Raw genomic sequence first — 72,089 nt, 5'->3', positions numbered from 1 at the left:
CGCCGCCCGAAGCTTTGCAATATCCTCCTCTGTGACAGAAGAAGCCACCCACCGGCCTTGACGGTTGGATTCGGACATGATTGGAGCTTGTGGCGATTGAAACCCGGGTGTTGGAACTCGAGGTAGCAAGGGTTGAGGAAGAAGCAAGCATGAAAAAAAAGACGGGACTGTACCCCTATATAAAGACAGTGAATATCGAACGTCTCCTCCTCGGTCTCAAAACTTGCCTATTCCCAGGGAGTTGTACCCGAGTGACGGTTTGATGAGCCACGTCCGGGTTGATGAGAATCCCTTAAAAAAGGGGGGCACGATCTCCGCTTGGATAAGACGTGCCAATAAAACCGCGTCTCAAAACGTGGGACGACAGGCTAGCCAACTGTTCGAAAATAATGGCCGGGCAGGCGTGACGTCATGCTGCTAAAAAATTGTCAGCGGATGGGACTTGTCGAATATTATATTCTTTGCAGTTGTGTATAGGTCCGGATGCAATCACTACATCCGAAGATTATCTTGGAGTTCGGAAAGAAGGGAACCCGCCTTGCAATGCCGAAGACAATCTGCGCGCCGGACTCCTCGTCATTGAAGCCAGGTTTAGGGGCTACTGAGGGAGTCCTGGACTAAGGGGTCCTCGGGCGTCCGGCCTGTTACCCATGGGCCGGACTGATGGGCTGTGAAGACACGAAGGTCGAAGACTGTACCCGGGTCCGGATAGGACTCTCCTTGGCATGGAAGGCAAGCTTGGCGATCAACTATGAAGATTCCTTTCTATGTAACTGTAACGCCCCAAGACCAACGCTTCAGAAGACTTCCATATTTTCGTGATCACCGTGTGTTTCTTTTGTGCTTGCTCTTTTATTTTTTCTTTGCGTCATTTCATCATGCCATCATGTCATTAATTTTTAAAAACTCAACCAAGTAAATTGCATGGATCTTTGATCCATTTAAATCGAGGGAAATGCACATGGTGATTTCTCTTTATAACATATAAAATCTCCCAATATTATTAGGGAGCTATATTAAAATATTCATTTAACTTTGGAATCAACCATAACACACTTGCATAATAATTCCGTGCCTTTTCTGCTTCAAGTTGGGTCTCCAAACTTTGCCCTAAATTCTTTCTTCACTTTCCGGAGCTCCACCAAAAATCCGAACATTTTTGGACCTTCCCAACCCTCACTTCCTATTCAAATCATTTGAATTAAATTCAAATGCATTTGAATTTATATCTTTCAATCAGGCCACTTCAATTTTTCCTGGATCAAGCCCATTTTTTATGAGCCCGGGAAAATTACCCCCATGCGAAAAAATCTTTCCCTAACCCCTCTCTTTCTTTTCTTCTCTCTATTTCTTTTCTGTTAAAGAAAGTATGAGAGAGAGAGAGAGAGGAGAGAGACAACCCGTTAGGCCCAGCCCAGCCTCTCTCCCTCGCTAACCCTAGCCTCCCTTCTCTCGATCCCATCTCCCTCCAGCGCCGCCAGGACCCCGATCCCCATCTCCCTCCGGTCGATCTCCTCCTCACCCTCTCGATCTCCCACACGCATCGAGCCAGGAAGAGAAGTTCCCTGCGCCCGATCCCCTCACCGCCTCCACCGTGAGAACCCCGCGCCCGACCTCTTCCTCGCCGCCCCTGGTGCCGCGCCACTCGACCTCCCCTCCTAATAGAATACTAATGGCGCACCATGGCCTATACTAATGGCGCACTGCCTGGTGCGCCATTAGAATACCAGATACTAATGGCGCACCAGCGGTGCGCCATTAGTAAAAAATACTAGTGGCGTGGTGCTAGTGGCGCACCAGTAGTGCGCCATTAGTAGGCAAAACTGGTGCGTCACTAGTAAGCCTTTTTCTAGTAGTGCCTCGACGACCAGCGCTGCCCCTGCAGCCTCCCCTCCTCCGCGTTGTCGCCTCCCCATAGCGTCGCGCCCGGCTTCCCGCACCACTACCATCTCCAGCCGCGGCGGGCTTCTAAGCTGCTGCTCTGCTCCACTCCGCCGCCCCTACTCCGTCCAGCAAGCGCGCCGCTGCTGCCCTCCTCTGCTCCGCCTCCTTCTCGCGCCTGCACCTCTTCGTCGTCAGCCACCTCAAGCTCGCCACCGTGCCAGGACCTCCTCGGCCGCCTCCTCGTCTACCCGGCGCCACCGCCTCGTCAGCTCCGTCGCCAGGGGAGGAGCCCCTCGATCCGTCCCCTTCGGCCCCGACTCCGGCGAGTGCCGCCCCATCGACTCTCCTCCACGCGACGCCTCCGCCTCGTCCACTGCTGTTCCCGTCGCTCCACCCTCCCGCAAGCCCGACCTCGCACTGCTGCTCCTCTGCTTCGTCCTCTGCCGCGGCCATCACCTCCCCGACGCCCTTGCTGCTGCTGCTAGACCACCTCGGTGCCATTAGGGAGTGCCATGGCCTCCACTGAGACCCTTGGAATCATCAAGACCGCCAAGCACCACGACATACGGCGCCCGAACGACCACTGCACCGAACGCCAAGTTCCAGGATGACGACGACCCGTCAAGTTCATCTACGGGCGTGTACCACTACGCCGGAGCCCTCGGATCCGTCAAGTTCCACTATGAAACGTACAACTAACGTCGACCCCGAAGACCTCGGATTCATCAAGTTCCCACGACGACTTAAGTGTACCCTCCGGTTCGTCAAGTTCAACTACCGTCGCTACCATGTACAACTACTTCCACTATGCCTCCACATGTGCCACTACTTCCCACGACGACCCGTGAACAACTACCTCCACTTCGAACCGTCCTCCCTGAAACGTATGCTTCGAAGGTATACCGCCGAGAACGACCGCCCGTGGACGAATGCATATGTTGCATGAAATGCTCGCGTTTGCAACGTGCCTGACGTGTTTCTTGCATGTTCCCGTTGCCATGGCATCGACCCATGGGAACCCGGTTGCCGGGATCACCCCACCATCTTGCATGACACGCTCACGGCACGCTTCCTTTTGCACCGGTGTCTCCATGAGCTACCGGAACCGATATGTTGCTGTGGCATCATTTTCGGATTCGTTGCCGTGGCACCCCTTTCTTCCACCACGGTGACAAATGCTTCATAACATGCTCATGTCAATATTTTCATTAAATTGCATAAAAACTTGCATTGTCATCCGCATCATGATAACAACATTTAAAAATGTTTCTTATGGTTGTTTCCTTTAAATTGCTATTTATGCATATGGGGATTTTCCGGAATTGTTGTTTGTTGTTCCGGCCTCATTTAAACTTGCCTAAATAGTTAGTTTACTTATGCTTCAGCTCTTGCCATGTTAATCAACATTTAATATTGTTGGGTACATAACCGAGAGAGAACTAAATAATTGATGTGGTGTTTCGTCAATATGCAACTCGTTGCATATTGAGCTCCACTTAATTTGTAGTGTTGTTTGTTGCATTTTGCCATGCCATGCCTCATTTAAACCGGACATGCATCATACTTGTTTGTGCATCATGTCATGTTTCTGTGATGGTTGTTTACTATGTTGTTTGTTTCTTTCCGGTTTGCTTCTCCCGTTAGCTTCGGTTTTGTTCTGGAGTTGTGAGGATTTGTTCGACTACGTCCGTTTGTCTTCTTCATGGACTCGTTCTTCTTCCTTGCGGGATTTCAGGCAAGATGACCATACCCTCGAAATCACTTCTATCTTTGCTTGCTAGTTGTTTGCTCTATTGCTATGCCGCGCTACCTACCACTTGTTATATCATGCCTCCCATATTGCCATGAACCTCTAACCTTTTTTCACCCTTCCTAGCAAACTGTTGTTTGGCTATTTTACCGCTTTTGCTCAGCCCCTCTTATAGCGTGTTAGTTGCAGGTGAAGTTGAAGATTGCTCCATGTTGGAACATGTTTATGTTGGGATAATACAATATCTCTTATCTTAATTAATGCATCTATATACTTGGTAAAGGGTGGAAGGCTCGGCCTTATGCCTGGTGTTTTGTTCCACTCATGCCGCCCTAGTTTCCGTCATACCAGTGTTATGTTCGTTGATTTTGCATTCCTTACGCGGTTGGGTGATTTATGGGACCCCCTTGACAGTTCGCTTTGAATAAAACTCCTCCAGCAAGGCCCAACCTTGGTTTTACCATTTTCCTACCTAAGCCTTTTTCCCTTGGGTTCTGCAGACTCAGGGGTCATCTTTATTTTAACCCCCCCCCCCGGGCCAGTGCTCCTCTGAGTGTTGGTCCAAACTAGAGCCCTTTGTAGCGCCACCTCGGGGAAACTTGAGGCCTGGTTTTAGTTGCACGGACTGCTGATCCGGTGTGCCCTGAGAACGAGATATGTGCAGCTCCTATCGGGATTTGTCGGCACATTCGGGTGGTCTTGCTGGACTTGTTTTACCATTGTCGAAATGTCTTGTAACCGGGATTCCGAGACTGATCGGGTCTTCCCGGGAGAAGGAATATCCTTCGTTGACCGTGAGAGCTTATAATGGGCTAAGTTGGGACACCCCTGCAGGGTATAAACTTTCGAGAGCCGTGCCCGCGGTTATGTGGTAGATGCGAATTTGTTAATGTCCGGTTGTAGAGAACTTGACACTTGACTTAATTAAAATACATCAACCGCGTGTGTAGCCGTGATGGTCTGTTTTCGGCGGAGTCCGGGAAGTGAACACGGTTCTTGTGTTATGTTTGATGTAAGTAGGGGTTCAGGATCACTTCTTGATCATTGCTAGCTTCACGACCGTTCCGTTGCTTCTCTTCTCGCTCTTATTTGTGTATGTTAGCCACCATATATGCTTAGTGCTTGCTGCAGCTCCACCTCATTACCCTATCCTACCCATAAGCTTAAGTAGTCTTGATCTCGCGGGTGTGAGATTGCTGAGTCCTCGTGACTCACAGATTCTACCAAAACAGTTGCAGGTGCCGACAATACCAGTGCAGGTAACGCAACCGAGCTCAAGTGGGAGCTCGATGAAGATCTTGTTTGTTGTGTTGTTTCGTTCCTGTTGATCAGTAGTGGAGCCCAGTTGGGACGATCAGGGATCTAGCATTTGGGGTTGTCTTCTTTTATTTTGGTTCCGTAGTCGGACCTATGTGTGTACCCTGATTGATGTATGATTTATTTATGTATTGTGTGAAGTGGCGATTGTAAGCCAACTCTTTATCCCATTCTTGTTCATTACATGGGATTGTGTGAAGATGACCCTTCTTGCGACAAAACCACAATGCGGTTATGTCTCTAAGTCGTGCCTCGACACGTGGGAGATATAGCCGCATCATGGGTGTTACAGTAACCGACTCTATGTAACCCTAGATCCCCCGGGTGTCTATATAAACCGGAGGGTGTAGTCCAGAAAGGACAGACTCATTACCATAGTCATACATGCTAGACTTCTAGGGTTTAGCCATTACGATCTCGTGGTAGATCAACTCTTGTAATACTCATATTCATCAAGATCAATCAAGCAGGAAGTAGGGTATTACCTCCATAGAGAGGGCCCGAACCTGGGTAAACATCGTGTCCCCTGTCTCCTGTTACTATCGACCTTAGACGCACAGTTCGGGACCCCCTACCCGAGATCCGCCGGTTTTGACACCGACACCTACTACTGGCTGAAGTAATTGGTCCAGATGCTTCAGGGACAAGGCAATCTGGCTATATGGCTCAAAGGACTAGAGTGGGTCAGAAAGTTATGTTATATTACTATTTAATGTAAAAACATCTTCTGAGGAAAATAGTTCTTCCAACAGTTCCTTTCCTCGGGTTATTATGCCGAGCACTTTTATCCGAAGACGAGTGACCTCAGGGGTAAAGCCCCTGGTAGGGGTTTGAAAGACCCCCTCCATTCTATTCCTATGCCATGTCCGGAAAATTTAAAAACTTAAGAATGCTAGCTTTCGGCTTTGTTTGTCAGAGGTACTACTCCAGAAGAGCCGGGATTAACGATCACAATGGTGCTCCCTTTGCCTCCTAGCCGAATAGTCGGGAATGTAAGGGGAAAGCATAGGAGCCAGCCAACCCAGCTTGGCCAAATCTTAAGTGAAATTGATGCATATTTTCGAATTAAAGACAATAGTGTATAAGAGATGGAATCAACACACGTTTTGAAAAGAACATGGTATATGTAAGTCTAGCCCCCAAGGGAAGACATATAAAAAATATGCCCCAAGGTGGTACAAAAAGTAATGCTAAATGTGAGGGAAGGGAAGGAAAGGTATGTACATGGGGAGGGGGTGCTCGGGACTAGGTGTAGCAACATCGAAGCTGTGCGGAGTTCCAAGGATTAGGTTCTAGGTGTCGGTGTCAAAACCGGCGGATCTCGGGTAAGGGGTCCCGAACTGTGCGTCTAAGGTCGATGGTTACAGGAGACAGGGACACGATGTTTACCCAGGTTTGGGCCCTCTCTATGGAGGTAATATCCTACTTCCTGCTTGATTGATCTTGATGAATATGAGTATTACAAGAGTTGATCTACCACGAGATCGTAATGGCTAAACCCTAGAAGCCTAGCCTGTATGAATATGGTAATGAGTATATCCTTTCCGGACTACTCCCTCCGGTTTATATAGACACCCGGGGGATCTAGGGTTACATAGAGTCGGTTACATAAGAAGGAATCTTCATAGTTGGTCGCCAAGCTTGCCTTCCACGCCAAGGAGAGTCCAATCCGGACACGGGTATAGTCTTCGGCCTTCATGTCTTCACAGCCCTCAGTCCAACCCATTGATAATAGCCCAGACGCCCGAGGGCCCCTTAGTCCAGGACTCCCTCAGTAGCCCCTGAACCTGGCTTCAATGGCGAGGAGTCCGGCGTGTAGATTGTCTTCGGCATTGCAAGGCGGGTTCCCTTCTTTCCGAACTCCAAGATAGTCTTCGGACGCGATGATAGTATCCGGACCTGCCACACCGTACATAACCATAGAGAGAATATAATTTTACACGAGTCCAGTCCGCTGACAATTTTTTTGTAGCATGACATCACGTCCGACCGGTCATAATTCCGGACCGTTTTGTGTCCGCCGCTCCACGTCCCGAGATGCGGTTGCCATTGGCACGTCTTGTCAAATTAGAGATCGTGTCCCCTTATCGTGGGATTCTCTCAACGCGGGAATGGGTATCCCAACCGTGCCATTTTTATAGCCCTTGGGAATAGGCGAGTTCTAAGGCGAGTGGGGAGGCGTTCAATATTCACTGCCTTTATAAGGGGATAAGGATTCCCTCTTCCTCTCCCACGCCTTCTCTCTATCTCTGCCCTTCCAATCTCGAGCTCCAGCACCCAAGTTCTCATCTCCTTTCCACTCGAGCTAGCACTCAACCATGTCCGGATCCGGAGGTCACGGCAAGTGGATGGTCTCCTCCGTCAAGGAGGAGGACATTACTGAGCTTCGGGCGGCCAGATACTTGGCGAAGGAAATCGGCCACCGTTTGCCAGCCGAGGGACAGGTCGTCCCCACGCCAAAGCCCAACGAGAGGGTGGTATTCATCCCTCATTTCTTCCGCGGACTAGGGTTCCCACTCCACCCTTTCGTCCGCAGACTGATGTATTATTACTGGATAGATTTCCACGATATGTCACCGAACTCCTTCATCAACATCTCGGCGTTTATCGTCGTGTGTGAGGGCTTCCTCCGCATCCAAGCCCACTTCGGGCCGTGGCTCAAAGTCTTCAACGTGAAGCCGAAGGTGGTGGATGGCCAGCACGCGGAGTGCGGAGGAGCCATGGTGAGTAAGCTGTCCAACGTCTCCTGTCCGAAAGGCACTTTCGTGGACACAGTAAAGGAGTGGCAGAGACAGTGGTTCTACATCACAGAACCCCGCAGCACCACCTGGGCCGCAGCTGCCGAATTCCGCTCCGGCGCTCCCATGCGACTCACCTCCTCGGTCGAGAAGAGTCTGAACTGGTGTTCGCACGATGAGCTAATAGCATTGCAGACGCGCGTTCAAAGCATGATAGCTAAGAACGTCAAGCTTGTCGATGTAATCCAGGTGATGCTAGTTCGCCGGATCGTCCTGTGCCAGTGCAGAAGTCACCCTCTATGGGAGTTTAATCCGAAGAAGCACCAAACCCTGGTGAGGCTCTTTGAAACCACTCACGAAGGTGCCTGGAAGTTGCTCTTTAAGGGAAACAAGAAACCGCTGGCCACGGATTCAGACCATGGGCACGACATTAAACACCTCGCCAACGAGGTATGTTATTGTTAACGTATCCCCTACTTGTTTGTTTCGAGGATGATGTCTGAGCTTTTATCATTGCTTTTTCAGGACTGGATGGAGAGGGCGAAGCGGATCCAGTGTCTGGCTCCGCTGCCTGAAGAACCGGTCATCCTGCGTCTAGCGGAGATGCTGGTGCCGGCACCCTATAAGGCGTCGGAGAAGAAGGCCAAGAAGAAGGTTAAGGGGGCCAAAAGTGGCCCTCGTTGCAAGGGTGCTTCAAACGTGACATCCGAGGACGAGGAAGCCCATTCCTCCATCCCTGAGGACGACGATGAGGAAGAGGAGGAGGAGGAGGAGGAGGAGAAGAACCCTCCCCCTGAGAAGAAAAGGGGGCTTCCACGAATCTGGAGCGGGAACGCCCAAGAAGGGGAATGGCGCCCTTGCGGTCAACACCGCGTGGGACGTTGACAGCAGTCCGGAGCGATGTCTCCGCAGTAAACCTCGGGTCGCATCGTAAGTGCTATGACTCACGTATACCAGTATACCCGGCCTCTCCTTTTTATCGTTTTGACATGGTTAATTGTGCTATTGCAGTCCGACCCGTGACAGCATCCTGCGATCCTCATCTGGAGGTTCGTTGGATCCGGCGGAAATGGCCAGCATGTCATCGCCGATGACACCAAAGTGTTGTCCCGGAGGACCGCTCCGAGCCAGGGAGGGGCGCAGGACGCTGTCCAAGAGGCGCCGCAAGGTGAGACATCTGCTGCCGGACACATGGGGGAGCAGATCCCCATGGAGACTGGCGAGGAGGGACGTATCAAGTTTGACCCTCACCCGAATACGATTCCGGGAACAGATAAGGCCCCGGAATCCGGCGCGCACCTTCCTTCGAAGGAGGGGGGTGCGCCCATTCCACCGGTGGCCCCTTTCCAACCAAGGGCACCGGATAACCTGATGGAGGCGCTACGAGGCGCCTCCATTGTGGACAAGCACCGTGTCCTTATGGGTATGGTGATCAAGAAGGTTCAGTTCGTCAAGAGTGGACTAAACGAGGCCTGCAACAATCTGTTGACAGGTTTTGAGGTAAGTCACGTAGAAAGAGAACACCCCATGTTGACAGTAGCCCCTGAGACACTGTCCGGTGTTCGGAAAGGAAGGCCGGACAGAGGATCAATCCTTTGTAGGAGACTAACTTGATATGTATGAATAAGCAAGCGTCATTGTTGGCCGCGGCCTCGCATGCTGCCGAAGTCTCTGAACTGAAGCAGAGTTTGGAGCGGGCCGAGAACAAGCTCGGTGAGGTGAAGATTCAGCTCCAGGAGAAGCAAGGTGAGTGACGACTTGCTATGTATTTGGAAAGAATAAGCGGTGAGTATTGACCGGAGTGTCAAAATATGTGTAGGGGCGGCGACCGAGGTCGAGGCCCTGAAAAATGCCCTGGCCAAAGCCGAGGGGAAGGCTGTCCAGCAGCAAGCCGCCCGTAAGAAGCTCAAGTCCCGGGTCAACGAGGTCCAGCAGGAGCTCCAGGACGCGGTGAAGAAGTGCGAAGCCTTGGAGCGCGAGTCGTCGGTTCAAGAGACCGAACTTATGAAGGCTCGCCAGAGCGCGGAGACCGCACGGAATGAGGCCCGGGACGCTCACCAGGAGATCCAGGAGGCCAAGAAGATCGCAGTGGGTAAGGCTTTTAACATGCAAAGCAAGTATGCAGAGAGGAAGTACCTTTTACTAACCCGGATTCGGAGTTGCCCAGGGGCTTTTACGGATCTACCATGCAGTGTGTCCGATGCTGCGGAGTTCTTCCGAGCCAGAGAAGGGAATTCCACGAAGAAGTTGTTCTGGTCGCAGTATGCTGTGCTAGATCATCCGGTGCCCTTTGCCGATCAACTGAAACAGTTGGTCGAGCTGCACAGGGTGGCCGAACTGGCCATGAAGGATTTAATAATCCGGCTGTGGCCAGCCAAAGCTATACCTAGCAATTATTTTGGCCTCGTGAAGCGGGTGGTGGAAGCCTGTCTGCGGCAGACATCGTCAAGCGATTAGTCTGCATCGAAGGTGCCCGCATGGCCTTCGCCCGTTGCAAGATGTGGTTGGCGAAGATGGATGCCGTCGAGGTGGCCAGGGGGCCGCCAGAGGGCAAGGAGCACCGCACACCCGAGCAATATTTTGCAGATGTCCTAGAAGGGTCTCTACTTGCAGCAGCGCAGTGCGGGCAAGACATTATTTTTGAATGAATACATTCGTGTTTTGTCTTTGCCTTGTATGATGAAAAGAAAGCCGGTTTGCAATATAATGTTTGTTATGTTTTAATTGTTTCCTCTTGTGCGGCCGTGTTGTATGGAATCTGAGGGTTGGCCAGTCGTCGGCTTCTGCCCTCACGTAGGTAGTACGGAGGTGTTCGGGATGGAATCTAAACAATCTTGATCCAATTATACGAACCAGGCAATCGGACTATGCGGCTTAAACGCCCTCACTTAGCCATGGGAGTTTTATAATAAAACATGGGCGCAGCCCCTGGTACACGAACCAGAGTGCTGTCAGCGTCTGATCGGGAAGTACCGATCCTTCACGGAATGTGGAAAAAATCTCCAACGATTTGTAACCTCCGAATAGCTGACCGGCTCTCGCTGCATCATGACAGTCAGTTTTCGGCTTTCTCTATTGAGGTGCTCATCTGGTTTAGACGAGGGCACAATCGCAGTAGTTCTCCCTTTACTACCCTAGCCGATGTAGCGGAACGTAGGGTAGCAAGCACAGGAGCCGGGCAACCCAACTGTTGACCAAAGACATGATTCGGAGCCAATGCATATAATGCTCAATTCGGGGTGCCGAACTTATCGGTAAGAAGTGTTCGGACTTTGTTGCCGCATTATGGGGCGAGGAGGAGCCCCTGGCAAATATGAAACGTACCAAAGTGTACGGGTGCGAGAAGATAAGTAATTACTGGCAAAGGAAAACAGGAAGACAGCGGAGGTCGTATCTGGGGCCCTTGGACTTGGGTCGTGAACTGTTTCCATTATATTTGGGTTAATGCGTCAAAGCACATTTATACAAATAGTGCGATAAGCAACCGACTATTTAACATGCCATAACCAAAGGAGAGCTGCATTTGGGTACTGAAAATAGGTAGAGTAATCGTTGGATTGTCCTTTAGAGCTTCCCCTGTATGCCTGTGCTCTGTGCCAATCTGGTGTACTTGTCCTTTGACAGGACCAGTAATCAGGCCATCGAAGGAGGCCTGTATAAAAGAGACCTGAAAAAAAAGAAAAAAAGGAAATAGTAAAGATACAGGTGAGTCCGGGACCGGTGTAGCCGAACTGTGGACTACAAGCTAGTTGTGCCTCCGTCGATGCCCATGGGATTTTGAGTACCTAATTATGTATGTGGGGTACGAATACCGCTACCTCATCAGGACTAGGACGGAGGCCGAATTGCTAATCGAGCTCTTGACGAGCCGAGCTGTCCTATTGCAGTATGGTCCGGACCCTTTTAGTGATGTCCAGGGGCTCGGCAGCCGGATTATAGTTCTGCTTGAGAAGGCCGCTTTGTACCTCTGCTGCTAGGGCGGCTGTGTTCTCCTCTGTACGGAGGGAGCGTTCGGTGTTTCCATTGATTATTACGACGCTGCATGGACCGGGCATCTTGAGCTTGAGATAAGCATAGTGTGGCACCGCGTTGAATCTAGCAAACGTGGTTCGTCAGAGCAGTGTGCGGTAGCCGCTGCGGAAGGGGACGATATCAAAGATTAACTCTTCGCTTCGGAAGTTGTCCGGGGAACCAAAGACCACTTCCACCGTGATTGAGCCCGTACAATGGGCCTCTACGCCTGGTATGACTCCTTTAAAGTTAGTCTTTGTGGGTTTGATTCGTGAGGGATTAATGCCCATTTTGCGCACTGTATCCTGATAGAGCAGGTTGAGGCTGCTACCACCGTGCATTAGGACTCGTGTTAGGTGAAATCCGTCGATGATTGGGTCGAGGATCAGTGCGGCCGAACCGCCATGGCGAATACTAGTTGGATGATCTCGACGATCGAAGGTGATCGGGAATGACGACCACGGATTGAATTTTGGGGCGACTGGCTCTACCGCGTAGACGTCCCTGAGTGCGCGCTTGCGCTCCGTTTTGGGGATGTGTGTAGCATATATCATGTTCACCATTTTTACTTGAGGGGGAAATTTCTTCTGCCCCCAAGTGTTCGGCTGCCGGGGCTCTTCGTCATCGTCCTCACTTTGTGATCCCTTTTCCTTGTTCTCGGCATTTAACTTGCTAGCCTGTTTAAAAACCCAACAATCTCTGTTGGTATGATTGGCTTGTTTGTCTGGGGTGCCATGTATTTGGCACGACGGTCGAGTATGCGGTCCAAGCTGGATGGTCCCTCACTGTTCCTTTTGTAGGGCTTCTTCCGCTGACCGGTCTTGGAGCCGCTGAATCCGGCGTTAACTGTAGTGTCATCGGCGTTATCGCCATTGCTTCGGCGTTTGTGTCTATTGTGCCGGAGCTTGCCGGTGTTGTTTTTGGCCTCGAAGGGGCCTGCCTCACTGGCTGTGTTTTTGCTACGAGCCAGCCAGCTGTCCTCACCCGCGCAAAAGCGGGTCATGAGTTTCGTGAGGGCTGCCATGGATTTCGGCTTTTCTCGGCCCAGGTGGGGGGCGAGCCATTCGTCACGGATGCTGTGTTTGAAGGCCGCTAGGGCTTCAGCGTCCGGACAGTCAACGATCTGGTTCTTTTTGGTTAGGAACCTAGTCCAGAATTTTCTGGCTGATTCTCCAGGTTGTTGAACTATATGGCTTAAGTCATCGGCGTCTGGTGGCCGGACATAAGTACCTTGGAAGTTGTCAAGAAAAGCTTCTTCCAAGTCCTCCCAGCTGCCGATGGAATTTTCAGGCAGGCTATTTAGCCAGTGTCTAGCTGGCCCTTTTAGTTTAAGTGGGAGGTATTTGATGGCGTGGAGATCGTCTCCGAGGGCCATATGGATGTGGAGAATAAAATCCTTGATCCATACTGCGGGATCGGTTGTTTCGTCGTATGATTCAATATTGACGGGCTTGAACCCCTCGAGGAATTCATGATCCATTACTTCATCTGTGATGCAAAGAGGGTGTGCGGCACCTCTATATCAGGCCGCGTTTGTGGCGCACCTCCGATGAAGTCCGCCTGCGGTTATCGGCCCGGGCGTGACTAGATTTGTCATGTCCAAATAGGTGGCCGTCATCGCGAGTTGAAAAGCGTCCTCGCGATCCGTAGATTGATCTGGTGTGTCCTGCTCTACTCTCCAGGTCCTGCCGAAGGTCGTAGGTATAGTCCCGAGTTGTTTTGTCTCTGTTTTTACGAGGCGGTGGGGCGGGCTGCTGTTCGGCCTGAGTTGTCGTTTTATCCCGACCGCGGGGTAGTCGGTCCGCCGCACTATCCCGACCACGTGGTGGTTGTTCCGCATTGCGCGAATGAGGTATGGGCTCCGGCGCCTCCTCATCGAACTGAGGTAGGGGTCTACACTTTGGGTAACTCTTGGGTGGACGCTTGAGGCCATATTCTTCGGCTGCCAGGACATCAGTCCATCTGTCAATGAGTAGGTCTTGATCAGCTTGAAGCTGCTGCTGCTTTTTCTTCAGGCTTCTTGCAGTAGCTATTAGCTGGCGCTTGAAGCGCTCCTGCTCGAGGGGTGCCTCAGGCATGATGATATCCTTGTTGACGAGGCTCTCCTCATCCTCGGAGAGTGGACGGTCACTATTGTTATCTGGGTCGTTGGGCATGGCCTGTTTATCAGGGTTAACTTGCCCGTTGTCTTGTTCCTCCTGTTCGGATGTTGCTCCAACAGGGTCTTCATTGTTTTCGGCGTCGTCCGGAGTACTATTTTCTCCGGTGCCAGTGTTGTTATCGTTTGAGCGATGTGACTTAGAACGGCGTTTAGGGTGCCGGCGCTTGGACTGTGTCTCAGGAGGTTTATTCGCAACTGGATCTTCTTTGTCACCGTCGCTAGCTTTTTTAGGTGTGTCAACCATGTACACATCATATGAAGAGGTGGCCGTCCAACGTCCAGTGAATGGCGGGTCTTGGCCTTGCTCCTTGTCGGCATTGTCGTCCATACCGTCGATGTCTCCAGAGCCATAAGCAAGCACGTCGGTTAAGTCCTCGACTGTGGCTATGAAGTGGGTAGCGGGTGGGAAACAAAATTCTCCATCATCAGCCTCTAGTTCGAACCAGACATAGTTCGGCTGTGAGTCCCCTGCCAAGGACAGGTTTTTAATGAATTTAGCACATCGCCCAAGGGCGAGTGTTGGAAGACGTCTGCGGCACTGAACTCGAAGATCGATGACCAATCCAGCTCGGTGTCCATCGGCGTACGCGGTTCGGAACTCATAGCCGGAAACGAGTCCGAAATTCCGTTGACGCAGATATTCCCAAGTGTTGAGTCTGTGTGCGGCTCCAATGCCGTGGATTCTGTGGCTTCGGATGGTGCGATCTGCTCCGGATCTAAGGCCGTAGCAGTTATAGGAACCATCTCCTGAATATGGTCCGATGATAGATTTAAGTTATGTTCATCGGAGCGAGGGGGAGCGATCGCCGCGGTCTCGAATCCATTGAAGATCAACTCTCCATGGATGTCCGCAACGTAGTTCAAGCTTCCAAATCTGACCTGGTGGCCAGGGGCGTAGCTATCGATCTGCTCCAGATGGCCAAGCGAGTTGGCCCGCAGTAGGAAGCCGCCGAATACGAAAATCTGTCTGGGGAGGAAGGTTTCTCCTTGGACAGCGTCACTATCGATGATTGAAGGGCCATCGAACCTTTCGTCGACGGCACAGTGTAACTCTCAATGAAAGCACCAATGATGGTGTCAAAACCGGTGGATCTCGGGTAGGGGGTCCTGAACTGTGCGTCTAAGGTCGATGGTTATAGGAGACAGGGGACACGATGTTTACCCAGGTTCGGGCCCTCTCTATGGAGGTAAAACCCTACTTCCTGCTTGATTGATCTTGATCAATATGAGTCAAGAGTTGATCTACCACGAGATTGTAATGGCTAAACCCTAGAAGCCTAGCCTGTATGACTATGGTAATGAGTATATCCTTTCCAGACTACTCCCTCCGGTTTATATAGACACCGGGGGGATCTAGGGTTACATAGAGTCGGTTACATAAGAAGGAATCTTCATAGTTGGTCGCCAAGCTTGCCTTCCACGCCACGGAGAGTCCAATCCGGACACGGGTACAGTCTTCGGCCTTCGTGTCTTCATAGCCCATCAGTCCAGCCCATTGATAATAGGCCAGATGCCCGAGGACCCCTTAGTCCAGGACTCCCTCACTAGGCGCCCGTCCTATGGATCCCGGATTTGATAGGTACCTATAATGAGAACCTGGTCGATGATGAATGACCCATCCCATTTAGGTGAGAGCTTGTGAGTCTGCTTCTCCGGATGGAGTCTCATTACCAGGTCTCTGACGCCAAACTGCTTTGCGCAGACCTCCCTACTGTGATAGCGCCTTGCCTGCAGTTGGTAAATTGTGGAGCATGTCTGAGCTATGTTACATTCCTCCTCCAAGGCGTCCAAGGCATCCTGATGATCGAGCCCGTCCTCCCATTCCTCGTACATGTGTACGCGAGGTGCGTCGTGGATTATGTCGCAAGGAAGTACCGCCTAGACACCATATACCATAAAGAATGGAGTATATCCAGTGGTTCGATTCGGCGTGGTGCGGAGCCCCCAGAGGACAGAATCTAGTTATTTGACCCATTTGCAATCTGCATTTTTAAGGGAACACACTAGCCTTGGTTTGGTTCCACTGAGTATGAGTTCATTGGTGCATTCAACCTATCCATTTGACTATGGATGATAGACAGACGTGTAATTGAGCTTTATGCACATGTTGGTGCACCATGCTTTGACCTCCTTGGCCGTGAATTTTATCCCGTTGTCTGTTATGAGACTGTGGGGGATATTGTAAAGGTGTACTACCCTGGAGATGAACTCGATTACTGGGACTGCTCCGACCGAGGTAACTGGCTTTCCTCGATCCATTTAGTAAACTTGTCCACCATGACAAGTAAATATTTGTTATTATGTGAGCCCCCCTTAAGAGGGCTGACCATACCCAGCCCCCAGACTGCGAAAGGCCAGGTGATCGGGGCATGTGGATTTGTTTAGCGAACACTTGATAGCCTGGGAAATGCTGTACTAATGCTGTTGCATCGGCCCCTGCTGTCGACCAGTAAAAACCAGCTCAGAAAGCCTTGCTGACCAAGGTCCGAGCAGCGGCGTGATGCCCACTCATGCTGGCGTGTATTTCTTGTAGCAGTGATCTCCCTTCCTCTTCAAGGATACATCGCTGGAGGACCCCCGTGGTACTTAGCTTATAGAGCTCCCTCTCATGGACCTTGTAGGCTTTAGACTGCCTTATGATCCGACGTGCGTCGGTTTGGTCTTCGGGGGGCTCCCTGCAGAGTAAGTATGCCAGGAGTGGTTCAGTCCAGGCTGCAATGACTGCCATGACCTCATGAGCTGAGGTAGTTTCCTATATGGCCGATCCACCCATTATGCCTTCTTCTGTGTCATCCTTGGGTAGGGCAGATTACCCTATGTCCTTTGACTCCGACGTTTCTTTATTGTCCTGCCAAACTATGGATGGCTGATACATCTCCAACGTATCTATAATTTATGAAGTATTCATGCTGATATATTATCATTCTTGGATGTTTTACAATCATTTTATAGCAACTTTATATCATTTTTTGGGACTAACCTATTGACCCAGTGCCCAGTGCCAGTTGTTGTTTTTTGCTTGTTTTTTACATCGCAGTAAATCAATATCAAACGGAGTCCAAACACCGCGAAACTTTTTTGGATTTTTTATGGACCAGAAGACCACCAATGGGCTAGAGCAGCACCAGGGGTGCCCTAAGGGGGGGGACACAACCCACCAGGGCGCGCCTGGGTGCCCAGGCGTGCCCAGGTGGGTTGTGCCCACCTCGGTGGCCTCCCGCACCCCCTCTTTACCCTATAAATTCCCAAATATTCCGAAAACCCTCGGGGTTAACCTAGATCAGAAGTTCCGCCGCCGCAAGGCTCTGTAGCCACCTAAAACCAATCTAGACCCGTTCCGGCACCCTGCCGGAGGGGAGAATCATCTCCGGTGGCCATCTTCATCATCCCGGCGGCCACCATGATGAGGAGGGAGTAGTCCACCCTCGGGGCTGAGGGTTTGTACCAGTAGCTATGTGTTTAATCTCTCTCTCTCTCTCTCTCGTGTTCTTGAGATGTCACAATCTTGATGTATCGCGGGTTTTGTTAATATAGTCGGATCATATGGTGTTTTCCCCTCTCTATCTTGTTGTGATGAATTGAGTTTTTCCCTTTGAGATTTCGTTGTTATCGGATTGAATACTTTTATGGATTTGAGAAAACTTGATATATGTCTTGCAATTGCATACCCGTGGTGACAATGCGGTATTGTATTTATTCACTTGATATATGATTTGCCACTCAACTCGCTGATTCCTGAGGTGACATTGGGGTAATCTACGCATAGGGGGTTGATGCACGTTCTTGTCTTTGTTTCTCTGGTAGAAATCTTGGGGCACTCTTTGAGGTTCTTTGTGTTGGATTGAATATTATGAATCTCAATTTGCTTTGGTGTTGTTTTAGTACGAACTCTTGGTTAGATCGATCGGAAAGAATAGCTTTGTGTTATTTTAGTACGAACTCTAGGATAGATTGATCGGAAAGAATAGCTTTGATGTGGTTTTGTACCCTACAAACAATTCCGTCTTATGTTCTCCGCTAGATCGGAACTTTGGAGTGATTCTTCGTTGCATGTTGAGGGGTGGTTATTGTCGGCGTCCTGGGAACGGGGTTGCCCAGACTTGCCCGCATGCGGCCCGCGGCATGGGTCCATCAACAGCCCGGTACGGCATAGCTTCAGCAGCAACAACTCAAGACCCTCGCGAGGGACCAAGCCTCGTGAGGCACACGACACCAAGACCTCCCTGGGGGCAGTCTCACTAGGCTGGCTCCCGAGGAGCGGAGATATCTATGCAAGGGGCACCTTGCGAGGCTCGCGTGACGTGAGCCATGACGACCAAGGCCAGGAGGGCGCCAGCGGGCGTAGTGTACTGATGACCCACAAGTATAGGGGATCTATCGTAGTCCTTTCGATAAGTAAGAGTGTCGAACCCAACGAGGAGCAGAAGGAAATGACAGGCGGTTTTCAATAAGGTATTCTCTGCAAGCACTGATATTATCGGTAACAAATAGTTTTGTGATAAGGTAACAAGTAATGAAAGTAAACAAGGTGCAGCAAGATGGCCCAATCCTTTTTGTAGAAAAGGACAAGCCTGGACAAACTCCTATATAGAGGCTTCCGAGGAAACATGGGAATTATCGTCAAGCTAGTTTTCATCACGCTCACATGATTCGCGTTCGTTACTTTGATAATTTGGTATGTGAGTGGACCGGAGCATGGGTGCTGTCCTTACTTGGACAAGCATCCCACTTATGATTAACCCCTATTGCAAGCATCCGCAACTACAAAAGAAGTATTAAGGTAAACCTAACCATAGCATGAAACATATGGATCCAAATCAGCCCCTTACGAAGCAACTCATAAACTAGGGTTTAAGCTTCTGTCACTCTAGCAACCCATCATCTACTTATTACTTCCCAATGCCTTCCTATAGGCCCAAGTAATGGTGAAGTGTCATGTAGTCGACGTTCACATAACACCACTAGAGGAGAGACAACATACATCTCATCAAAATATTGAACGAATACCAAATTCACATGACTACTTATAGCAAGACTTCTCCCATGTCCTCGGGAACAAACGTAACTACTCACAAATCATGTTCATGTTCATAATCAGAGGGGTATTAATATGCATAATGGATCTGAACATATGATGTTCCACCAAATAAACCAACTAGCATCAACTACAAGGAGTAATCAACACTACTAGCAACCCACACGTACCAATCTGAGGCTTTGGGACAAAGATTGGATACAAGAGATGAACTAGGGTTTGAGAGGAGATGGTGCCGGTGAAGAAGTTGATGGAGATTGACCCCCTCCCGATGAGAGGATCGTTGGTGATGACGATGGCGATGATTTCCCCCTCTCGGAGGGAAGTTTCCCCGGCAGAAAAGCTCTGCCGGAGCCCTAGATTGGTTCCGTCAAGGCTCCGCCTCGTGGCGGAGGAGTTTCTTCCCGAAAGCTTGCTTATGATTTTTCCGCGGACGAAAGACTTCATATAGCAGAAGATGGGCACCGGAGGCCTGCCAGGGGGCCACGAGGCAGGGGGCGCGCCCAGGGGGGTAGGGCCCGCCCCCACCCTCGTGGCCAGGGTGTGGGCCCCCTCTGGGACTTTCTTCACTCAGTATTGTTTATTAATTCCAAAAATGACTTCCGTGAAGTTTCAGGACTTTTGGAGTTGTGCTGAATAGGTCTCTAATATTTGCTCCTTTTCCAGCCCAGAATTCCAGCTGCCGGCATTCTCCCTCTTCATGTAAACCTTGTAAAATAAGAGAGAATATGCATAAGTATTGTGACATAAGGTGTAATAACAGCCCATAATGCAATAAATATCGATATAAAAGCATGATGCAAAATGGACGTATCAACTCCCCCAAGCTTAGACCTCGCTTGTCCTCAAGCGAAAGCCAATAACGATAAATATGTCCACGTGTTTAGAGATAGAGGTGTCGATAAAACAAAATACGGACATGAGGGCATCATGATCATTCTTATAACAGCAACATAAATGGATATTGTCATATGATTTCTTATGCTCAAGTAATAATCTATTCCCAATGTAAAGTATGAATCAGAAACTTCATTGAGAACTAACAAACTATGATCTCAGTTGTTGAAGCAATTGCAATTTATCGTAACATCGGAAAGAGTCAATATAAGAGCTTTTCAGCAAGTCCACATACTCAACTATCATTTAGTCTTTCACAATTGCTAATACTCACGCAGTACTTATGGGTATGGAGTTTTAATCGGACACAGAGAAATATAGGGGCTTATAGTGTTGCCTCCCAACCTTTTACCTCAAGGGTAATGTCAACAATAATAGTTCATGCTAACTTACATCCAATTGGATATATATAGCAGGATCTTTCCAACACAATGTGCTTGCCAAAGGATAAAATATACAAAGGGAAAGGTGAAGATCACCATGACTCTTGCATAAGGTAAAAGTAAAAGATAGGCCCTTCACAGAGGGAAGCAGAGGTCGTCATGTGCTTTTATGGTTGGATGCACGAAATCTTAATGCAAAAGAACGTCACTTTATATTGCCACTTGTGATATGAACCTTTATTATGCAGTCCGTCGCTTTTATTGCTTCCATATCACAATATCGTATAAAGTTTATTTTCTCCACACTAATAGATCATACATATTTAGAAAGCAATTTTTAATGCAAGCAACATGACAACTTACTTGAAGGATCTTACTCAATCCATAGGTAGATATGGTGGACTCTCATGGCAAAACTACGTTTAAGGATATTGGAAGCACAAGTAGTATCTCTACTTGGTGCAAAGAATTGGCTAGCATGAGGGAGAAAGGCAAGCTCAACATGTTGGATGATCCATGACAATATACTTTATTTCGGATATAAGAAAACATAACCCATTACGTTGTCTTCCTTGTCCAACATCAACTCTTTAGCATGTCATACTTTAATGAGTGCTCACAATCATAAAAGATGTCCAAGATAGTATATTTATATGTGAAGCATCTCTTTCTTTATTACTTCCTATTAATTGCAACAATGACCAAAGCTATGTTTGCCAACTCTCAACAACTTTTAATCGGCATACTCTTTATATGTGAAGTCATTACTCTTCATAAGATCAATATGATCTCTTTATTTCTTTTTACTCTTTCTCTTTCTTTTATTCCCTCGTGATCATACCAAGATAATCAAGCCCTTGACTCAACACTAATCTTTATTATATATAGCTCACAGACTCGATTACATAGAGGGATCATAAGGCAAAACTCAAAACTAGATTATACTAAAACTTTAATCTACTAGATCAAGATATTACCAAAAGGATCGAACTAAGAAAAATGGTAAAGATAGGAGTGTGCTGTTGATACGATACCGGGGCATCTCCCCCAAGCTTGGCAGTTGCCAAGGGGAGTGCCCATACCCATGTGATTATGTCTCTTTTGCTGGTGAAGGAGATGGCGGTGATGATGGATAGTCGCACATCGAGCGTAGGAGGTCCTCCAATTTGCGGATAATGCCCTTGAGTGCGGTGATATGCTCCTTCAACAAAATATTTTCACGTGTGAGATACTTGTTTTGTATACGAGCTAACTCAATCATCTTGAAAGCTTCGATCTCGGTTGGGGTAAGAAGATTGTGATCAAGTTGAAGGATGTCTTCTACTGCCAGAACTTGGTCCTCCGTGGCCGTCTTGATCCCATCATCCTTGTTGATCTCCATGGGTTCTTCCCTCTTCAGCTCTATCTTCATTAGCGAAGCATCGTTGTCACCATTGTTGGAGGAGGGGGACGACATGATGCCTGGCCTTGACAACCCTGACAGAAAACACCTCGAAACAAGAACAGAGGATAATTGCGTGATACGGTGGTCAAAATCTTCGGGAGATTATATAATGAATTTTTACCGACCAAAAGAAGAATCGTGAGTCCGGAGAGCACACGAGGTGCCCATGAGGCAGGGGGCACGCCAAGTGGGGTAGGGCGCGCCTCCCACCCTCGTGGAAGCCTCGTGTCCTTCCCAGACTACTTCTTATTTTCCTATTTTCTTAAATATTCCAAAAAGAAGAAAATTGCCATTAGAACTGTTTTGGAGTCGGTTTACTTACCGTACCACATACCTATTCCTTTTCGGAGTCTGAAGCGTGCTGGAAAGTGTCCCTTATGTATTCCTCCGGGGTTACGTTTTCAATAATATTGGTTTCAACATTTATAGGATTACCTGAGATATAATGTTTGATTCTTTGACCGTTCACCACCTTCGGATTTGTGCCTTCGAAGTTGTTGATTTTTATGGCACCGGAACGATAGACCTCCTCAATAACGTAAGGACCTTCCCATTTAGAGAGCAGTTTTCCTGCAAAGAATCTTAAACGAGATTTGAATAGCAACACATAATCACCTACATTAAACTCACGCTTTTGTATTCTTTTGTCATGTCATCTTTTAACTTTTTCCTTAAAAGGTTTGGCATTCTGATAAGCTTGGGTTCTCCATTCATCAAGTGAGCTAATGTCAAATAACCTCTTCTCACCGGCAAGTTTGAAATCATAGTTGAGCTCTTTAATGGCCCAATATGCCTTATGTTCTAATTCGAGAGGTAAGTGACATGCTTTTCCATAAACCATTTTATAAGGAGACATACCCATAGGATTTTTATATGCAGTTCTATAGGCCCATAATGCATCATCAAGTTTCTTGGACCAATTCTTTCTAGATCTATTAACAGTCTTTTGCAAAATTAATTTAAGCTCTCTATTTCTCAATTCTACTTGACCACTATACTGTGGGCCGAGTGATAAGGAGATGCAATCCTATGATTAACATCATACTTAGCAAGCATTTTACGAAAAGCACCATGAATAAAATGTGAACCACCATTGGTCATTAAATATCTAGGGACTCCAAACCTCGAAAAAATAACTTCTTTAATCATCTTAATAGAGGTGCTATGATCAGCACTGCTAGTTGGAATAGCTTCTACCCACTTAGTAACGTAATCAACAGCAACTAAAATATGAGTATACCCATTAGAGGAAGGAAACGGTCCCATATAATCAAAGTCCCAAACATCGAATGGTTCAATAACAAGTGAATAATTCATAGGCATTTCTTGACGTCTACTAATATTACCAATTCTTTGACATTCATCACAAGATAATACAAACTTATGGGATTCCTTGAAGAGAGTAGGCCAATAAAAACCAGATTACAATACCTTATGCGCAGTTGTATGTCCAGCGTGGTGTCCTCCATAAGCTTCGGAGTGACACTTGCGTAGGATCTGTTCCTGTTCATGCTCAGGTATACAACGTCTAGTAACACCATCTACTCCTTTATAAAGGTGTGGGTCATCCCAGAAGTAATGCCTCAAATCATAGAAAAACTATTTCTTTTGCTGGTATGTGAAACTAGGTGGTATAAATTTAGCAACAATGTAATTAGCATAATCAGCATACCATGGAGCAGTACGAGAAGCATTTATGACATTTAATTGTTCATCAGGAAAGCTATCATCAATAGGTAGTGGGTCATCAAGAACATTCTCTAACCTAGATAAGTTGTCTACAACGGGGTTCTCAGCTCCCTTTCTATCAATAATATGCAAATCAAATTCTTGTAGCAAGAGAAACCATCTAATAAGTCTAGGTTTAGCATCTTTCTTTTCCATAAGATATTTAATAGCAGCATGATTAGTGTGAATAGTTACTTTAGAATCAACAATATAAGGTCTGAACTTATCACAAGCAAATACAACTGCTAAGAATTCTTTTTCAGTAGTAGCATAATTTCTCTGGGCATTGTCTAGAGTTTTACTAGCATATTGAATGACATTTAATTGATTATCAACTCTTTGTCCTAGAACAGCACCTACAACATAATCATTAGCATCGCACATAATTTCAAAGGGTAAATTCCAATCAGGTGGCTGAACAATAGGTGCAGAAATCAATGCTTTCTTAAGTATTTCAAATGCTTCTACACAATCATCATCAAAGACAAAGGGAATATCTTTTTGTAATAGATTAGTCAGAGGCCGAGAAATTTTTGAGAAGTCCTTAATGAACCTCCTATAAAAACCGGCATGACCAAGGAAACTTCTTATACCTTTGATGTCCTTGGGACACGGCATCTTTTCAATAGCATCAACTTTAGCTTTATCAACTTCAATACCTCTTTCAGAAATTTTATGCCCCAAGACAATGCCTTCATTAACCATAAAGTGGCATTTCTCCCAATTCATGACAAGGTTAGTTTCTTCACATCTCTGCAAAACTCGATCAAGGTTGCTCAAGCAATCATCAAAAGAGGATCCATAAACGGAGAAATCATCCATGAAACCTCACAAATCTTTTCACAAAATCAGAGAATATAGCCATCATGCATCTTTGAAAGGTAGTAGGTGCATTACATAAACCAAAAGGCATACGTCTATAAGCAAAAGTACTGAAAGGGCAAGTAAAAGTGGTCTTCTCTTGATCATCAGCTGACACAGGTATTTGAGAGAAACCAGAGTAACCATCTAGAAAGCAAAAATGTGTATGTTTGGATAATCTTTCTAGCATTTGATCAATGAAGGGCAAAGGGTAATGATCTTTTTAGTAGCTTTATTTAATTTGCGGAAATCAATTACCATCCTATAACCTGTAATAATTCTTTGCGGAATCAATTCATCTTTATCAATTTAATTTGCGGAAATCAATTACCATCCTATAACCTGTAATAATTCTTTGCGGTCAATTCATCTTTATCATTAGCAACTACAGTAATACCTCCCTACTTAGGGACACAATGGACAGGACTTACCCACTGACTATCAGTAACAGGATAAATTATACCTGCTTCAAGGAGCTTTAATATCTCCTTTCTTACCACTTCTTTCATCTTAGGATTTAGCCGTCGTTGGTGATCAATAACTGGTTTGGCGTCTTTCTCCAAATTTATTTTGTGTTGACATAGAGTGGGACTAATGTCCTTAAGATCATCAAGAGTATATCCAATAGCAGCACGGTGCTTCTTCAGAGTTTTCAATAATTTCTCTTCTTCATGCTCTGAAAGGTTAGCACTAATAATAACAGGATATATCTTCTTTTCATCAAGATAAACATATTTAAGAGTATCAGTGTCGGTGTAGAACGACACCAATGGGATCACAAGAATCCCTAATACGGTTGCCGGGGCGCGGGGTTGCAAGAAGAGTAGGGCTAGTAGACAGCACAAGAATCGTTTACCCAGGTTCGGGCCGCGAGGATGCGTAAAACCCTAGTCCTGCTTTGGTGGGTGTATTTCAGAGAGTTCTCGAGCTCTCGAACTAGCTGTGATGTAGTGCGTGGTTCTAAAGAGCCGAATCCTTCTCCAGTATGCCATGGGCCTCCTTTTATAGTCGGAAGGGGCTGCCACAGTGGCACACAGGAGGTGGAAGGCGTACAGTGCCCTGAGCTTATCGCTTGTATTACAGGACAAGACGCATTTAATGCGTAGCTTAGGTGTCCCCTTGCTTTATTGGGGACGGGGGCGAGGCCCGTCCCGTCCGTCGCCACTCCTCCTTGCCTTGACATGCGCCCTGGCGAGTGAGGCACGTGGTGCCATGTAGGCAGGCAGGCAGCTCAGGTGGCGCAGTGGTGGAGCCTTCACGAAGATCTGCATGCCGCCACGCAGGCGCTCGATGAGTTGGCCTGGGAGCTACATGTTGCCACCCAGGTGCCTGCCCAGCTGGTTGGGCTGGCAGTTGCATGGGAACGGTGGTGGAAGCTTGGTTGGCGCGGGCCTGGCGGTGGCCCTGCTGGCGTCCTTGGTGAGGGCCTCTCCGGGTGGCCCTGCAAGGGTCTTGCCGTGGCGTGATGTCGTCCCCGGCAAGGGCCTTGCCGGGGGTCTGGTGGCCTTCCTTGGCAAGGATCTTGCCGAGGATCGTTGTCTTCTAATCCTCATCTGATCTTGAATATGTCTTCACAAAGATCTGCATGCCACCACGGAGGTGCCTCCCGAGCCCTGGCCCCAAGTGGATGATGGCGTTCGGGACCGTGGGCTCAAGGGGGGCTTGCTCTGTTGGTGTGGGGCGAGCTGCCCCGGCAAGCGTCTTGCCGGGGGAACCTGCTTCGTCCCTCTGCTCTTTGTGGTCTTGGCCTTGGTGTTGCTCTCATCATCTTGGGCTTAGGTCTTACCTTGGCTCATCTCCCCTGTTCTGCTTGGTGTGACCGCGGGTGCGGCTCCGACTGCCCGTGCACAGGTAAAGGGGTACAAAAATGCACCCCTCTATTTGTACACCGACAGGAGCCCCCGGTCCTGGACGACACATAAGCGCGACACGTTGGGCCAGGCCCAAAACGGTGCGCGGGCAGGCGGGGCGGTTTTTACCGCGGTAAGACTTTTCGCGCGCGGCGCTTCCCACGACCTGCGCGCGTGGCACGGTGTGGAGGGGTGTGCGTGACATGGGCGGCATGCGTGGGGCGGTTTCCACATGCATGCGTCACATCGCAGTAAATGGGCAGCGCGCCCGCGGCTTCCCCATAAAAAGGGATAACCGCGGGCGCACTTTTCCTTTTACCCTTCGCGCAACCCCAATCTTGGAAACCTCCACCTTCCTTCCTCTTCTTCTCCAAGCTTCATTCCCGCTCGCCGCCATTGCGCTTACGCCGCCCTCTGTCCTGCCCTCCTCCCCCAGCCGCCATGGCGCCAAAATCCACCAAGGGCAAGGGAGTGGCCAAGGATGCCGGAGCCGCGGAGCCGCCGAAGAGCGCGCTGGCGGTGCAGCGGACGCAGTCCGCCTTCTTCCCCTCGACAGTTGACGTGTTCGAGCTTCGGGACTCCTTCAGGCCCCTGTGGGGAGTGAAGACGGGGGGGGGGGGGAGAATTCGGGGCATCCAGCCACGCGCGTCATCCCCGCCGACTGCGCCGAGGCTGCCCCAAATCGGTACCCCTTCTTTGTCGATTATTTTTCCTGCGGGCTCTGCCCTCCCTTCTCCGATTTCTTCAGCGACGTCATGCATACCTGTGGCTTCCGCCTCCTGGATTTTACTCTGAATGCGGTGGCGTGCATGGCCCTTTTCGCGCATCTCTGCGAGGGCTTCGCCGGGGTGCACCCCAACACGGCGCTCTTCCGCCATTACTTCTCCCCTCGAATCCAACCAGGGGGCTCCATCTCCGGTTGCATCGCCTGGGTCTCAAGATCCAAGGGAGCGTATCCGGAGGGCGCCATGAAGGAGAGGTGGGAATGGCGGGGCCGGTGGTGCTGGATCGAGGAGGAGGACCCGCCGGCGTTCTGCGAAGTTCGCCGGGCGCCACCGGTCCGCAGAAGCGATTGGAGTGACGTCGATGCTGACGATGAGAAGCTCACGGTTGCCACCACCAGGATCCTCCGGCTCACCGAGGCCGGCCTCACCCTTGAGATGATCGTGGCGGACTTCATCCGCCTCCGGATCACTCCACTGCATAACAAGGGGAGGCTAGCCTGGCTCTTCACGAACCCCGCTGACATCATGCGTCTTTGTCCCGGCCATGACCACAATTTAACAGTGATGGGACACGCCCATTTCTGCCAGCTGCTCTTCCAGCTTGACGTGGGCCGCGACGGCCAGGTCGAGCGGACCGGCAAGGTCGCGAGGGCCGCCGCGAAGGCCGACATGGTCCTCAAGGGGCATCTGTTCAAGTTGCCGACGGGGGTGGTCCCATTGTGCAACAACTCGCGCCGGTCCGATATCATTGCTATGATGCCGGACTGCAACGCGCACGGCCCCAACCCGAGCTGGACGGAGCCGGAGGACGCCGAGGTGCAGCAGTTCTTTGACACCCTGCACGAGGGGTACGTCAACACCGACGCCGAGCGGCTGCTTGTCCAGGGCACCACCCAGGCGGAGCTGGACTACATCGCCACCAGGGCGAGGGATGCACAGCTTGCCAGGGAGGCCGGCAGCGCCGGCGGTGTGGAGGACAAGGCCGCGACGGCCGCGGAGGAGGAGGAGCTCGCCCGGTGGGCGGTGGCCGCCGGGGGAGCCAGTAGCGCCGGCACCGAGGCTCCTCTGGTTGAGGATGTGACCGGTGAGTCATCGGAGGAGGAGGACGAGACTGCAGGCCTGACGCCAGTTACGGGGAGAGGGCGAGTCCTGCGGCGGGCCAGTTCCGGCGAGCCGGTCCGGCCCGGCAGGGCTGCGCGGCCACAGCTGACCTTGGAGGGGTCCGGGCGCCACACGAGGGTCGCGGCGGCAAAGAAGCCGGCGAAGGCCGCGGTGAACAAGAAGATAGGCGCCCCTTCTTCGTCCACGCGTGTCCAGACACCACCTCCTTCTCCTCCTCCAGCGAATGTTGATACGGAGGTTACTTTCGATTATGGATCCCTCAGCCTGAGGAGGAAGAGGAAAACAGCAGAGGAGGAGGCGGACGACGAGTAAGTATCTGGTTCCTTTTCGTTATCTCTGCCTCCTTAATCTGTGTTGCTTGTCTTGACTTGTCTTCACCCTTGCAGGGACGTGGAGACGCTGGCCCAGAGGGTGAAGAGGGCCAAGGTCTCGGCGGGTGGCCAGCCCCCGTTGGTACTTCGGGGGCGCCTCTGGTGGTGTTGAGCAGCCCAGACAGCAGCCCCCGGCATAGCCCCCAGCGTAAGTTCACCACTCTTCCCCCGTCGACATGTGTTAGGGGCACGACACTTTGGTGCTGACCTTGCCAGGTATGCAGGAGGAGAGTGTGACGCCCCCGATTTGACCATACACTAATCATGCACGCAAATGTGTATGATCAAGATCAGGGACTCACGGGAAGATATCACAACACAACTCTACAACATAAGTAAGTCATACAAGCATCATAATACAAGCCAGGGGCCTCGAGGGCTCGAATACAAGTGCTCGATCATAGACGAGTCAGCGGAAGCAACAATATCTGAGTACAGACATAGGTTAAACAAGTTTGCCTTAAGAAGGCTAGCACAAACTGGGATACAGATCGAACGAGGCGCAGGCCTCCTGCCTGGGATCCTCCTAACTACTCCTGGTCGTTGTCACCGGGCTGCACGTAGTAGTAGGCACCTCCAGTGTAGTAGGAGTCGTCGTCGACGGTGGCGTCTGGTTCCTGGGCTCCAGCATCTGGTTGCGACAACCAGGTAGAAAGGAAAGGGGAAAAAGAGGAAGGAAAGCAACCGTGAGTACTCATCCGAAGTACTCGCAAGCAAGGAGCTACACTACATATGCATGGGTATATGTGTAAAGGGGCATATCAGTGGACTGAACTGCAGAATGCCAGAATAAGAGGGGGATAGCTAGTCCTGTCGAAGACTACGCTTCTGGCCATCTCCATCTTGCAGCATGTAGAAAAGAGTAGATTGAATTCCTCCAAGTAGCATCGCATAGCATAATCCTACCCGGCGATCCCCTCCTCGTCGCCCTGTTAGAGAGCGATCACCGGGTTGTATCTGGCACTTGGAAGGGTGTATTTTATTAAGTATCCGGTTCTAGTTGTCATAAGGTCAAGGTACAACTCCGGGTCGTCCTTTTACCGAGGGACACGGCTATTCGAATAGATAAACTTCCCTGCAGGGGTGCACCACATAACCCAACACGCTTGATCCCATTTGGCCGGACACACTTTCCTGGGTCATGCCCGGCCTCGGAAGATCAACACGTCGCAGCCCCACCTAGGCTCAACAGAGAGGTCAGCACGCCGGTCTAAATCCTATGCGCGCAGGGGTCTGGGCCCATCGCCCATTGCACACCTGCACGTTGCGAGGGCGGCCGGAAGCAGACCTAGCCTAGCAGGCATTCCAGTCCAATCCGGCGCGCGCCGCTCCGTCGCTGACGTCAAGAAGAGCTTCGGCTGATACCACGACGCCGAGTGCCCATAACTGTTCCCGTGTAGTTGGTTAGTGCGTATAGACCAAATGGCCAGACTCAGATCAAATACCAAGATCTCGTTAAGCGTGTTAGGTATCCACGAACGCCGACCAGGGCCAGGCCCACCTCTCTCCTAGGTGGTCTCAACCTGCCCTGTCGCTCCGCCACAAAGTAACAGTCGGGGGCCGTCAAGAACCCAGGCCCACCTCTATCGGGATGGAGCCACCTGTCCTTTCAGCCCCCTCATCAGAATCACTTGCGGGTACTCAACGAGCCAACCAGACTTTAGTCACCACATGTGTCATGTATATAAAGTATATAGTATATACCCGTGATCACCTCCCTAGTGATCACGGCCTGATAGTATAGCATGGAAGACGGACAAGAATGTAGGGCCACTTATGGAACACTAGCATCCTATACTAAGCAGTAGGATAGCAGGTGAGGGTAACAACTGTAGCAACAATGACGGGCTATGCAACAGAATAGGATTAACCGAAATCAGTAACATGCTACACTACTCTAATGCAAGCAGTATAGAGAAGAATAGGCGATATCTGGTGATCAAGGGGGGGGCTTGCCTGGTTGCTCTGGCAAGTAGGAGGGGTCGTCAACTCTGTAGTCGAACTAGGCAGCAGCAGCGTCAGTCTCGTAGTCTACCGGAGAGAAGAGGGGGAAGAAACAGTAAATACAATGCAAACATAAGCATGACGATGCGTGACATGACGATGAGCGGTGCTAGGTGTGCCCTAACGCGGCAGTAGGTGGTACCGGCGAAGGGGCGGAACATCCGGGAAAGTATTCCTGATGTTTCGCGTTTTCGGACAGATGGACCGGAGGTGAAATGTTGCAGGTTCACTATGCTAGGGACATGTGGTGAACGAACGGGCTGCGTATTCGGATTCGGCTCGTCGTTCTGAGCAACTTTCATGTAGAAAGTATTTTCATCCGAGTTACGGATTATTTTATATGATTTTCTAAAGTTTTATGCATTTTTGAAATTTATTTTATTATTTAAATCGAACATTATCTAGAACAGTGTAAGGTGATGTCAGCATGACATCACCATGACGTCAGCAGGTCAAACCCAGCTAACCAGAGTCAAAGTTGGACTGTGGATCCAGTGGGACCCACCTATCATAAACTAACATGTTAATTAGGGTTTAATTAAGCAGGATTAATTAAGTTTAATTAATTGGTTAGGTTAATTAAACACAATTAATTATGTTAATTAATTTAGTTAATTAATTAATTAATACTTGTATTTATTATTATTATTTTCCTTTTCTTAATGTTCCAGGGGCTGGGCCCCACATGTCATTGGGCCAGGGGGGCCAAGTGGGTTCGGCGTTAGCGGGCGCCCGGGTGTGGTGCGCGTGCCCGAGGCCGTAGCCTGCCCGGGCGACGCGGGGCGGGGGGGGCGCGAGCAGAGGCGCGGGCGAGCGTGGGGAGCGGTAGCAGCGGCGGCCGGCGTGGAGCTCCGGTGGGAGGCAGAGGCGAGCGAGGTGGGCAGCAGTGGGGAAAGCGGGCGGCAGGGCGGAGCGGGGCCGCGCGGGCGAGGCGTTGGAGAGCAGCAGCAGCGGCCAGCGCGGGACGGACGGCCACGGCGGAGCAGGGGCGGTAACGGGCGACGACGCGGGGAGCACGGGCTGGGGACCCCCAGGGCACGCACGGGGTGGCCGGTGCGTGGGCACGGACGCGGCTGAACGCGGCGACGGCGCGGGGCACGACGCGCGCGGAACCCTGGTGAGACCGAGGCGCGGACGCGGGAGGGCTACGGTGGCGCGGTGAGCGTGCGTGCGCGGCGAAGAGAGGAGGGAGGGGAGGCGGAGGCTCACGGGGGCCGTAGGGTACGAGGCAGTGGGGCGCGGGGAGGAGGTCGGTGACGGCGAGCGACGAGCGGAGCAGGGGACGACGGGGCGAAGCTGTGTCGACGACGAGTTGGTGCCGGCGACGTCGAGCGGCGGGGCGGTCGGTGAGGTGAGGTGGCGGGGGCGTCAGCGAGTAGGGGCTCCAGGGAGGAGGCGAGGCGTCGGCGGCGGGGCGAACTGGGCAGCGTCGGGGGCGAGCAGCGTGCGTCGGGCGACGGCCACGGGGTCAGCCCCGATCCGATCTGGATCGGGAGGGGAGGGAGAGACGAGGGAGTGGGGGAAGTGGGTGCGGGTCACGGGTTAGGGTGTTCGTCGGTGGGGGGGTTATGGAGGGGTTAGGTGGGCCGGCCTGGTTGGATGGCCAGCTGGGCTGAGGCCCAGCGCGGGGGGGGGGGGGGGGTCTTTTCCTTTTTTTTGTTTGGTCCGCTTTTTTTATTTTTTATTATTATTATTATATTTCTTTTCTGTTTTGGCTAATTGTTTGGGCACCAAATGAGTTTTGTAAAATATGAGAGCTGGCCCACAAATCACAGCCCAATATATCCTACCACCAAAAACTAGTTTGGGGTAAATATCATTTCATATTTCTTTTGTATTAATAAAAAGGTTATTAAATAATCTTTTCACCCACTGTTTGAGGTTGTTTAAGTCACTTATCAAATTTCAATAATGTTGTTTACAATTTTATCATAGCCTCTGATTTATCTACTATTTATTGAACATTTTAGTTTTAATATTTGAAAACTTTTATTGTGTGCTTGATTTTGAATTTTGAATTATAATCGGTTTCGAACTAACACGAGATTTGCAACAGTAATCGTGGTGACGTGGCATCATACCAGAGGGTTACTGTAGCTTGATTACCCGGGCGTCACAATTCTCCTCCACTACAAGAAATCTCGTCCCGAGATTTACGCGGTGGAGTAAGGGGGAAGGTGCTGGTAGCGAAAAACCTAACGAGTCTTGTCGGTCTTGGCTGCCCTTTCGAAGAGGTTGATCCCTTTCGTTGATGTCTTCATTTCTCTGCTTCAAGTCACCATGATCAAGTCGTCATCCTTTCTTCGGGAACTCCATCGTACTTAGGAAAGAATAAAGGGTGGTTATTCCGGAAGAACGGACCTCTGCAAGGTTGACTACCTGGTAGCTAACATCGGGGGAAGGTGGCGGAAAGTAACTCTCGAATTGAAACTTAAGAAAATTTCGAGAGCAAAGTAAGATGGTACTATGAGAAGTTTAAGCGGGTAGGCAATCGTTCGATGCCTGAACAAAGTGTGAAAGGGGTCCAGAGCAACGAGAATAAGTATTGCGTCTGATACCAAAGTATATTACTAGGAAGATGACCCATGAATTATATACGAAATCAAGCGCGAGGAATAACTTTGGCAACATGGGGGTACAGGAGAGTCAGGTTTTGATCCTGTGGAACTGTGGGTTATGGGCCCGCAATGTGGGTTAAAATTAGAAAGGGGGGCTGACATGTTGCACGGTCATGATAGCAAGGCATGTCAGATGGTATTCTGCCAGTTATGTTGGCAACAACGTTGGTACCAAGGGCGAGGGACGAAGAGAACCATTTTCCGGCTCGCTGAACGAGGCGGACCAATAGGCAAGGTTCTCGTCCATCGGTGGCTACCGGAATGTCATCAACAATAGTAACAGGGTCTTATTGACAGAGTAGTACACCGAGGTGTTTACATAAGCAGTGAATTATTACTGCTTAGATCATATAGATCACAAGAAAGACTAAAAAAATAATGGAAAGGAAAAGGGTGATCATCAGATTAAATAGAACAATGGAAAGGAAAATGTGTTTAAACACATATTTCAAGGGTATATCCTTCCCAAGGACAAGCTGAGCATGATATCCATGATAGGATATAATGTAGAAAACTCTTTAGGTAGGGGAGAGAAATTTCATGACATTAGCCATACAATGGTGTTTGGATAATTGAGCAGGAAACATTTAGCATTGGGCTTCAAATGTTCTTGTTGAAAATCGGAGTACCACAGACATGCTTCGAGATAGCATTGACATGGTCATTGGGTAAAGATCGGACTTTGGAAACACAAAGGATCCATCAGGAACCGCTTGTAGAATAAGTCTTATAATTTCCTCATGGAAGAAAAGATAACCTTGCTAATAAGGAAACTATAACCGTAGGTCCTCCGGCCAGATGTGCTGGGCATGACATCACCTTACCGGGTCATATAGAGACCAATGTTATAACTCTTGGAATTAGGTTTCAACCATCATATCTGAACGAGATTAAGATCTGATTGGGGTCTAGATACTTCAGACTCGGAATGCCTAAGAAGAAAATGGTGCAACACCAATTGACGAGATGACATTGTAAGATTCTCGGGAAATGAACTATGGAAGCAAGTTCTGAGACAAGGGTTCATCATCAAATCAAGGAGAGGTGAGGAGGTGACTGATTGACTCAGCGACAATCCATTGAGATTTCCAAAAGATGGATTTCCACAACTATGTGAACAAGGAGATAACATTAGCTAGATCGAATGACTTAATGAGGTATGCTCGAGGAAAACATACACAGTTAAACATTGGTTGAAATGTGCACCCGAAATATGGGCTAGGTAGCACGATCAATGGTCGAATGATGATTCAATAAGCCATAGACGTAGAATGAAACTATAGACCAATAACTTCAAAGCAATAGGGTTGCTAGGAGTTTAGAATTTACACATCACAGACCAATTGTCGGTATTTCGGTTAGAAACAACACGGGGACCAAGAAAGAATGGGGATGGTGAGAAGTATCACTGTACCAAGAATTCTTAAGAGGTGGAGTAATCCTCACGACATTCTTGACATCAAAGATGGTAATACTCCACGGTAGAACATAACATAAGTTGGATAGCAGGGAAATCAAGATGCAACACAAAATATGAACAAGTTTGTGTTGGGGGGAGGCAAGAATGTTGTCGATGATAACACAATTCATCGAGGGGCAAGGATGGTATTTCTCATCCTGAATTTCAACACACAACTTGGAAGAAGTCAAATTGTTGACAATGATCACGACAAATTTGTCGAGGGGTCTTCAAGAAGATGTAATTGATCGACGATGACATCAAGTCAAAGGAATGATGAAAGCGAAAGGTTATTGGAGCCACGGTTAGGACACAAACTCGAAATCAAGTTTGCTGTTCAAGGAGAAGTGATATGACGAGGAAGATCGACGCAAGATTAGCTCACTGTTGAAATTTGTGCGTTGGGAAGGTCCAGGTAGCACAGTTAAAATTCAGCACGATAATGATGTAGCCAATCAAGCTAGGAATGACGTGATCGGGTACAAACTCATAAGTAAAGAAGATTACTAAGAGTTGTTTAATCGCAGTGCGGACTCGATTCAGTTATCGGTGGTTTTGAGTGTTTAAAAAAACTCGAAGCCCGTGAAAAATTGGAACCAATGAGAATGTTGCACTTGATGGAGAACTCATAATAAGTTATGTAGTGCCGTGATAATCTTGAGATACCAGGGGGTAATACTCGACGACAAACCAAAATAAAGGTTGGACTGGGGTATTGCTCTGCAGAAGACAAGTGCTTAACTTGTACGAGAAATGGTATTTAAAGGAGATCATGGTCGGAACCACGATTGCAAAAGGCCAGATCCCAGATATAAGATGAATTTATACCAAGGGAATAATTAATTTAAGAGAAGCTTTAATGATAAGAGCTACATCGTGTCCATGGGCATGAACACAAAGTTCAAGGTCGACTCCCACTTCTTCAATGCATAACCTTTCATTCAGTTCTCGCGTTTGATGAAGTTGCAGTGTTGAAAATTTTATCTGGCAAAATACCAGAAGAGTATGACTCATGAAATCTTTTGAGTTCACACATATTATGGAAGGCATAGGTTCAACCCATCGGGGCATATTAGGAATATATGCCACAAGCTTCAAGAGTAATTATCACCAGCTCAAAAGCAGAGCATGGTTGACAAAGCAGAGGATACAATTTACCAAAGGCATTATGTATCAGGGAAGAACTCACAAGGTGATTAAATATGAGGGCACTGTCGGGTAATAATCTAACAAAGGATTTGGTTGTCCACAAGGGATCAGATGTGAGCATCGGTACTCAACTAGAGGAAGAAAGAATGCAAGGGGATCAGATTATAGAAACAACTGACTAACTCAAAGCTCAAATGCAAAGGAATTATGATTTCCAAATCAAGGGATCAGAAGCAAACGCTCTGATTAAGGATAGATGAGTTGAATAGCCTTAGGGGTACAATCGATGGCAATTCGATTGGTCGATACCAGCTCATGTTTAAAATGACGTTTGAGCCAGAAGGAAGGATTCTAGGATCTGATTGAGGATTGTGAGCATTCACAATATTTTGAATCAACAGACTCAAAATGATAATGACAAGGAATGACAATAAGATTACGAGACTTATGGGATTAACCATAATGCAAGCAAGCAAGAATTTCAAGAGCAATAGGCTGCTCAGGATTTTCGGAAGTTCAAATAGTATTTCAAAGACTTTTGTGAATTACTTGAATCAACTGGGGACGAGCGGATACTCGGTAAGTGTGAGAATTATCCGTAGGGGTATTCAGGTGACAAGGAACAGCAAGGCAGTAAGCTCAAAGGATTCTCGGAACAACAGAGAGAATTTCGGGGTATCTTGTAATAACAAGATCAACGGGGAAACATTGTATGAATGGCAAGTATACGTGGTTATCCATAGGAGTTTATCGATGGAAGGGAATTGCAAAAGCGATGAACACAAGTTCTCGGGTTAACAGCGGAGAGTGTCTTCAGGGTCTTCACGTGCAGCAGACGATCATCAGAAATAAGGGGCTCTCCGCGTGAAAGTGATAACGAGATCCTAATGTTAGATTTAGCAAAATTCATTTAAACCGAATAGGAGAGAGATCAGAGTCCCAGAGTAAAGGTCGAGGAGTAAAAGATCCTAGTACCACCCAATGGCGACGTGGGCCCGTAAGCCACACAGCCATGTTAGTAAAAGTTTTTCAATGACTAGACTCGACTTCAGCCAAGGAGTGTGGAAAGGGGGATTCCTACAGGCAGTCGGCTCTGATACCAACTTGTGACGCCCCCGATTTGACCGTACACTAATCGTGCACGCAAATGTGTACGATCAAGATCAGGGACTCACGGGAAGATATCACAACACAACTCTACAACATAAGTAAGTCATACAAGCATCATAATACAAGCCAGGGGCCTCGAGGGCTCGAATACAAGTGCTCGATCATAGACGAGTCAGCGGAAGCAACAATATCTGAGTACAGACATAGGTTAAACAAGTTTGCCTTAAGAAGGCTAGCACAAACTGGGATACAGATCGAACGAGGCGCAGGCCTCCTGCCTGGGATCCTCCTAACTACTCCTGGTCGTCGTCAGCGGGCTGCACGTAGTAGTAGGCACCTCCAGTGTAGTAGGAGTCGTCGTCGACGGTGGCGTCTGGCTCCTGGGCTCCAGCATCTGGTTGCGACAACCAGGTAGAAAGGAAAGGGGAAAAGGAGGAAGGAAAGCAACCGTGAGTACTCATCCGAAGTACTCGCAAGCAAGGAGCTACACTACATATGCATGGGTATATGTGTAAAGGGGCATATCAGTGGACTGAACTGCAGAATGCCAGAATAAGAGGGGGATAGCTAGTCCTGTCGAAGACTACGCTTCTGGCAACCTCCATCTTGCAGCATGTAGAAGAGAGTAGATTGAAGTCCTCCAAGTAGCATCGCATAGCATAATCCTACCCGGCGATCCCCTCCTCGTCGCCCTGTTAGAGAGCGATCACCGGGTTGTATCTGGCACTTGGAAGGGTGTATTTTATTAAGTATCCGGTTCTAGTTGTCATAAGGTCAAGGTACAACTCCGGGTCGTCCTTTTACCGAGGGACACGGCTATTCGAATAGATAAACTTCCCTGCAGGGGTGCACCACATAACCCAACACGCTTGATCCCATTTGGCCGGACACACTTTCCTGGGTCATGCCCGGCCTCGGAAGATCAACATGTCGCAGCCCCACCTAGGCTCAACAGAGAGGTCAGCACGCCGGTCTAAATCCTATGCGCGCAGGGGTCTGGGCCCATCGCCCATTGCACACCTGCACGTTGCGAGGGCGGCCGGAAGCAGACCTAGCCTAGCAGGCGTTCCAGTCCAATCCGGCGCGCGCCGCTCCGTTGCTGACGTCAAGAAGAGCTTCGGCTGATACCACGACGCCGAGTGCCCATAACTGTTCCCGTGTAGTTGGTTAGTGCGTATAGACCAAATGGCCAGACTCAGATCAAATACCAAGATCTCGTTAAGCGTGTTAAGTATCCGCGAACGCCGACCAGGGCCAGGCCCACCTCTCTCCTAGGTGGTCTCAACCTGCCCTGTCGCTCCGCCACAAAGTAACAGTCGGGGTCCGTCAGGAACCCAGGCCCACCTTTACCGGGATGGAGCCACCTGTCCTTTCAGCCCCCTCATCAGAATCACTTGCGGGTACTCAACGAGCCGACCCGACTTTAGTCACCACATGTGTCATGTATATAAAGTATATAGTATATACCCGTGATCACCTCCCTAGTGATCACGACCCGATAGTATAGCATGGCAGACGGACAAGAGTGTAGGGCCACTTATGGAACACTAGCATCCTATACTAAGCTGTAGGATAGCAGGTGAGGGTAACAACTGTAGCAACAATGACGGGCTATGCAACAGAATAGGATTAACCGAAATCAGTAACATGCTACACTACTCTAATGCAAGCAGTATAGAGAAGAATAGGCGATATCTGGTGATCAAGAGGGGGGGGCTTGCCTGGTTGCTCTGGCAAGTAGGAGGGGTCGTCAACTCCGTAGTCGAACTGGGTAGCAGCAGCGTCAGTCTCGTAGTCTACCGGAGAGAAGAGGGGGAAGAAACAGTAAATACAATGCAAACATAAGCATGACGATGCGTGACATGACGATGAGCGGTGCTAGGTGTGCCCTAACGCGGCAGTAGGTGGTACCGGCTAAGGGGGGGGGAACATCCGGGAAAGTATTCCCGATGTTTCGCGTTTTCGGACAGATGGACCGGAGGTGAAATGTTGCAGGTTCACTATGCTAGGGACATGTGGTGAACGAACGGGCTGCGTATTCGGATTCGTCTCGTCGTTCTGAGCAACTTTCATGTAGAAAGTATTTTCATCCGAGTTACAGATTATTTTATATGATTTTCTAAAGTTTTATGCATTTTTGAAATTTATTTTATTATTTAAATCGAACATTATCCAGAACAGTGTAAGGTGATGTCAGCATGACATCACCATGACGTCAGCAGGTCAAACCCAGCTGACCAGAGTCAAAGTTGGACTATGGGTCCAGTGGGACCCACCTGTCATAAACTAACATGTTAATTAGGGTTTAATTAAGCAGGATTAATTAAGTTTAATTAATTGGTTAGGTGAATTAAACACAATTAATTATGTTAATTAATTTAGTTAATTAATTAATACTTCTATTTATTATTATTATTTTCCTTTTTTTAATGTTCCAGGGGCTGGGCCCCACATGTCATTGGGCCAGGGGGGCCAAGTGGGTTCGGCGTTAGCGGGCGCCCGGGTGTGGTGCGCGTGCCCGAGGCCGTAGCCTGCCCGGGCGACGGGGGGGCGCGAGTAGAGGCGCGGGCGAGCGTGGGGAGCGGCAGCAACGGCGGCCGGCGTGGAGCTCCGGCGGGAGGCAGAGGCGAGCGAGGTGGGCAGCAGTGGGGGAAGCGGGCGGCAGGGCAGAGCGGGGCCGCGCGGGCGAGGCGTTGGAGAGCAGCAGCGGCGGCCAGCGCGGGAGGGACGGCCACAACGGAGCAGGGGCGGTAACGGGCGACGACGCGGGGAGCACGGGCTGGGGACCCCCAGGGCACGCACGGGGTGGCCGGTGCGTGGGCACGGACGCGGCTGAATGTGGCGACGGCGCGGGGCACGACGCGCGCGGAACCCTGGTGAGCCCGAGGCGCGGACGCGGGAGGGCTACGGTGGCGCGGTGAGCGTGCGTGCGCGGCGAAGAGAGGAGGGAGGGGAGGCGGAGGCTCACGGGGGCCGTAGGGTACGAGGCAGTGGGGCGCGGGGAGGAGGTCGGTGACGGCGAGCGACGAGCGGAGCAGGGGGCAACGGGGCGAAGCTGTGTCGACGACGAGTTGGTGTCGGCGACGTCGAGCGGCGGGGCGGTCGGTGAGGTCCGGCGGCGGGGGCGTCAGCGAGCAGGGGCTCCAGGGAGGAGGCGAGGCGCCGGCGGTGGGGCGAACTGGGCGGCTTTGGGGGCAAGCAGCGTGCGCCGGGTGACGGCCACGGGGTCAGCCCCGATCCGATCTGGATCGGGAGGGGAGGGAGAGACGAGGGAGTGGGGGAAGTGGGTGCGGGTCACGGGTTAGGGTTCTCGTCGGTTGGGGGGTTATGGAGGGGTTAGGTGGGCCGGCCTGGTTGGATGGCCAGCTGGGCTGAGGCCCAGCGCGGGGGGGGGGTTCTTTTCCTTTTTTTTGTTTGTTCCGCTTTTTTTCTTGATTATTATTATTATATTTCTTTTCTGTTTTGGCTAATTGTTTGGGCACCAAATGAGTTTTGTAAAATATGAGAGCTGGCCCACAAATCACAGCCCAATATATCCTACCACCAAAAACTAGTTTGGGGTAAATATCATTTCATATTTCTTTTGTATTAATAAAAAGGTTATTAAATAATCTTTTCACCCACTGTTTGAGGTTGTTTAAGTCACTTATCAAATTTCAATAATGTTGTTTACAATTTTATCACAGCCTCTGATTTATCTACTATTTATTGAACATTTTAGTTTTAATATTTGAAAACTTTTATTGTTTGCTTGATTTTGAATTTTGAATTATAATCGGTTTCGAACTAACACGAGATTAGCAACAGTAATCTCGGTGACGTGGCATCATACCAGAGGGTTACTGTAGCTTGATTACCCGGGCGTCACAGAGAGCAGCAGCAGGAGGAGCCACAGAGGGCTACTCCCAACACACCGCCCCCATCGACCACGCCGCCCCGAGGGGCGTTCCCGGCAAGGGCGCCAGGCACCGGGCCCATGCATATGGAGGAGGAGGAGGTGGAGAACTTGGGCGCCGGCGGCTTTGCCTCGATGCCAAATGTTGGTGGGGAGGGGACTTCCGTTTCCCAGCTGGGTACTAGCACAGGTAAGTCGTTCGCCGTTCGTCCCTGCTTCTTTTTCTTTCCGGCTCTTGGTCCTGGCCTTGCCTCACCCCCTTCTTCGGCGTCCAGATTCCTCCTCGGTGAACCCAGAGGACTTGGACGCTGTCATCGAGGACGTCGCCAAGGCCGCCGAGGCGGACGCCGAGAAGATCGTCGCCGAGGAGGCCGCCAAGGGCACTGCCGAGGACGCCGCCGAGGGGCCTACCGGAGAGGCCGGCAAGGCTGCCGCTGAGGAGGCCGAAAAGGGGCCTACCGGAGAGGCCGGCGGGGCCGCTGCCGAGGAGGAGGAAGAGGTGGCTGATGACCAGCCTTCCTCTTTCTGCTGCTTCCGGCTCCGGCAAGTACCTGAGGGTGAGAGACGACTTGTTCGTCCTCCTTCCAGGCGCGTCGAGCACCAGGACACCCGTCAAGGGAGAGGTGTACGACGATGAAGTGCTTGCCGCTGCCGGGCTTGAAGTCGTCGACGAGCCGATCGTTGGCGGCGATGGTTCGTAGGAAGAGCGGCTCCTCCACGTCATGGGCGCCAGTTTCCGGAAGCTCCAGGCGCTCCACCGCACCCGCCTGGACAAGGCTAAGTCCAGGACGGCAGTGGTGGAGAAGGCGGAGGCGGACCTCCAGAAGCACGTTGCCGAGACGCAGGATTGGTTCCGCGAGGCCCACAAGGAGCTCAAGGCTGCCCAGGGTGAGCTGGCCAAGCGCGACGTGGAGCTCACCATGAAGCTCGCCGACGTCGAGAAAGCTCAAGAGATGGCGAGGAACTTGGCCGCGGCCGCCGAAGCTACTCGGACCCAGCACGAGGCCGCACTGAACTCCCAGGAGGAGGACCTTGCTGCATGCGAGGCGAAGCTTGCCGCCATGCTTCGCGGCAAGGATGCAGAGGTGGAGAAGCTTGTCTTGCGGCGGACCAATGAGCTGGAGCAGAGGCACGAAGAGGCACTCAATGCACAGGCCCAGGTTCACGCCGGCAAGGTGAAGGAGCTGGAGGCGGAGCGCGACAGGCTGAAGGAGCAGGCCCTGAAGCTGTCCCAGGAAAGGGACACGCTTAACAGTGCCCAGACAGAGGCGCAGGGCACGGTCGTCAGCAAGGCTGGGGAGCTCTCCGAGGCCAACAACTCCATCAAAGACCTCCAGCTAAAGCTGGAGGGTCTCGAGAAGGTGCTGTCGGAGGCCAAAACCCGAGAGGGGATCCTGGCCAAGGAGCTGGAGGCCGAGAAGCAGTTGCGGATGAACGAGGGCCTCAACTTCGCGGATCACGTGGCGGGCGAGAACCGTTGGCTCGATCGCCTCGCCACCGTCGCCAACCAAGCCGCCGCGCAGCTGGCCATCATGGGGATGCCGGGCGTGAGGTACGTCCCGGAGCGGAGCGTGAGCGCCAATTGCAGCCTGACCATGTTCTTTGAGAAGGTCGTCGGCGCTCTGGAGCGGCTCCACGCCAACCGGGCGGCCTCACTGGCCGACGAGTCCCGGAGGCTTTGCCAGGGTGCCATGACCAAGGTTCTCACCAAGGTGGCGCACTGGTACCCCGACCTCGACTTTGACGCCGTGCTGGAGAGCTTGCCGGAGGGTACTGACCTCGCGCCGCTCAGGGAGTGCATCAAGCCCATCATCAACCGAGTCGGCGAAATCCAGAGGGTGGAGGGCCAACGCCGGGATTAGGCATCCCATTCTTTATCGCCACTGCAGGTTCACAACCAAGACAATCGCTATCTCTAGTTAGAACCGCAGTAACAATTCGATGTAATATAACTCTGCAGCACTTTCAGTATCATGCATGTTACTTTCCTGTTTGATTTTTCTTTGTATGTCCACCCTACGTTACTGGGTAGGCTCGCCGGCGCGTAAGCCCAAGGCGGCGTCATGGGGACGGACCCCCATTGGCCTGCCGGGTGTGCTTGCTGCCGGGCGAACCACCTTGCCACCCTTAGCGCGGCCGCCCGAACTGTCGAGCTTGACTCGAGTCAGAGTCGGGAGCGTTGCCAAGTGCGGAAGGCTACCCCGCCACTCTCGACGCGGCCGCTTTGAGCTGTTGAGCGGACTCGAAACAGAATAAGGGTGTTGCCAATTGCGGGAGGGCCCCTTTGCGTGCAGGTTTCTCATACATAGGCGAGCTCTCCGAGGATGATAACCTTAGGTATAGGAGGAAATAACTCAAAGCTCTGAATGACTTAGCTTTTCTGTTGCCGAGCCGGCGTCGTTCCTCCGTCCGCCTTCTCCTCAGGAGCCATGGCGACGAAGAACTACTAGGCTAACTACTAGACCAGATTCTCACAATGGCGCCCCCTACCTGGCCCGCCAAATATGTCGGTGTGGAACGACACCTATGGGATCACAAGAATCCCTAGTACGGTTGCCGGGGCGCGGGGTTGCAAGAAGAGCAGGGCTAGTAGACAACACAAGAATCGTTTACCCAGGTTCGGGCCGCGAGGATGCGTAAAACCCTAGTCCTGCTTTGGTGGGTGTATTTCAGAGAGTTCTTGAGCTCTCGAACTAGTTGTGGTGAGTGCATGGTTCGAAAGAGCCGAATCCTTCTCCAGTATGCCATGGGCCTCCTTTTATAGTTGGAAGGGGCTGCCATAGTGGCACACAGGAGGTGGAAAGGCGTACAGTGCCCTGAGCTTATCGCTCGTATTACCGGACAAGACGCATTTAATGTGTAGCTTAGGTGTCCCCTTGCTTTATTGGGGACGGGGGCGAGGCCCGTCCCGTCCGTCACCGCTCCTCCTCGCCTTGACACGCGCCCTGGCCAGTGAGGCACGTGGTGCCATGTAGGTAGGCAGGTAGCTGAGGTGGCGCAGTTGTGGAGCCTTCACAAAGATCTGCATGCCACCACGCAGGCGCTCGATGAGTTGGCCTGGGAGCTGCATGTTGCCACGCAGGTGCCTGCCCAGCTGGTTGGGCTGGCAGCTGCATGGGAATGGTGGTGGAAGCTTGGTTGACACGGGCCTGGCGGTGGCCCTGCTGGCGTTTGGTGAGGGCCTCGCTGGGTGGCCCGGCAAGGGTCTTGCCGTGTGGCCGGGCAAGGGTCTTGCCGTGGCGTGCTGTCGTCCCCGGCAAGCGCCTTGCCGGGGGTCTGGTGGCCTTCCTTGGCAAGGATCTTGCCGAGGATCGTCGTCTTCTAATCCTCATCTGATCTTCAATATGCCTTCACAAAGATCTGCATGCCACCACGGGCGCGGCTCTGACTGCCCGTGCACAGGTAAAGGGGTACAAAAACGCACCCCTGTTTTTGTACACCGACAATCAGGTAATGGTTTAAGATCAAACACTGGATCACCCTTGGGTGGAGGAGGATCCCCTAGGATTTCAACAGGCAAGTTATGTTTCAGAATAGGTCCCTATTTAAAGAATACTTCATCTATTTCCCTTCTTTCATTCATAAACATATCATTTTCATGGTCGAGCAAATATTGTTCTAAAGGATCATTAGGAGGCACGGCAATAGATGCAAGACCAATAATTTCATCTTTACTAGGCAATTCCTCATCACGGGGTTGTCTACTAAATTTACCAAAATTAAACTCATGAGACATATCACCCAAACCAATAGTAACAACATCCTTTTCGCAGTCTATCCTAGCATTAACAGTGTTCAAGAAGGGTCTACCAAATATAATGGGACAAAAGCTATCTTGTGGGGAACCAAGAACAAGAAAATCAGCAGGATATTTAACCTTCCCACACAAGACTTCAACATCTCTAACAATCCCAATCGGTGAAATAGTATCTCTATTGGCAAGCTTAATTGTAACATCAATTTCTTCTATCTCAGCAGGTGCAATATCATGCATAATTTCTTTGTATAAGGAATGAGGTATTGCACTTGCACTAGCACCCATATCACATAAGCCATGATAACAATGATCTCCTATTTTAACAGAAATAACAGGCATGCCTATAAAAGGTCTATGTTTATTTTTAGCATCAGGTCTAGCAACTCTAGCAGCTTCATTGCAGAAGTAAATAACATGCCCATCAATATTATCAGCCAAGAGATCTTTAACCATAGCAATTTTAGGTTCAACTTTAACTTGCTCAGGGGGTTTGTGTGTCCTAATATTACTTTTGTTGACTACAGTTGAAGCTTTAGCATGATCCTTTATTCTAACACGGAAAGGTGGCTGATACGTCTCCGTCGTATCTATTTTTCCAAACACTTTTGCCCTTGTTTTGGACTCTAACTAGCATGATTTGAATGGAACTAACCTGGACTGACGTTGTTTTCAGCAGAATTGCCATGGTGTTATTTATGTGCAGAAACAAAAGTTCTCGGAATAACCTGAAACTCCACGGAACTTATTTTTGGAAAATATTAAAAATACTGGAAGAAGAATTCACGTCAGGGGGGCCTCCACCTGTCCACGAGGGTGGGGGGCGCGCCTGCCCCCCTGGGCGCGCCCCCTGCCTCATGGGCCCCCTAATGCTCCACCGACCTCAACCCCAACTCCATATATTCGTGTTCGGGGAGAAAAAAATCAGAGAGAAGGATTCATCGCGTTTTACAATATGGAGCCGCCACCAAGCCCTAAACCCTCTCGGGAGGGCTGATCTGGAGTCCGTTCGGTGCTCCGGAGAGGGGAATCCGTCGCCGTCGTCATCATCAACCATCCTCCATCACCAATTTCATGATGCTCACCGCCGTGCGTGAGTAATTCCATCGTAGGCTTGCTGGATGGTGATGGGTTGGATGAGATTTATCATGTAATCGAGTTAGTTTTGTTAGGGTTTGATCCCTAGTATCCACTATGTTCTGAGATTGATGTTGCTATGACTTTGCTATGCCTAATGCTTGTCACTAGGGCCCGAGTGCCATGATTTCAGATCTGAACCTATTATGTTTTCATGAATATATGTGAGTTATTGATCCTATCTTGCAAGTCTATAGTCACCTACCATGTGTTATGATCCGGCAACCCTGAAGTGACAATAATCGGGACCACTCCCGGTGATGACCATAGTTTGAGGAGTTCATGTATTCACTATGTGTTAATGCTTTGGTCCGGTACTCTATTAAAAGGAGGCCTTAATATCCCTTAGTTTCCATTAAGACCCCGCTGCCACGGGAGGGTAGGACAAAAGATGTCATGCAAGTTCTTTTCCATAAGCACGTATGACTATATTCGGAATACATGCCTACATTACATTGATGAATTGGAGCTAGTTCTGTGTCACCCTATGTTATGACTGTTACATGATGAACCACATCCGGCATAATTCTCCATCACCGATCCAATGCCTACGAGCTTTTCACATATTGTTCTTCGCTTATTTACTTTACCGTTGCTGCTGTTACAATTAGTACAAAACCCAAAAATATTACTTTTGCTATCATTACCATTACTTCCATATTACTTTGCTACTAAATACTTTGCTACAGATATTAAGTTATCCAGGTGCGGCTGAATTGACAACTCAGTTGCTAATACATGAGAATATTCTTTGGCTCCCCATGTGTCGAATCAATAAATTTGGGTTGAATACTCTACCCTCGAAAACTGTTGCGATCCCCTATACTTGTGGGTTATCAAGACTATTTTCTGGCGCCGTTGCCGGGGAGCATAGCTCTATTCTTTGAGTCACTTGGGATTTATATCTGCTGGTCACTATGAAGAACTTGAAAGGCGGGAAAACAAAAATTTATCCCTCAACTACAAGGGGAGGTAAGGAACTGCCATCTAGCTCTGCACTTGATTCACCTTCTGTTTTGAGTAAGCTTGCGACACCAAAATCCGCTTCTGCTATTAATTCTGATATGTCGCATGTTATTGATGATGCCATTTCTGTTATGCATGATACTTATGATGAAACTACTTCTATGCTTGATACTACTGTACCACTTGGTGAATTTCTTGATGAACAACTTGCTAGGGTTAGAGAGAATGAAATTATTGAAACTGGTAATATTGATGATAGTGATGATGAAGACTCTCTCCCTAATAAATATGAATTACCTGTTGTTCCTGAGGGTTATGTTCTGGATGAAGAATCTGCTAGAGCTATTTTAGCTTGCAATGATAGATATGATCTTAAGAAGTTATTAGCTAAATGGAAGCAGCAATCTCTTAATGCTAGAATGAAACCTGACCCTGCTTTTGCTACTTCACCTATCTGTGTTACTGATAAGGATTATGAATTCTCTGTTGATCCTGATATAATTACTTTGGTTGAATCTAATCCTTTTTATGGCTATGAATCTGAAACTGTTGTGGCACATCTTACTAAATTAAATGATATAGCCACCCTGTTCACTAATGATGAGAAATCTCGCTACCTTTATATCCTTAAAATATTTCCGTTCTCATTAAAGGGTGATGCTAAGATATGGTTTAATTCTCTTGATCTTGGTTGTGTGCGTAGTCCCCAGGATATGATTTATTACTTCTCTGCTAAATATTTCCCTGCTCATAAGAAACAAGCTGCTTTAAGGGATATATATAATTTTGTGCAAACTGAAGAAGAGAGTCTCCCACAAGCTTGGGGGAGGCTTCTCCAATTACTTAATGCTTTGCCTGATCATCCTCTTAAGAAAAATGAAATACTTGATATCTTTTATAATGGACTAACCGATGCTTCCAGAGATTACCTGGATAGTTGTGCTGGTTCTGTTTTCAGGGAAAGAACACCGGATGAAGCTAAATTCTATTGAATAATATGTTGACAAATGAAAATAATTGGACACTTCCTGAGCCAACTCCTGAGCCTATTCCTAAACCAACTCCGAAGAAGAGAGGTGTTCTATTTCTCAGTCCTGAAGATATGCAAGAGGCAAAGAAATCTATGAAAGAAAAAGGTATTAAAGCTGAAGATGTTAAGAATTTACCTCCTATTGAAGAAATACATGGTCTAAATTTACCGCCTGTTGAAGAAACATATGATCTTAATTCATCACCTATTGAAGAAACTCATGGTCTTGATAACCCGACACAGGTAGTAAAGGTAAATTCTCTCTATAGATATGATAAAGTTGAAATCCTCCTACTAAGTTTGCTAACCAATGTTTGGATGAGTTTGATAACTTTATGGTTAAGCAAGAAGATTTTAATGCTTATTTTGGTAGACAATTAAAACAAAATGCTTATATGATTGAACACTTGGGTGATTATATGTCTAGAGTTAAAGGTGAACATGCTTCTATGGTTACCACTCAAGTAGAACAAGTACGTAAAGCTCAAAATGATTTGCTTAATGAATTTAATAATAAGAAAAATGATTATGCTGTTAGAGTGGCTACTAGAACTGGTAAAATGACTCAGGAACCTCTGTATCCTAAAGGCCATCCTAAGAGAATTGAGCAGGATTCTCAGAGAAATAATATTGATGCACCTAGTTCTTCTAAAAAGAAGAAAAGGAAAAATGATAGGACTTTGCATGCTTCTAGTGAACCTATTGCTGAACCACCTGGGAATCCAAATGATATTTCTATTTCTGATGCTGAAACACAATCTGGTAATGAACATGAACCTAGTGATAATGTTAATGAAGAGTGTTCATGATGATGCTCAACCTAGTAATGATAATGATGTAGAAATTGACCCTGATGTTGATCTTGATAACCCACAATCAAAGAATCAACGTTATGGTAAGAGAGACTTTGTTGCTAGGAAACATGGTAAAGAAAGAGAACCTTGGGTTCAAAAACCCATGCCTTTTCCTCCCAAACCATCCAAGAAAAAGGATGATGAGGATTTTGAGCGCTTTGCTGAAATGATTAGACCTATCTTTTTGCGTATGCGTTTGACTAATATGCTCAAAATGAATCCTTATGCTAGGTATATGAAAGAAATTGTTATTAATAAAGGAAAGATACCAGAAGCTGAAATTTCCACCATGCTTGCTAATTACACTTTTAAGGGTGGAATACCTAAGAAACTAGGAGATCCAGGAGTACTAACTTTACCATGCTCCATTAAAAGAAACTATGTTAAAATTGCTTTATGTGATTTTGGAGCCGGTGTTAGTGTTATGCCTCTCTCTTTATATCGTAGACTTGATTTGAATAAGTTGACACCTACTGAAATATATTTGCAAATGGCTGATAAATCAACTGCTATACCTGTCGGTATTTGTGAGGATGTGCCTGTTGTTGTTGCAAACGTTACTATTTTAACAGACTTTGTTATTCATGATATTCCCGAGGACGATAGTATGTCTATTATTCTTGGAAGACCCTTTTTGAACACTGCAGGGGCTATTATTGATTGCAACAAAGGCAATGTCACTTTTCATGTTAATGACAATGAGCATACGGTACACTTTCCGAGGAAACAACCTCAAGTTCATAGTATCAATTCTATTGGAAAAATTCCATCGATTATTATTGGAGGTTTTGAATTTCCTCTACCTACTGTCAAGAAGAAATATGATATTCTTATTATTGGGGATGTGCATATCCCCGTTGAGGTAACATAGTGTTATTCGAAATTTCTCCGGTTCCATGTTATTCGGAATGAGTTTGTTAACAAGACTTGATCAACCTTGTTAGTGGATTCCTTTTGATGAGCATGAGATGGATGAAACTAGAAGGCACAACCTTCTGTACCCTCCTTTTACCTTCTGTTATTTAGTTGAAATAAAGTAAAAGTAGTATTTTTCTGTCTGTTTCCTGAATTATCCGTGCAATATAAAAATACCCCAAAAATAAAAGTTCTCCAAATACCCTGCCAATTTAATATGTTTTTTGGTATATTTGAGAATATCTGGCACTGAGAACACAGCAGGGGGAGCAAGCACCTGGCCACGAGGGTCCAGGGCGTGCCCCCTGCCTTGTGGGCCCATGGTGGCTCCCCTCCACTTATTCCTGCACCCACACACTTCTTCTTCCTCCCAAAAAATCACCATCCAGCTAAAGCACGAGTTCTAGCTCATTTTGCTGCGATTTTTGATCTCCTTGCTCAAAGCACCTCTCACAAAACTGCTTTGGGGGATTGTTCCTTGGTATGTGACTCCTCCATTGGTCCAATTAGTTTTTGTTCTAGTGCTTTATTCATTGCAAATTTGTGCTGCCTAGGTGACCATGTTCTTGAGCTCGCATGTCAAATTTATATGGTTCCAAGTAGTTTTAATGCATGATATAGTCTCTAGGCACTTGTAGGAGTAGTTGCTATCAATTTTGTTGAGCTTGGTTCAGTTTATTTGAAGTTACTAAAAATTTCAGAATTTTTCAGAAAATAATGAAGAGATTTTTGAGGGGCTCATCGAGCCGGAGCTCGAAGGAAAAGCAAAGTGAAGAAGCAGAGAGGCCCAAATATAATCTGCCTCGTACCGCGGAGGTTCGGCCGTGTGAATGGCCTTCCAATGATTTCTTCAGAGCAGCCGGGATTTATGATGATTTTTATGAATTGGCTGAGAATGTAGGCCTCACCGACTTCCTCTGCGACCAACGCGAACAGTATCTCTTACTCACCAATACTTTTGTGCAAAACTTCTACTATTATCCTAAGGAATCACCTCCTTCAGTAGAGTTTCATTTATATGATGTGGTTAAGAAGATATCACTAGATGAATTTTGCAAGGTTTGCAAAATACCTTTCGAGGGTAGTTTAGAGGAACCAAATTGTAAATATGTGGATGGGTTTATTGACACTATTACTGTAGGGGAAACTAGGAAGGTTTCCGATGCAAGAATCACTAGCATACATTTTCCTGTTTTACGCTATTTTGCAATATTTGCTAGTCGTTGCTTAATTGGTCACGGAAACTATGGAAACCTTAGTGTTCCTGATATTATTATTTTGTTCCATGGTTTATTCCGTGATAACTCTGTTAGTATGGGCAGTATTATTGCTAAACGGTTAAGTCTGAACCATACAAAGGGCCCCATCTTTGGAGGTATTTACGCTTCACGCCTTGCTGCATATTATAACATACCTATTAGGCACTATGAAAAAGAAGAAAAATTGCTGCCCACTGTTTATTTAGATTATAAGAGTATGGTAGCACATGACTTTATTGTTAAGAATAGGGAAGGGGCGCTCAAATACAAATTGTTCTTTGATAAACATCACCCTGAGACTATTACCTTGCCTGCTCCTTCCTTGTTTGATTTATCTGCAGGTCCGTATCTCGTTCCGCTGGCGGCCATTCACGCCTACCGGAACCCTACATCAGCCACAGAGCCGGAGCCGGAACCACAATTTGAACCTCCACGACAGTCTAATTACCAGTGGGATCCGGAGATGATTGCCAACCAGTGGCAATCAGAGTCTTCTTCATCTCAGTAGGACCCCAACTACAACTATGGATATCCGCCAGGCCACCCGTGGCAATAAACCAACTTAGGCCAAAAGCCTAAGCTTGGGGGAGTATGTATTTCTCACCGACATTACATTCATGTTCACACACTCATTGCTAGATGTCGGTGCTCATACTCTTTCACTGTAATGTCCATGCTAGTTTATTTTCCTTTTTCTTGCTTTCTTCTTGTGTGTTTAATAAACCTTAAGAAAAACCAAAAAAATTAGTGTAGCTTTTAGTTAGTTTTCTTTCTTGCTGTAGTAGTAATAATTAAAAAGAAAACCCAAAAAGATTTCCCGTTCTTCTTTTGCTTGTTGGGAGCTTTCCCGTGTAAATAGTTTTATTTTCTTTAGGGGTCGATAGGAGAAGACCATGATTAAATTGTTGAAGTGGCTCTTATATGCATTATTGTTGATTTAACCAAGAGCCCATATTGCCTTGTCTTCTCCTGTTTATTGAATGCTCGCAGATTCCAGCTTAGTCCAATGCACGTGCACTCTTATTATTTTCACATCGTTCGGTCGTGCAAGTGAAAGGCAATTATGACGATATATGATGGAATGATTGAGATGAGAGAAGCTGGTATGAACTCGACCTCTCTTGTTTTTGTAAATATGATTAGTTCATCGTTCCTGCTTCAGCTTATTATGAATAAACATGTTTGCGATGACAATTAGAGATTATAGTTGCTCGTGCCATGCTTGATTACCTATGAGTTATAATGGTTTACCTTGCATGCCAACATGCTATTAAAATGGTTGTGATGTGGTATGTTGGGTTGGTATCCTCCTTTGAATGATTTAAGTGACTCAACTTGGCACATGTTCACACATGTAGTTCAAACAAATCAACATAGCCTTCACGATATTTATGTTCATGGTGGATTATATCCTACTCATGCTTGTACTCAATGTTTATTAATTTTAATGCATGTTCATGACTGTTGTCGCTCTCTAGTTGGTCGCTTCCCAGTCTTTTGCTAGCCTTCACTTGTACTAAGCGGGAATACTGCTTGTGCATCCAATCCCTTAAACCCCAAAGTTATTCCATATGAGTCCACTATACCTTCCTATATGCGGTATCTACCTGCCGTTCCAAGTAAATTTGTATGTGCCAAACTCTAAACCTTCAAATGAAATTTTGTTTTGTATGCTCGAATAGCTCATGTATCAACTAGGGATGTCCGTATCTTCCATGTTAGGCAGGTTATTCTCAAGAGGAGTGGACTCCGCTCCTCACTCACGAGAAAATGGCTGGTCACCGGGATGCCCAGTCCCATGCTTCATGCAAACTAAATCAAAATAATTGCAAACCAAACTCCCCCGGGGCTGTTGCTAGTTGGAGGCACTCGTTGTTTCGAGCAAACCATGGATTGATGCTTGTTGGTGGAGGGGGAGTATAAACTTTACCATTCAGTTTGGGAACCACCTATAATGTGTGTAGCATGAAAGATATCGCCATCTCTTGGTTTTTATGTTGACAATGAAAGTATGCTGCTCAAAATACTATTTATCCCTATTTGAAAATCGAGCTCTGGCACCTCTACAAATCCCTGCTTCCCTATGCGAAGGGCCTATCTATTTACTTTCATGTTGAGTCCTCACCCTCTTATTAAAAAGCACTAGCTGGAGAGTGTTGTTGTCAGTTGCATTCATTACTATTAATTTATATTGGGTATGACTATGACTGCATCTCTTATACCATGAATTACAATGTCTAGTCAGTCCTTGATCTTTAAAGGTGCTCTGCATTTATGTTTTGCGGTCTCAGAAAGGGCTAGCGAGATACCATCTTGTTATATCATATCATGATTGTTTTGAGAAAGTGTTGTCATCCGAGATTTATTATTATTGCTCGCTAGTTGATTATGCCATTGATATGAGTAAACATGATACCTAAGTGTTATTGTGAATGTGGTTAGTTATAATCTTTGCTGAAAACTTGAATGCTGGCTTTACATATTTACAACAACAAGAGCAAATAGAGTTTGTAAAAGTTTTTCTTTATCACTTTCAGTTTATCAACTGAATTGCTTGAGGACAATCAAAGGTTTAAGCTTGGGGGAGTTGATACGTCTCCGTCGTATCTACTTTTCCAAACACTTTTGCCCTTCTTTTGGACTCTAACTTGCATGATTTGAATGGAACTAACCCGGACTGACGCTGTTTTCAGCAGAATTGCCATGGTGTTATTTTTGTGCAGAAACAAAAGTTCTCGGAATGACCTGAAACTCCACGGAACTTATTTTTGGAAAATATTAAAAATACTGGAAGAAGAATCCACGTCAGGGGGGCCTCCACCTGTCCACGAGGGTGGGGGCGCGCCTGCCCCCCTGGGCGCGCCCCCTGCCTCGTGGGCCCCCTGATGCTCCACCGACCTCAACTCCAACTCCATATATTCGTGTTCGGGGAGAAAAAAATCAGAGAGAAGGATTCATCGCGTTTTACGATACAGAGCCGCCGCCAAGCCCTAAAACCTCTCGGGAGGGCTGATCTAGAGTCTGTTCGGGGCTCCGGAGAGGGGAATCCGTCGCCGTCGTCATCATCAACCATCCTCCATCACCAATTTCATGATGCTCATCGCCGTGCGTGAGTAATTCCATCGTAGGCTTGCTGGACGGTGATGGGTTGGATGAGATTTATCATGTAATCGAGTTGGTTTTGTTAGGGTTTGATCCCTAGTATCCACTATGTTCTGAGATTGATGTTGCTATGACTTTGCTATGCTTAATGCTTGTCACTAGGGCCCGAGTGCCATGATTTCAGATCTGAACCTATTATGTTTTCATGAATATATGTGAGTTATTGATCCTATCTTGCAAGTCTATAGTCACCTACCATGTGTTATGATCCGGCAACCCCGAAGTGACAATAATCGGGACCACTCCCGGTGATGACCATAGTTTGAGGAGTTCATGTATTCACTATGTGTTAATGCTTTGGTCCGGTACTCTATTAAAAGGAGGCCTTAATATCCCTTACTTTCCATTAGGACCCCGCTGCCACGGGAGGGTAGGACAAAAGATGTCATGCAAGTTCTTTTCCATAAGCACGTATGACTATATTTGGAATACATGCCTGCATTTCATTGATGAATTGGAGCTAGTTCTGTGTCACCCTATGTTATGACTGCTACATGATGAACTACATCCGGCATAATTCTCAATCACCGATCCAATGCCTACGAGCTTTTCACATATTGTTCTTCGCTTATTTACTTTACCGTTGCTGCTATTACAATTAGTACAAAACCTAAAAAATATTACTTTTGCTATCATTACCATTACTTCCATATTACTTTGCTACTACATACTTTGCTGCAGATATTAAGTTATCCAGGTGCGACTGAATTGACAACTCAGTTACTTGAGAATATTCTTTGGCTCCCCTTGTGTCGAATCAATAAATTTGGGTTGAATACTCTACCCTCAAAAACTGTTGCGATCCCCTATACTTGTGGGTTATCAGTGGCTTCTCAACATAAGCAGTAGGAACAATAGGATCATTATAAGTGATAGTCTTTTCTTCAACTTTAATAGGTGCAACTAATTTTACTTCAATGGGAGTATTATATTTAAACCACTTCTCCTTAGGGAGATCAACATGAGTAGCAAAGGATTCACAGAAAGAAGCTACTATCTCAGAGTCAAGTCCATATTTAGTGCTAAATTCACGGAGAGCATCGGTATCCATAAAAGATTTAACACAATCAAACTTAGGTGTTATACCTAACTCTTTACCTTCGTCGAGGTCCCAATCTTCAGAGTTGTGTTTAATTATTTCAATAAATCCCATTTGAATTCAATAGTCTTCATCATAAAAGAGCCAGTACAAGAAGTATCGAGCATGGAGCGATTATTGAGAGAAAGCCGAGCATAAATTTTTTGAATAATCATTTCTCTTGAAAGCTCATGATTGGGGCATGAATATAACATTGACTTAAGCCTCCCCCAAGCTTGAGCGTTGCTTTCTCCTTCACGAGGCCAAAAATTATATATGTAATTATGATCACGATGAACAAGATGCATAGGATAAAACTTCTGATGAAATTCCAATTTCAATCGTTTGTAGTTCCATGATCCCATATCATCACATAGCCTATACCATGTCAGTGCCTCTCCCTTCAAAGATAAAGGGAAGACCTTCTTCTTGATAACATCATCGGGCATACCTGCAAGCTTGAATAATCCACAAACTTCATCGACATAGATTAAGTGTAAATCGGGATTCAATGTTCCATCTCCTGTAAAAGGATTAGCTAGCAGTTTCTCTATCATACCTGAAGGAATTTCAACGTAAACATTTTCAGTAGGTTCAGTAGGTTGAGGAGCAACTGTTTGCTCTACTGGTCGGGGTGAAGATACCCCGAACAAGCCCCTTAGAGGATTACTTTCCATAGTAACAAGTGACAGTAAATTTCAGCACACTATATAATTTTTTCCTTACCAAATTCCGCCTACCAAAGGCGCTTCACTCCCCGGCAACGGTGCCAGAAATGAGTCTTGATGACCCACAAGTATAGGGGATCTATCGTAGTCCTTTCGATAAGTAAGAGTGTCAAACCCAACGAGGAGCAGAAGGAAATGACAAGCGGTTTTCAGTAAGGTATTCTCTGTAAGCACTGAAATTATCGGTAACAGATAGTTTTGTGATAAGGTAATTTGTAACGGGTAACAAGTAATGAAAGTAAACAAGGTGCAGCAAGATGGCCCAATCCTTTTTGTAGCAAAGGACAAGCCTGGACAAACTCTTATATAGAGAAAAGCGCTCCTGAGGACACATGGGAATTATCGTCAAGCTAGTTTTCATCACGCTCATATGATTCGCATTCGTTACTTTGATAATTTGGTATGTGGGTGGACCGGTGCTTGGGTGCTGTCTTTACTTGGACAAGCATCCCACTTATGATTAACCCCTATGGCAAGCATCCCCAACTACAAAAGAAGTATTAAGGTAAACCTAACCATAGCATGAAACATATGGATCCAAATCAGCCCCTTACGAAGCAACTCATAAACTAGGGTTTAAGCTTCTGTCGCTCTAGCAACCCATCATCTACTTATTACTTCCCAATGCCTTCCTCTAGGCCCAAGTAATGGTGAAGTGTCATGTAGTCGACGTTCACATAACACCACTAGAGGAGAGACAACATACATCTCATCAAAATATCGAACGAATACCAAATTCACATTACTACTTATAGCAAGACTTCTCCCATGTCCTCAGGAACAAACGTAACTACTCAAAAATCATGTTCATGTTCATAATCAGAGGGGTATTAATATGCATAATGGATCTTAACATATGATCTTCCACCAAATAAACCAACTAGCATCAACTACAAGGAGTAAACAACACTACTAGCAACCCACAACTAAAATTCTGAGGCTTTGGGACAAAGATTGGATACAAGAGATGAACTAGGGTTTGAGAGGAGATGGTGCTGGTGAAGATGTTGATGGAGATTGACCCCCTCCCAATGAGAGGATCATTGGTGATGACGATGGCGATGATTTCCCCCTCCCGGAGGGAAGTTTCCCCGGCTGAACAGCTCTGCCGGAGCCCTAAATTGGTTCCGCCAAGGTTCCGCCTCGTGGAGGCGGAGTTTCTTCCCGAAAGCTTGCTTATGATTTTTCCGTGGATGAAAGACTTCATATAGCACCGACGGCCTACCAGGGGGCCCACAAGGTAGGGGGCGCGCCCAGGGGGTAGGGCGCGCCCCCCACCCTCGTGGCTAGGGTGTGGGCACCCTCTGGTACTTTCTTCGCTCAGTATTTTTTATTAATTCTGAAAATGACTTCCGTGAAGTTTCAGGACTTTTGGAGTTGTGCAGAATAGGTCTCTAATATTTGCTCCTTTTCCAGCCTAGAATTCCAGCTACCAGCATTCTCCCTCTTCATGTAAACCTTGTAAATTAAGAGAGAATAGGCATAAGTATTGTGACATAACATGTAATAACAGCCCATAATGCAATAAACATTGATATAAAAGCATGATGCAAAATGGACGTATCATGTACCAGTTTCCTCTTTGGTGCTAAGGAGGCAAGCACAGGCCCGGGGTCCCGAGGCATCAGGAAAAGGTTTCCATATCGGTGCAACAAGACCAAGACCAGCAGGACGGAGGTCATCGCGGAGCCCACAGCAGCGTCACCACGAGAGCCTTTGGCAGGCGAAGACTACTTTTGTCAAGATAGCTTGTACTAGTTGTCCCCCTTCCCTTCCCACCTAACATTTGGGAAGAGGACCAAGGCCACTATAAATAGGACCTAGCCACCACCGTAGAAAAGAACGGATCATTCAGATCACCCTCACACTCACCAGCTCATCAAGCACAAGAACACCTCACCTCCTGAGGTTGTTCATCCATTGTACTAGTTCATCCTCAGCCCCACGATGCTATCCACCATACACTGGAGTAGGGTATAGCACCGCGAGGTGGCCCGAACCAGTATAAATCCCTGTGTCTCTTGTTCTTTGGGTTCATCGAGCTAGGCCGTTGGATCATTGAGTGAGCGAGCTGGGGAGAGAGTGTTCTTCGTGCGCACCCTAGAGTTCAAACCTCTCAAGGGTCTGCGGAACCCGTGATCCAACATTTCACGCGCGACGTAGGGGTGCACCGAAACCTCTCTTTCGTCAATTGACGCACCACTGCTCCACCGCTTCCATGGCTGACGCTTGTCGAGCCCATGCTGAGCGTCGAGCCGCTCTCAACGCTCGCGTCGCCCAGACAGCGCCCGTCGGCGGGCCTCCCCGCCGCTCTCCATCACCCGCTGCCAATGCCGCCACCGGCCCGGCGGGGAACGAGCAGCAAGCTTCGTCGCTGCACCCCTCCGTGCGGCGGACGGACAAACCGCCACCCCATCGTTGACACATGCCGGCTCGTTGTCCCACGCTCGTCGCGGGCCCGCGGACGTGCAGGTTGCGCTGCTCATGGCACACGAGCTCCTGCGCTACCGCCCCATCGACGACCTCTACGAAGATTGGTTGGACCGCATCGCCGAGCTCATCAGCGCCACTGGGGTCTCCCCTGCACTGTTCCTCTCACTGCCTCGTCCACCCCCAGCTGCATGTGACGTAGCCCATGGAGCGCCTCCACCACCTCCCCGTCAGGATGTCGTCCTCGGACCGAGGCGCGCGGCCCCGCAGCATGACCCGCCGTGCAGGGTGCCCACGCTTGAAAAGGAAAGCTGCCAGGAGCTCCAACGGCCGCAAGGGGACACTCCTGCACTCCGAGCACCACCATGGCAAGACCGTGCGCCGCCTGCGGTGGTGGCGTGTGGGTACCAAGACCAGGCTCCACCTCCACGGCGGGCTGCCGATCCTTCACCCCCGAGTTGTGCAGTGTTGTCTGGCTGGGAAAGTTCAAGCCCGACCTGCCTCCGTGCTACGATGGCACCCCCAACTATATCTGGCCATGGGCCGGGCCGGGCCGGGCTTGGGCCGGGCCTGAAAAAGCCCATGGCAGAAAACTGAGGCCCAAGCCCTCCCAGGCCCTACCATCGGGCCTACTTTTCAAGCCCAAGCCTGGCCCATCTGGTAAAAAGCCCTGAAAAGCCCTTAGGGCTTAGGGCCGTGGGCCGGGCCTCTTCCTTAAAATGCCAATATTCCAAGCCCAAGCCCGTCCAGGCCCTGCTGGTGGGCTCAAAACTCAGGCCCAAGCCCGGCCCATGGGCAAGCCCATCGGGCCTAGGCCCTAGATTTTAGGGTCGGGCTTGGGTGGGCCGACAGGGCCGGGCTTGAGATGGCCAGGAGTACCCCCAACCCTGCAGAGTTCCTACAGCTCTATGAGCTGAGCATCAAGGCGGCCAACGGCGACGAGAAGGTCATGGCGAACTGGTTTCCCATGGCTCACAAAGACGGCGCGCGCTCGTGGCTCCTGAACCTGCCCGCGGGGTCGATCTCCTCCTGGGGCGAGATGCACGAGCGTTTCGTCGCCAACTTCCAGGGCACTCGTGACCGCCCGCATGCCGCGGGAGACCTGCGGCGCATCAAGCAGCAGCCATGGGAAACCCTACAGAAGTACATCCAGCGCTTCAACAGCGTTCGCCTCAAGATCCCCAAGGTGACGAACGAGGCCATCATATCGGCATTCTCTGATGGTGTCCGCGATGTCATGATGAAGGAAGAACTCGCCACACACGTGGACCTGTGCACGGCTCTGGAGATGTTCAACATGGCGACAAAGTGTGCGAGAGCTGAGGAGGGATGCCTCTCCCTCCTCGAGCTTCCAGCTACCGACCAAGAAGACAAGAAGGCCAAGACTAAGGACGTGAAGCGCAAGGGAGCGGCCGTGCTCACAGCTGAGCCGGAGATGAAGCGCGGCTGCGACCACCTGGAGTCATCCAAGGGCAGCCGCCCATTCTACGCCTTCCACAACGTACACATCCACAACACCAATGACTGTCAGGAGCTCAGGGCCATCCGCGACGGGCGCTTCGGTCGACGCCCCGAGCGCAACGAGCGATGCTACGGCCGTGGAGGACGCTGGGATGACCGCCACCCCCATCAGGAGTGGCACGACCAGCCTCCTGAGGATCGCTGGCAGGGCCAACCTCGTGAGGGCGCCTGGAGGGACCATCCTTGTGAGGACCATCCACAAGGCAAGGACGAGCTCCCTCCGCTACCGCCACCACCGAGGAGGAATGACGACCATCACCAGGACGAGGGGGTTGGGGGCTTCCACCGCGCGCCATCGCCTGCATCTTGGGCGGCGCTCAGGCCCCAGCCTCCCAGCGTATCTTCAAGCAGTTTTCTTGCGAGGTGAACGCGGCCCTCCCCAGGCTCGAGGCCACACGCCCGCTCAGGTGGTCCAAGTGCACCATTACCTTCAGCTCATCCGACCAGCGCAAGTGCGCGGCAACTGTCGGCGCCCTCCCTATGCTCTGCTCGCCCATCATCAGCAACGTCCTCGTCACCAAGACCCTCATCAACGGCGGTGCAGGGCTGAATGTCCTTACCGTCGAAACATTCGACCGTCTCCAAGTGCCGTATGATCAGCTGCAGCCAACCAAGCCCTTCTCAGGAGTGACCGACGGCTCCACCACCCCGAAAGGACAGATCTGCCTCCCTGTCACCTTCGGCAAGCGCGAAAACTACCGCACTGAGCTCATCGATTTCGACGTCGCCCACCTTCGCCTTCCATACAAAGCCATCCTTGGGTATCCGGCCCTGGCCAAGTTCATGGCAGTGACTCATCATGGTTACAATGTCCTCAAGATGCCTGGGAGCTGCGGCGTCATCACGGTCGCCTGCGAAGAAAAGGACGCGGTGTGCTCTCTTGAGCATGCCTATGAGGCTGCAGCGGGCAAAGACCCATACAACAAAGGTTCCATCTACCCTTCTGAGGCTGTCCCCAAGAAGAAGAAGCAGCTGGTCTGCCAAGGGCCTCAGGAGAGTGGTGTCTCCAGCGACACCACCTCAAGACCTGCGCCCACGGATGGGGCGCCTCCCTCCCTCGCATAGGAAGGCGTGCCCGGCGCCCTCCTCAGGCTGGGCTCGGGGGCTTTCTTTTGGAGGGCCTCTGACTTAGCCAATGTCACGAGGGAGGTGCTCGGGCACCACATGCAGGCATGCTTCACCGCACGCTTCCCTCAAGAGGACATGAGGCATGGAGTGCCTAGTGCTCAGGAGTTCATCACCAAGGCGACAGAGGAGCTTCAAGAGGCGGGAGCCATGCGTGGCGACCACCGCCCACCACCTGGCGCAGCTCCTTGTCCTGGAGAGGACGACGAGTTGTGCGTCTGCGTCAACATCCCAGGGTTCAACAGAGCCGCATCTCAGGAGCGCTTCTGGCCTTCGCGCGTTGGTCAGTGCGAGGGTCCCCCTCACAGCTACATTCGCATGCCCTTCGGCCTGCCGAATGCGGCTGTCACCTTCCAGCGCCACCTGCGGAGCATTCTGGCGGCTTAGGAGGCCAGGCACCAGGCGGTCCTGACAGAGATGGTGACGGTTCTTCATGAGCCTCCCGAGCCCCCAGAGGTTCAGGGCCCAGGTGGCTCGTGAGGAGCAACTTCTTCAGCACGAGTCTTCAGCTACTTCAACACCTCTTCAGCAATGGTGCAAGGTGACATTTTCTGGTTTATTCAGTTGGGGCGCCCCTCGGGCTGCATCATCCCTAGGTCGCACGGGCATGTCCCTGCGACGTGTATCCTTTTGCATCATTAGCTTACTATGTTGGGGGCGCCCCTCGGGCTGCATCATCCCCAGGCCGTATGGGTCCATCCTTGTGGCATGTATCGCTCTTGCATTTACCTGAACTAGCTGGTTTTCTTCTGTGAGTTACCTTATGATTATAACTTGCCAGTCCGGCACTTCGATGCCATGAACGTTATGTGCACTTGCGAACCCACCCACGACTGCCTCATGATTAAGGGCCGCCACGGCATCTGTGCTCGGGTCCGTCCCTGCAGCGTCGCTAAATCCAGGCGGCTGAGCTCTGGCTCGCCGGCTAGCCCTCGTGTACGTCACCTCCCATGGCCCTTGGTGCTTAGCTCTCGCATGAGCTAATCGCGGGCAGATGAGCTAGGGCGCGCGCCCGGTACCTCGCCACCACGGGAGCCGCGTGCCGACTGTCTTTCTTCAGGATTTTTCGCACGAGAAGGCTGGGCACGGGTTCTGTGCTTGTTTCCGTCCATGCAACATCGATAAACCTAATGACTGAGCTCTGTCTGGCGGGCCGGCCTCGTTCACGTCACCTCCTGGGGTCGTTGGTGTTTGGCCTTCTCATGTGATCGCCTCAGGAGATTCATTCGGTGCAGGTCGTCTATCCATCTCACATGACCACCACAGCTGACAAGAATCAAGTTCAGGTGCAACCCACCTTGAGGTAGGGCCTCGTGAGTCCCGTGCTGGCTCACGAGTGCCCAGACACACCTCGTCTGGCCCTGCCGTGCAAGCCACATGTCAGGGCGGGGCTGTACACGCCCCAGGGACTCCACTCAGAGGGATCCCTCACCCACGCACCAGTGGAAGCACCATGCTCCGCACTGGCAGTCAACACGGTCGAGGAGCGGCTATGCCTGTGCAAGTGCGGAGGCGCTATGCTCCGCGCTGGTGATAAACAACTAGGGGCGGCCCCTTGGCCACATCAACCTCGGGGAGCCACCAGGCTCAGTGTCCAGCCTCATCGCAACACTTTTCCCTCAGGAGAGTTGTGCGAGGGGGCTGGGCACGGGGAGCTACGCTCAGGTCACACCTAGCGTACGCCACCCTGCCAGGTCCCCCGGACCTGGTAGTCGCGCGCCCCTCCCGAGCGGGACCTCGACGAGGACAGGTATGAAGGTCCGTTCGTACGTCAAAGGGGACTCCTGAGCATCGCGACTCAGGAGCCTAACTGGTCACGTAGCCCCTCACCCCTTGGCCTCGTTCTGGTGATCCTACCGACCCAACGGTTGCTGAGGCATGCGCGGGGCCGGGCCCTGCCGACGCCGAACGCTAAGGCCTACTTTCGCATTCCCTTCCCTTGGGTTGTTTGTACGTCAAGGGGGACTCCTGAGCCTCGCGACTTAGGAGCCTAACTGGTCATGTAGCCCCTCACCCCTTGGCCTCGTCCTGGTGATCCGGACGACCCAACGGCGGCTGAGGCATGCGCGGGGCCGGGCCCTGCCGACGCAGAACACTAAAGCAACGGGAAGGAAATCGCGGAACCTTAACAAATTATTACAAGACATACTGTTCTTCAAATGCCAAACACAAGTTTTAACGCCTCCACGAGGCACGGTGCATGTTGCAGGAAATAAAAGTGGAGGGAAGCGCCACCAGCAAGCCTTCTCTTCAGCCTTGGGCACTGTCAACGCCCGCAAGGAGTGCCCCTTCATCGACAATGTTGTCGTCGCCTGTGCCGTCCGCCGGGCTGCAAGGTCGGCGGCACCATCAGCCGGGGGCGCGGGGTCGATGGCGAGGAACTTCTGCAGCAGGGCCTCCACCCGGTCCTTCACGGCTTGTGCAGCAGCCTCGCAGTGCTCCTCGTCCATGAGCTCGAGCAGGGCGTCAAGGTCGACGCTGGGGTCGCGAAGATGAAGATGACTAAAGACACGCGTCAGAGCTGAAGCAGAGAGCGCGCGGGCTTCCCCGTCCACCATGGGACCGATCCCATTGACGACGCCCTCGAGCGTCGTGACAAGCTGAGGGAGTAGCTCGGCGGGGCCTTCCTCGTCAGTCACCAGTGGCTTCTTCAAGCCCTTCCCATAGAGCTCCCGCAGTGCCTCGCGGGACTTCAGCTCAAGGGATTTGAAGGCCGCACGATCTTCAACGAGAACCTTCGCCTTGGCTTCCAGTTGGGCCTTCTCCGCCTCCACCTTCTGCTCCAGCTCCTCCAGGCAGCTACGCTCCGCGGCCTACGCCCACGCCGACTGCTCCAGCTCGGTGTCACGACTGGCGACTGCGTCTTCTCGAGCCTTTATCTTCTCCTCCCACGCCTCGCGCTGACAAGCCTCGACGGTGCGCTCATTGCGCATGGTCTCCAGCTCGGCCTCCGCCGACCGGCGGCGCTCTTTGGCAGACTCTACATCCCTCAGCGCCATATCGCGGGCAGCAGCAGCCAGACCAGCGGCCCGCTCACCTTCCCCGGAGGCTGCTATGGCCTGGCTCAATGCTGCCCTGACAGACGCGTCGGATCGCAACCATCCCGAGATCAACTCCAGGCACCCTGACGCCAGGCGACGGTCGGTGCCTTGAAGGTCCTCCCGAAGCTGGGTCAGCGCGGGAAGAGCCTCCTCTAGAGCGTCAAGCGAGGCAGAAGGATCATGGCCCAGCGGCGTGATGGGAAGAGGAGGAGACAGCATCGGCACCAAGGCCTGCAGGTTGGCAGCAGCAGAAGAGGCCGGGGGCTCCTGAGCCTTCGGAGCCTCAGTAGGCGAGCTGGGGGCAGGCGCCTCCGGAGCCGGCCTGGCCTTGGAGATCGCCTTCTCCTGAGGACGGACCTCTGAATCTCGCGAGGTTGACCCGGCCGCTGAGGCGTGGGAACCGCCACCGTCCTTCCGCACCAGAGGTGGCGCGGCCGTAGCAGGCTGCTGGGCTCCGGGGGTCGCGGCTGTCTCCTTCTTCTTCACTGCCGACGTTGGCCTCACAGTACAAGGGAGAAGCATCAAGAAACAGCAGCAAGGACAAGAATGAAAGATCAAGGCGGAGCGCTTACTGGTCCATAGCGGCGTACTCCCTCACCCTCTTATGAAGCACCGAGCCCGAAGGCTTCGGGAGCTGGGGTGCCGGCGCGCGAGCCCCAGGGGCAGATGAGGGAACAACGGTCGGATCCGCGGCAGCTCCAGCAGGCGGCGAGGCGGAGGCACCGCCTCGGGTGATCAGCGCTGATCTACTCTTCTTCAAGACCCCAGCATGCGGCTTCTTCGGGGGTGCCCCTGGACCTCATGGTGACCCCGGTGGTGCTCGGCAGCTCCCTCACTGGGTGCTCGCCGGCTTCGTCGTCATCAGGGAGGGTGCGGAGGAGATCCGCCATGCGCGGAGGAGAAGTCACCCCTGCCCCTTCCCGGGTCGCCTCCGAGTCCGACCCTTCCTCCTCGCCGGACTCGCCGGAGGACACCACCACCAGAGCCTCGCTGGGCGCTGGCGGGATCAGCCCGCGCTCATTGAAGACGGGCATGGTGGCGGCGACCTCTGCCCCATCTGGGTGGTGGTACAGCGGAAGATGGGTATTTGGCGGGTACGCCCGGTCCTCCCCGACCAGGAGATGGAGGGCCTTGTCCAGCTCCTCGTCAGACAGGGTGTCTAGGCTCAGACGGAGGTCGCTTCCCTCTTCCATGAGCCTCCACAAGGGACGTGAGCACGCCTGGAGTGGAGCCAAGCGCTGCGACAGAAACTCCTTGACGATCATGGCCCCCGTCAGCTTCTCCGCCTTCGGGTCGTCAGGCTTCAGGTCGGCAGCCATCTTCTCCAACACCTGCTTCGCCCGGGGGTCGGCGAGCTTCGTGCTGAGCCATCCCTCGTGAAGCGAAGGCATCCCCGTCGGCAGCGCTAGCTGAGGATAGGAGCTCTTGGCATCCATGAGGACCCACTTGTTCCTGAAGCCCTCGACCTTCTTCCCGGCTCTTGAGATTGCGTTGGTCCCATTGGCCGCAACAAAATTGGCGCACCCCGAGCACTAGCCCTCCTTGTTCCGGAGGTAGAAGAAGTGGCGAAGCGGCGCCACGGACGGCATCACCCCCACGAATGCCTCACATTAGAAAGCAAAGATCGACAGGAGGAGGACGGAGTTGGGATGAAGATGCAGGGAATGGAGATTATGATGGCTGAGGACAGCATAGAAGAAATCAAAGAAAGGGGGGACCAGCCCAGCAAAGACATTGTGCATGAAGAACGGGTAGGAGGTGCCGCCCGGGGCCTCCGACTCGGCGGAGCCGGCCCGGAGCGCGGTCTCTCCCCCCTCATTGCTGTCGTCCGCTGTCATCGGGAGCGTGGCGGTGAGGTTCTTCTCTGAGACTGTGGGCGCGCTCAGGGCAGGCTCGTACCAGGAGGGCGAGCGCGCAACCTTCGCCTTGTCGGACGCCATCAGCTGCAAGCTCAGAGAGGGGTTCCAGCGGATCTGGAGTCTCTTGGGGCGAGAAGAGGAAGGGGATCTGGAGCAAGACGAAGGAAGGCAATGAAGGCCCTGTAGCGTGCAGCAGCCTTTTTTGCCAGGCGAGTGAGGTTGCCAAGGCAGCGTGGGGAAGCGGAGGCGCCCACGTCCCATCAATTGCCACGCGTCGACCAAGGCCGCGGGCAGTTGGGGCCCGCGGCGCTCCGCACTTGCCCTCTGGCTTCGCCTTGAAGCCAAGTCCGAGCGCGCCTTGGGCCCGGGGGCTACTGTCGGCGTCCTGGGAACGGGGGTGCCCAGACTTGCCTGCCTGCGGCCCGCGGCGTGGCTCCATCAACCGCCTGGTACGGCCCAGCTTCTGTAGCAACAACTCAAGACCCTCGCGAGGCAGACGACACCAAGACCTCCCTGGGGGCAGTCTCACTAGGCTGGCTCCCGAGGAGCGGAGATACCTATGCAAGGGGCACCTCGCGAGGCTCGCGTGACGTGAGCCATGACGACCAAGGCCAGGCGGGCACCAGCGGGCGTAGTGTACCAGTTTCCTCTTTGGTGCTAAGGAGGCAAGCGCAGGCCCGGGGTCCCGAGGCATCAGGCAAAGGTTTCCATACCCGTGCAACAAGACCAAGACCAGCAGGATGGAGGTCATATCGGAGCCCACAACAGCATCACCACCAGAGCCTTTGGCAGGCGAAGACTACTTTTGTCAGGATAGCTTGTACTAGTTGTCCCCCTTCAAACTTGGCCATTGTGGGATCCCTTCCCGCCTAACATTTGGGAAGAGGACCAAGGCCACTATAAATAGGACCTAGCCACCACTATAGAAAAGAATCATTCAGATCACCCTCACACTCACCAGCTCATCAAGCACAAGAACACCTCACCTCCTGAGGCTGTTCATCCATTGTACTAGTTCATCCTCAGCCCCATGAGGCTATCCCCCATACACTGGAGTAGGGTATTACACCCGAGGTGGCCCAAACCAGTATAAATCCCGGTGTCTCTTGTTCTTTGGGTTCATCGAGCTAGGCCATGGGATCGTTGAGCGAGCGAGCTGGGGAGAGAGTGTTCTTCGTGCGCACCCCAGAGTTCGAACCTCTCAAGAGTCTGCGGAACCCGTGATCCGACAGTTATATGATCCAATTATATTAGCACTGTTGATAGATTGCACTAGCGAAAGTACGGAACCTAGGCCTCATTTTCAAGCATTGCAATACTGTTTTTGTGCCCGTTTACTATTTGCTACCTTACTGTTTTTATTTATTCGGATTATAAAAATATATTTCTACCATCCATATTACACTTTTATCACCATCTCTTCGCCGAACTAGTGCACCTATACAATTTGCGTATTGGGTGTGTTGGGGACACAAGAGATTTCTTGTATTTTGTTGCAGGGTCGTTTTAGAGAGACCATCTTCATCCTACACCTCTCACGGATTGATAAACCTTAGGTCATCCACTTGAGGGAAAATTTCTACTGTCCTACAAAACTCTGCGCTTGGAATCCCAACACATGTCTACAAGAATAAAGTTGTGTAGTAAACATCAAGCTCTTTTCTGGCGCCATTGCCGGGGAGGTTAGCTAAGCGGCACTCACACCCCGTCAACGAAGCTCTTTTCTGGTGCCGTTGCCGGGGAGGTGAGTGCTTGAAGGTATATCTTTATATCTTGCAATTGAATCTTTTATTTTCTTGTTTTATCACTAGTTTGTTTTATAAAAAGAGAACTAAAAATGGAATTGAGGTTGCATCATATTATTGATCATCTTTATAATATCTTTCTTGAAAATCATGGATCAAAAAATTGTGCTCAATTGTTAGAAGAAGAAGTCAATAAAATGTTTGGAACAAAATATTTGAATGATGAGCATGCTTGCAATGTTGTTAGTATGAACTCTTTGAATATCCATGATGCTAATGATATGCAAAGCCATAAGCTTGGGGATGCAATGTTTGATGAAGATGGTATTTTTAGTCCCCCAAATTTTGATTAGAAAATTTCTTATGATGAAAGCATGCCTCCTATCTATGATGATTGTGGTGATGATATGTATGCCACAAATAATAATTATAACCATGAAAATTGTCATCATGATTTTAATTTTCAATCACATGATAGTTATTTTGTTGAGTTTGCTCCCACTACTATTCATGAGAATAAATTTGCTTATGTGGAGAGTAATAAAATTTCTATGTTTGTGGATCATGAAAAGAATGCTTTATATGATAGTTATATTGTTGAATTCATTCATGATGCTACTGAAAATTATTATGAGGGAGGAACTTATGCTTGTAGGAATTGCAATAATATCGAGTTTCCTCTCTATGTGTTGAAAATCTTGAAGTTATGCTTGTTTTGCCTTCCTATGCTAGTTGATTCTTGTTCCCATAAGTTGTTTGATCACAAAATCCCTATGCATAGGAAGTGGGTTAGGCTTAAATGTGCTTGCCATGTAATTCATGATGCTCTTGTTATGTTTCAATTCTTATCTTTTATGCGAGCATCGTTGAAATCATCATGCCAAGCTAAATGGCATTAAAGAAAAGCGCTTGTTGGGAGACAACCCAACACTTTTAACTACTTTTTTGTGCATTCACATGATTAGGCTACTGTAGTGATCATGTTTTATTGCTTTTGTTTCAATAAAGTTCCAAGTAAAGCCTTTGGGATTATATTGGGTGATAGTTGATTTGATCTTGCTGAAAGACAGAAACTTTTGTGCTCACAAAAATAATTCTCATTTTTAACAGAAGAGTGCTTTAGAGTTGATTATTTTTGCAGAATATTAATATAAAAATTACTCACGTGGTACTAATTTGTTCATAATTTTTGGAGTAGCAGAAGTATGGTTTGAGTACAGATTACTACAGACTGATCTGTTTTTGACAGATCCTGTTTTCAATGCATAGTTTGCTTGTTTTCTAGTTTCTATGGCTTATATTGCTCAATATAAATTGTAGAAATGATATGCTACATTAGGAATTGGGTGGAAACAATTATGAATCTTGTCTTTGACAGTACCAAAGTGAAATGGTTTGCTCTTTATCATACTAACCTATCTCACAAAGTTTCGTTAAGTTTTGTGTGATTGAAGTTTTCAAGTTTTGGGTGAGATGTCGATATGAGGAGAATAAGGAGTAACAAGACCCTAAGCTTGGGGATGCCCAAGACACCAAAGGTAATATTCAAGGAAGATCCAAGCAACTAAGCATGGGCATGCCCCGGAAGGCATCCCCTCTTTCGTCTCCAACATTATCGGTAACCTCACTTGCAGCTATGTTTTCGTTCGTCACATGATATGTGTTTTGCTTGGAGCGTCAATTTATTCTGTTAGTATTTGCTTGCTGTTATTTAGAATAATTTTTTGCATCTTTTATTTCAATAAAAGTGGCATTGATAGCCTTTACTATGCTTATTTAACAAGTCTACATGTTGCTGTTTGAAAACAGGAAGTTTACCGTTGTTGCAAAAATTCCCTGGAAAAGTTAGAATGTGATAATATGTTGAAACTTTTTGCAAAATAAGCTCTGATAAATTCTCTACGGTGTGGCAAATTTTCATAACTTTTGGATTTAGGGAAGTATTGATACTCTTGCATTCTTTACAGACTATACTGTCTTGGCAGATTGCTGTTATGTTTGCATATGTTTGCTTGTTTAATGATTCTATTTGAGGAAGGAGTATTAAATATGCAGAGGAATTTAGTATGCAATGTTGAATAATAATTTTAGTGATTTGATACAATAGAGAATGATAAGGTTTTTGCATTGGTTTATACTAACTTATCTCACGAGTTCTTGTTGAGTTTTGTGTGGATTAAGCTTTTGAGATTTAGGAAAACCGTGATATGAGAGGAATTAAGGAGACACGAAAGCTCAAGTTTGGGGATGCCCAAGGCATCCCAAGATAATATTTCAAGAATTCTCAAACATCTAAGCTTGGGGATGCCCCGGCAGGCATCCCACCTTTTATCTTCAACAACTATCGGTTAGTATCGGTTGAGCCTAAGTTTTTGCTTCTTCACATGATGTGTGCTATCCTTGGAATGTCATTTTTTTTGCTTGTTGTTTTAATAAAGTACTTAGATCTGAAAGTTTTTAAATAAAATAGAGTCCTCAAATAGTTGACAGGGAGGCTAGGTAAGCGGCACGCACATCCCATCAATGAAGCTCTTTTCTATGGAATTGCTCTAGTGCTTCACTTATATCTTTTTGAGCACGGTGTGCTTTAATATTTTTGAAGAAATTCTCTCTTGCTTCACTTAAGTTAATTTGAGAGAAAGAAATATTATGCTCATGATCTTCACTTGTATCTTTTTTGGAGTAGTTTGTCATTTACTCTTGTGCTTCACTTATATCCTATGAGTAAATTATTGAATGAATTGAATATCATGAAGTTGAAATTATATGTTCATATCATGCCTAGTGGTAGCTTCAAATTGGGTTTAGAAAGTGAAATCTTTTGAGGATTGACAATCACAATATTGGTCATACAAGCAATTCATGAATGATTAGTAGAAGGAAGAGAACTTCCACACGCAAATACACTATCTTGGAAATCTTTTGTGATTGTGAGCCCCCATCAAAATATTATATGCCAAAATTGTTGACGTTGGACAAGGAATACAACGTAATGGTTTATGTTTGTTCATATTCACATAGAAGTTATATTGTCATAGATCCTTCAACATGTGGTGCTTGCCCCCCATCTTTGCCAGCCAAAAATTCCGCACCAAGTAGAGATACTACTTGTGCATCCAGAAACCCTTAAACCCAAATATTATTTTCAAGAGTCCACCATATCTACCTAAGGATTGAATAAGATCCTTCAAGTAAGTTGTCATTGGTGCAATAAGGCAATAAATATTGCTTCTAAAAGTTTTAGATCATTTAGTGTAAGAGAAAATTGAGCGTTGTACGAACTTGTGATGTCAAAGAATAAAAGCGACAGACTGCATAATAAAGGTTGCTATCATAAGGGGCAATATAACATGATGTTCTTTTGCACTAAGGGGTTGAACATACAAACAAATAAGCGCATGTAAACCTTTGCTTCCCTCTGCGAAGGGCCTATCTTTTACTTTTATGTATTTGCTTTCATGCAAGAGTCAAAGTTTTTTCTCTCTATTCCTTTTTATTTTTCTATTTTGGCAAGCATCATGTGGTGAGGAAAGATCTAGGCACATATATCCAGTTGGATATGGGTAGCATGAGTTATTATTGTTGACATCACCCTTGAGGTGAATACGTTGGGAGGCGAAATAATAAGCCCCTATCTTTCTACGTGTCTGGTTGAAACGTTTTGCTCATGTGTATGCGGTGAGTGTTAGCAATCATAGAAGACTATATGATGGTTGAGTATGCGGAGCTCTTACTTAAACTCTGTTGAATAAGTTGAATTGCAATTGCTTGGTGACTGAGAACATAGGTTGTTGAGTTTCAAGAGAATTCATTGTTTGAACCTTAACAAGTGAATTGGTTGCTACTTTAACATGAGAAGTTTTATAAGAAAGAATTGTTGTTATGATGCTAGGAAAATTCATTGAAATTATCTTTGATCAAATTTATGCACCTTGCTAGCATTCACACTTCATAAATTATTTCTTTTATCATTTACCTACTCAAGGACGAGCAGGAATTAAGCTTGGGGATGCTGATACGTCTCCAACGTATCTATAATTTATGAAGTATTCATGCTGATATATTATCATTCTTGGATGTTTAACAATCATTCTCTAGAAACTTTATATCATTTTTTGGGTCTAACCTATTGACCCAGTGCCCAGTGCCAGTTGCTGTTTTTTGCTTGTTTTTTACATCACAGGAAATCAATATCAAACGAAGTCCAAACACCGCCAAACTTTTGTGGATTTTTTATGGACCAGAAGACCACCAATGGGCCAGAGCAGCACCTGGGGATGCCCCGAGGGGGGCACAACCCAACAGGGTGCGCTTGGGCGCCCAGGCGCGCCCAGATGGGTTGCGCCCACCTCAGTGGCCTCCCGCACCCCCTCTTTACCCTATAAATTCCCAAATATTCCGAAAACCCTCGGGGTTAACCTAGATGAGAAGTTCTGCCACCGCAAGGCTCTATAGCCACCTAAAACCACTCTAGACCCGTTCCGGCATCCTGCTAGAGGGGGGATCATCTCCGGTGGCCATCTTCATCATCCCGGCGGCCACGATGATGAGGAGGGAGTAGTCCACCCTCGGGGCTGAGGGTTTGTACCAGTAGCTATGTGTTTAATCTCTCTCTCGTGTTCTTGAGATGTCATGATCTTGATGTATCGCGGGCTTTGTTAATATAGTCGGATCATATGGTGTTTTCCCCTCTCTATCTTGTTGTGATGAATTGAGTTTTTCCCTTTGAGATTTCGTTGTTATCGGATTGAATACTTTTATGGATTTGAGAACACCTGATACATGTCTTACAATTGAATACTCGTGGTGACAATGGGGTATCGTATTGATTCACTTGATATATGTTTTGGCACTCAACTCGCGGATTCCCGAGGTGACATTGGGGTAATCTACGCATAGGGGTTGATGCACGTTCTTGTCTTTGTTTCTTCGGTAGAAATCTTGGGGCACTCTTTGAGGTTCTTTGTGTTGGA

This window comes from Triticum aestivum, chromosome 5D, assembly GCF_018294505.1.
Source record: "Triticum aestivum cultivar Chinese Spring chromosome 5D, IWGSC CS RefSeq v2.1, whole genome shotgun sequence".
NCBI classification, from domain to species: Eukaryota; Viridiplantae; Streptophyta; class Magnoliopsida; order Poales; family Poaceae; genus Triticum; species Triticum aestivum.
This window is presented reverse-complemented; position numbering follows the sequence as displayed.